Source organism: Dermacentor andersoni, chromosome 10 (genome assembly GCF_023375885.2).
Source record: "Dermacentor andersoni chromosome 10, qqDerAnde1_hic_scaffold, whole genome shotgun sequence".
In the NCBI taxonomy this organism is placed as follows: Eukaryota; Metazoa; Arthropoda; class Arachnida; order Ixodida; family Ixodidae; genus Dermacentor; species Dermacentor andersoni.
Genome location: NC_092823.1, coordinates 22,070,565 through 22,142,653, shown reverse-complemented (window position 1 = coordinate 22,142,653; position 72,089 = coordinate 22,070,565). Strand labels below are relative to the sequence as shown.

At 46.2% G+C, this 72,089-nt stretch overlaps 1 protein-coding gene across 1 annotated transcript; it reads right to left on the bottom strand.

Annotated features, from left to right (window-relative positions):
- Positions 1–34,117: 34,117 nt before the first annotated feature.
- Positions 34,118–67,632, bottom strand: LOC126519282 (acetylcholinesterase-like). The gene is made up of 6 exons (XM_050168908.3): positions 67,628–67,632; positions 57,760–57,830; positions 54,170–54,229; positions 44,030–44,403; positions 35,974–37,169; positions 34,118–34,265 (listed from the first exon to the last, which is right to left on the bottom strand). Exons 1-6 carry the CDS (start codon positions 67,630–67,632, stop codon positions 34,118–34,120), a joined length of 1,854 nt encoding a protein of 617 aa, XP_050024865.3.
- Between the last annotated feature and the right edge of the window lie 4,457 nt (positions 67,633–72,089).

Sequence of the window (72,089 nt, the reverse complement as noted above, 5' to 3'; positions counted from 1 at the left end):
CGAATCGCAATTACCTATGTGTCGTCTTCTTCCTGGGCAAGAACTGCGGAGAATTCGGCGCTAACTGGGTTGTTGTTGGTGGTGATGGGATAGATGCCGCACGGGAGCGCCTCCTCTGCTGCATTGTCCTTTCCGTGCACATGCTGCATGTCCGTAGTGAATTGCGTGAATGCCAGATAGTGTGCTTCCCGCTGTCAAAATTCAGCGAAATTCAACGGGACGGCGACGACCAAAGATTTGTGGCTTGTATTAATGCGGGACTGTCGACAATGTTGACACGCGTACTTATCTTTATTGGACGACCACGTTTCGCCATTTAACAAATGTTATCGCAAAGCGCGGGACGCGCCTGCACGTATCCGAAGTTTCTGGAAAATTATCGATGCTTCTATCCGCTGTCTGTTGTCGTCGAACCTTGTGTTATCTGATGTCATCACGTGACGCGAATGGTCTAGAACGTTGTGGAAGGCACGCGGGTCCCAACGATTTGTGTGGAACATTCTACGACTGTTGTGTAAAAGCCGACGCGCTTGACCCGCTGAACAGATTTTCGACGATCGCCGACCGTGTCCGCCGCTATCGTTGTGCTATAAGCGTAGCCTGTTTTGTGGGCACAGGTTCGCCCAATAATAGTTTTCTCGTTCACAGTACTGCTACTGTGCTCTTCAACGTCACCACCACGTGAAATCTGGTGGAGGTGCTTTACGTTCATGTACTGGACGCCCCGGACAAGCCGTAATCCAAGCCCGGACCGCAAAGACAACACCAACGTCGTCCCGGAACACCGAGCAAGCCGCCGGCTACAACAGCTGCCCCCGGAACACGGTCTTCTACCAGATACGACCAAGAAGACAGTCCAAGCAGATCGTCCAGAAACGACCAAGAAGACATCCCCAAGGGCAACCGCAGCGGCACCAATAATTCTTCAGCAGCCCAGGGAACCACCGACGTTCCGCGGTTCCACATTTGAGGACCCGCAAAGCTGGCTGGAAACGTATCAAAGGGTTGTTACGTTTAACAGCTGGGAAAGCGACGACAAGCTGCGACATGTCTATTTGGCATTAGAGGATGCCGCCAGGACGTGGTTGGAGCATCGAGAAGTCACCTTGACGGCGCGGGACCTATTCCGAAGATGCTTCCTGTAAACATTTACAAACGTCGTGCGAAAAGAGCGAGCCCAAGCTCTACTGGAGACCAGAGCGCAGGTGCCGAATGAGACGATCGCGATCTTCACTGAGGAAATGAGCCGTGTGTTACGCGACGCCAACCCGGAAATGTCCGAGGAGAAGAAAGTCCGCCTACTTATCCGTGCTGTATAGGAGGAACTTTTCGCCGGAATGGTAAGAAGCCCACCGAAGACCGTCGACGAGTTTCTTCGTGCGGAACCGGCAATTCGACGGCCGCACCATCTCGACAAACTATGCCGGAGTTTAGTCACTAGCCACCGACGATCTGCGCGAGACGATCAGGGTAGTCGTACGAGAGGAACTTCAATGAATCGTCCCTTCATCGCAACCTCAAGTGGCCTGAATCGCCGAAATTGTCAAAGAAGAAGTCTAGCGATCGCTCGGAGTTCCCGAGGTGCAACCACAGTCATCGCAGCCCCAGCCAGAAGTGATGACCTACGCTGCCCCTCCACGCCCGTGTCAGGGCCCCGTAACGCTGCGATTCCGTCGAGCAGCGCGGCCGCCGCCAGCACGCCCACCGTTGCCCGGCGTAGCTACCCGAGGAAGACAGACGCTTAGCGCGCTCCTGACCACCGCCCGCTCTGCTACCACTGCGGCGAAGCCGGCCATGTGTACCGCCGATGCCCATACCGCGACCTGGGATTGCGAGGGCTCGCCGATTGCGAGCTTCGGGCGAAAAGCGGTTCAGTACTGATTGCCACCGACATCAGCGTGGGGGGTTATGGGAGCAGCGATTGAAGCGCGACTATGTTTGGAGGGAACAAACATTGGGAAAGAAAAAAGCGTTTTTTAATTCAAACGAGACACAGTTACATTCATTCAACAAAAATAAAATTCCTAGTCAATTTTATATATCCGTGACTAGTTAAGGAAATACAAGTTTAATTTTATTACTAGTAATAAATGAATTTCTTTTCAGCGCCCACCGCTACAGGGGGCGTTGACGCCACTATCACTCGCAATACAATGCACGTCTTGAAATGGGCAGAAAGGCGCTTGTAGAGTTCACCTAATGAAATACGCCCCCCTCACACTTTGTGCTTTCTTTCTTGTCGAAGTTTGTCTGAATTTGGTGACGCGGGTAGCTTCATCGCTTCTTAATCTGTTCAGTCAAAATTAGTGAGTTACGACTGCCAGATAATTGTGTAGTTGTTTTCGTGCGACTGCGCTGGCCGACGGGCTTGGCATCCGACAATAGAATCAGCACTCTACACCTAAAGCTTTCGTCGGCCTCCAAAGAAAGTATGTTCTTTGCAGGGATGCGATTTCGACAACCGTACGGCTGGGCTTTTCCTGCATCGCTTTCCACGCTGAAAGTTCGAAACGCCCATCAAGTCGAATTGCGGGGCATTTGAATATATAGCTCCAAAGGAAGGACAACAAAACAAATTTCGCGCCTTCGAAAACAAGATGACGTCACTTTTGCTGATAACGCACATGGCGTCACATTATTTTTTCTTCCGCCGGAAGTGTTCCCACCATATACAGATGGCGCTAAGCCCCATGACCCGCCGATGGACCGCCATGTTTTGAACGTATGGGTTCCTATGGAAGCTTCGCTACCAGGTATATTTACCTTGGCACCAAGTCGACGAAATGCTGCGCGACGACATCATCCAGCCGTCAAAAAGCCTGTGGGCATCTCCTGTATTCTTGGTGAAGAAAAAGGACGGAACCCTACGTTTCTGCATCGATTATCGTGGTCTGAACAAGATCGCGAAGAAGAACGTATACCCCCTCCCACGGGTAGACGACGCATTGGACCGGTTCTACAAAGCTAAATACTTCGCGTCGATGGACCTCAACTCTGTTTATTGGCAAATAGAAGTCGATGAAAGAGATCGCAAAAAGACCGCCTTCATCACACCAGACGGCCTCTACGACTTCAAGGTTATGTCAATTGGACTGTGCTCGGCGTCTGCAAAGTTCCAGCGAGTGATGGACACGGTTTTAGCCGGATTGAAGTGGCAGACCTGTCTCGTTTACTTGGATGACGTCGTTGTCTTCGCCGGAAATTTCGACGATCACCTTAAGCGGCATGCAACAGTACTAGAGGCCATCAGGTCATTAGAGCTTACTCTGAAGCCGGAAAAGTGCCGCTTCGCTTATGGCTAGTTGCTGTTTCTAAGCCACGTCATTAGCAAATCTGGAGTGTGCCCTGACCAGCAGAAGACAGCTGCCATACAAAGTTCCCGCATCCCATCGACAAGAAGGCAGTGCATAGATTCCTTGGCACGTGTGCCTACTACAGGCTCTTTGTCATGGACTTTTCACGCATCGGGGAGCCGCTAACGCATATAACCAAATGGGATGCCGAGTTCAAGTGGGAAACGCCGCAGGCCGACGCATTTCAAGAACTCAAAGGACGCATGCAGCCGCCGCCGGTACTTGCATACTTCGTCGAGGACGCCGATACCGAAATCCGCACTGACGCCAGTAGCCGGAAATAAGTGCATCGTCGTGGCGACGGACTATCTCACCCGCTTCGCTGAAACTAAAGCTCTACCGAAAGGCAGCGCAGCCGAAATGGCGAAATTTTTCGTCGAGAACATCCTGCAGCGACATGATGCTCCAGAAGTACTCATCACCGACAGAGGAACGGCCTTTACAGCAGAGCTCACCCAAGCCATTCTGCAATACAGCCAGACAAGTCACAGAAGGACAATGGCCTACCAACCGCAAACGAATGGTCGCACGGAGCGCCTGAACAAGACCCTCGCCGACATGCTAGAAATGTACGTCGACGTCGAGCACAAGACGTGGGATGCGGTCCTGCCGTACGTAAGATTCGCTTACAACACGGCGGTGCAAGAAACAACACAGATCACGCCATTTAAGCTGGTTTGCGGCAGGTACCCGATGACGACACTCGACGTCATGCTGCCGCACGTCACTGACGAGGAAAATCTTGACGTCGCTACATATCTCCAGCGCGCCGAAGAAGCTCGACAGCTCGCACGCCTACGGATCAAGAACCAGCAGCCTACCGTCAGCCGACACTACAACCTCCGACGACGCTTCGTCGAGTACCAGCCCGGCGACCTTGTTTGGGAATGGGCACCGCTACGCCGATGAGGACTGAGTGAGTAACTATTGCGACGCTATTTCGGACCCCACAAGGTCACCCGACGTATTGGCGCGCTTGATTATGAGGTCGTGCCTGACGGCATTTCGCATTCACAGCGGCGCCGCACACGATCTGAACTGGTCCACGTGGTGCGCCTTAAACCGTTTTACGGACGCTGACAAACTTCTTTATTTTGTTGTTTTCTTTAGTACGAGTGCTTTTATTTATTACTTTCGTTTGTTTGCAGCATCGGGTCGATGCTTTTTAGAGGGGGGTATTGACTCGTGTACTTATCTTTATTGGGCGACCACGTTTCGCCGCGTAACAAATGTTATCGGACAGCGCGGGACGCGCCTGCATGTATTCGAAGTTTCTGGAAAATTATCGATACTTCTATCCGCTTTATCTTGTCGCCGCACCTGATCCAGTTGTTTCGAATTTGCTGCATTGGGTCATGTCCGTTTTGGGCCGGAGAAAAGCGGCGTAGTTAGGGATGAAGCGGTTGTAGAAATTCACGAAGTCAAGACACTCGCGCAGATTGCGGGTGGAAGATGGCTGAGGAAACTCTTGTATGGCTTGCACTTTTAGGGTCCAGGTACGGATACCGTCCTTGCCGACACGGTGACCGATGAAGTGCAACTCGATCACGCCAAATTGGCACTTCGCTCTGTTGATGATAAGCCGTACTCGGCGAGGCGATGAAAAAGGTTGCCCAGATTTTGGACATGGTTATGTGCGTCGTGACTAAAGAGAAGCAAGTCGTCGATGTACACGAATGAGAACACCAATACTTCTTTTGTCACTACGTCGATCAACCGTTGAAAAGTGTGTACAGAATTGCGAAGGCCGAAAGACATGAAGACTTGAACAGTCCGAATGGCGTGATGATTGCCAACTTATGAATGTTAGCTGGTTCCACAGAAATGTGATGGTAAGTCTTCACCAGGTTGGTCTGGGAGAATATCTTTGCTTCATGAAGTGGCGCAGAGAAATCTGCAATATGCGGAAGTGGGTAAAAGTTTCGAATAGTAGCATTCCTAAGCATACAGTTATATCCGCATGGCGTCAGTCTCATAGCGACGTGCGTTTGACATCATATGCAGTGGAGACGCATAAGGTCTTGAATAATACGCACAATCCTGAGTTCGAGCATACGTTCAAGTTTGCTGCGTGCGAATTGCTTTGTTATGGTTAGTGACGCCATATTTGGCCGGCAAAATGAACCTCACCGCTGAAAGAAGGGGTGAGAATTGCTCAAGTAGATTTATGTCGAGTGTCTTCGGCAATGCGCTGTTGACCGCCGGAGGTGTCCTTCGCGAGACCATGCCAAGCACACAAAGGTGTGTCGTAGCATCAACGGGATGTTTGGGATACATGTCAAATAAAATATTGTATGGCACAGGAAATCCGTACCCAAGATGAGGTAGACGACACCAGTAATTAGAACAATGCATCAGAATGTCCTGCGGAGCCCGATGATGAGGTCTAGTGCTTGTTTCCCACAGGTTGCACTGGGGGTCTTATTGGCAGCATGGAGTCGTGATTGGACTTCACTGCATTTGCAAATCCCAGCTGAGAATGTGATGACACTGACCTCCGCACCAGTATCCACAAAGAAACACAGGTCTGTCGTTATATTATTCACGAAGTGTAGTTGGCCGACTCTGGCACGAGCAACGCTCACCGCCTCTAGCGGTGTGTCGGGGAGTTTCCCTGAAGTCTACAGGGTGCCGCGCACTTTCGCGCTGCGTTATCGAAGGTACGATTGTACCAGCATTCGCCTTGGGGTGTTGAGGACGGCAAGTGGCTGGGCGAGAAAGAGTGGCTGCGTGACGACCAGCGCTAGCGTCGAGTAGATAGAACGGTGATCTGGTTTGACAATTTACAGACCTCCTCGCGGAATTCATCACGCAGGCTTTGTAGGGAAGGTACTGATGGCACTGTGGATGCAGCGAACCGTTTGACTAGTGAAACCGTGCGACTTGATGCGTCCATCAGGAAGTCGGCAAGTTTGGCTAGCTTGGACAACTGCTAATGGTCCCCAGAACCATGCGGACAGAGGTGCGCAAACGTTATAGGAAAAATTCTCGCAGCAAATCTTGATCGAAGCCTTGTCTCCAAGACGCTGTTGAAAACGACACAGGAGCTGCGAAGGTTTGTATTTCCCGAGCCCTTCAGTTTTGATAAATTGCTGCACTCGTGGCTGTTCCGAAATTGTCGTGCGTTTGACGAGTCTGCTAGTAAGGTAGTCCAAAGGGTTTGTCACTTGGGGTGGAAGGATCAGGTCACGAAGCTTGGTAGCAATGTCGGGCGGCAGCGAGAATACGAGATCGTTCAATTTTAGCCTGCTACTTGAATTGCGCTAAGGCGAACTGGCTGTTTACGTGAGAGACCCAGACTTGGGGGTCCGCTTGCCAGTACTGGCGTAACCTCAGCGAAAGAGCGGCCACGTCGCGCAAATGGGGGCCCAAGCAGGAAGGGCGGAATACATAAATATTTACATATGCACGTATAATATATACATACACATTTGAAAAATAAGTACTAAAGCAATGCTACGTATGGAAATATCAGAAAAAAATGAAAGCGACGACTAAGTAAGATTAAGAGAAGGTACACTGAAGGAAGACAACTTGACAAACATTAGGTCAGTATCAGACGCATATATGAGCACTTGCAACCACTATCGCGAGAGGGGGGGGGCGAAGTACCAGAAGTTGAACGAGCTACCACTGCAAAATACAAAAAATAATAGAGTAAGTAATATGTGGAAAGTATCAAACAAAATTCACGTGTAAAAGGAGAAAACGAAAACAGTAAGAAGTCTTGCCGCAATGCCAATACCTCTAATATTAGACACATGCGTTCAATAGAATCGGTGTTTATCAATTGCGATAATGGGAGGCTGTTCCAAGCTGTTACCAGTATCAGTACCAGTGTTATCGCAGTATCAGGGTGTCTCAAGTGAATTGGTGCGCGAGAGCTCGTTGGCCGGCCCGCATGGGTGCCAGGTGTACCTAAATATTCCTGTGCTATTCATGCTCCAATTTGTACTTTTTGTATTATAGCGTACACTTAGCGCTGCAAATTTCGCCCTCATGCATTATATCGCTTTGAAATGGTGTTTGACATTAAATGTATTAAATATTGGCCCTCCCCATCATCCGAGCACACACAAGCAGCATTTTTACTTCTATTATAAAATATTTGTGTTCCTTTTATCCTTATTCAAAATTAACATTAGGGAGTATTATAGCTGTCCCTGTAGGGCACCAGAAATCGGTCGCATCAACGCCAGCAAAGAATTGGGGCAGCATTCTTGAATAGCCACGGTCCTCGTTAATAAATAAAGTTGTCTAAAAGCTCACAGGTAGGTGAGTAAATTATTATTGTTATTATTATATTATTATTATTATTATTATTATTATTATTATTATTATTATTATTATTATGCGGCGCTTTACGAGAATCCAGGAATTCAGGAGTAGCAGCGGGGGCGGAAGCTCAGCGAATTGAAGTTGGCCGCAATACCCTTGTCAGAAGCTGACACCTCGTTTTTTAACAGATTAAAGATGCGCCGTGGGAACGTGTTGGCGCTGCACTGCAACTCGTTTGCCGATTCTTCAAGCTTCCGCCCGCACTGCTACTCCTGAATTCCGGGATTCTCGTAAAGCGTCGCAGGACCGGTCCATCATTTTGCTACACCAGGACTGGGTTGCTAGTTTCTGGATTCAGCGACAATCGCCTACTCACGCGAAAATTCTGCCAGAGGGGCACCTATATAATTTGGCCGCACGCCCACGGCTCCTTGTAGTTGGCGGCGATACTCTCGGCCAACGGTGACACCTCGTTTTTTAACAGTTGGGGTGTTGCGACACTTTTACTTTTTATGCGAAGCATATTAACGTAGGTTTCGAGCCTTCGCGCGACGCCCGGCGGTGGCCACCATTGACCTTCAAGTGACCTTCAAGTAGGTCACGTGTTATGACGTCCCGTGATGACGTCACACCGGCTGCAGATGGGGCCTCATATCGCGCCGTCGGTCGCCTCCCGGCGGTGGCCACCATTGACCCTGAAGTGAGATCACATGATGTGACGTCACGTGATGACGTCACACCGGCTGCAGATGGGGCCTCATATCGCGACGTCGGACGTCGCCCGGCGGAGGCCTCCACGCTTCGGTTCGCGCCGTCGCACGCGACGCGGCGGCGGCGCCTCCATCACTGCATCACGTGATATGTGACGTCACGCCAGGGCTGAAGCGGCGCGCGCCCACCGTCGCGTCAGTCTCTGTGCCCGCAACCGCGCCAGCGTCTTTGCGCCGGGCGTGTATGCGGTCAAGATGCCTCCAAACGCTAAGGATACGCTAAGGTTAAGCCTAGTGGATGCTTCGCATCCACTGGGCTTAACCTTGATAAGCTTCCAATTCTTTTATTTCTTAGTTGTATCGCCGCCGACCGCAATTTTTACTTGTAGACTGCAATTTTGTTGCTACCTCGTGAATTCAGCGTGTCTGGCGATGATGGAAATTGAATTTTGTGTCAGAAACAGCTGCCCACTGACGGAAAGTTATTGAAGTGTTCAAGCTGTAACCTTTTCTATCACTTAGGCCAATCTTTGCTCTAGTATTGCCGAAAATACGTTCACCACAATGTGGTTGTCTCAAAGTGAAGCTTGGGTTTTCAAAACCTGTAGAATTCGAAAGAACCTGGCTGGTTCCACTTAAATGTCTGATGTTTCTCATGTATGGGAAAACGCGATCCCGAATGCGTCAGTGGCGGCTGAGCTCAAGGACATGAAAGAGAGTCCTCTCTGCTTACCATTCCTGACTCAAAAAGCAAGCACACTTCTAGGCCCCAAAGAATATTTTTCGTCATTAAATCAGTCCGTTGACGATCTGGAGGAAGCGGTGATATTTATGTCGAATAAATACGACTCGGTTATCACCCAGGCAAACGAATTCAAGACTCAAAATGCAAAATACGAATCTGAGATTGCCGCTCTATCTTCTACAGAGCAAATGTAGGCAGACCAGCTTCAGCGTCTGCATGATGTTCTAAATGACAGTATGCAATATAACGACAGTGGTTATCTGGAAATTCACCACCTTCCTTAAGAAGATGGTGAATTCACCACCTTCCTTAAGACTTGAAGCAGACGTTGGTGCAGCTGGCTGATAAAGTGGGATTGGCTGATTTCATCCTAATAAATGTGGTTGCCGTTCATCGCTTACAAGGCAAACGCGACGCGATTTCCACAACCCTGGTGCGCTTCACGTCTGTTACGGCTCATTAAAGTTGGTTCCAGGTTCGTGGCAAGTTGCGGAAGCTCTATCTCTCTAATAAGCTGCAAAAACTATTTTTCAATGAAAATCTAACCAAGCAAAGTGGAGAACTGCTTGGCGAGTAAGGACAGTAGCCAAAGAAAAGGGATACAAGTTTACTTGGGTCCAAGCCGGAAAAATGTTCGCAATGAAAGATGAATCCTCCTCGGCTCTGATTCAAATCAACATGCTAGCAGACGTTGAAAAGATTGTCTAACATAATGGCAAGCCCCTTCCAAGAGCTTCCTGATGTTCTGTCCTTCCGTGACAGCTGCAGTCACAATTTGAAAGGTGAGTTCATAATGATTATCTTAACATTAGAAGCTTACGGAAATACTGGGACGAATTTAAAATGATAGTCATTTCAACAATTAGTTTTGTCGACGCCTGGATACGTTTATTCTGCACGGTTATCAATCGCACTTTGTGACGCGATCACATCGGCGAGGAGGAGGGATTGCTATTTTCGTCAAAAACATGTATGACGTGTCACACATTGATGTGTCATTCACTTTTGCTGAATGTCTTGCTATCAAAGCGGCTCAGGGGCATTTCCTGGTATCAGTATTCGCGTTTGATCAAACAGTGTGATAGAATTGGAAGCCTTCCTACAACGATTAAACCTGGTGGATGATATATGCCTAGTTGGAGACTTCAACATAAACACCCTTTGTAACACAAAGGGTGCGGTAGCGGACTGCTTATTCTTTTTTGCTTCCTACGGTATTCAAAATACTATAAATATTTCAACCAGAGAAGACCTGGTAAATGGGCATTTAGTCACTTCATGCATAGATCATATTTTGGAACGTACTTCAAGTTATTCTTTAGCTTCAGGTGTCATAAAATTATGTTTGGCGGAAGACTATTTTGTGGCTGGCCACTTTGTGTCGTCAACCCCAATAGCAACCCGCGCTTGCGCAGAGGGCTCCGCTGGCAACGTCGTCAATATTTTTATAATATACCAGCGTAAGCTGGATGACCTAACTAGGGCATTTGATTGGTGTACATTAATAAACTGAAAGTCTGCACATGTCTACGACCGCTTTTATGAACAAATATAAATAACTGATAACTTGGCAAGAACAACTGTAGCATAGGAACGCTGAAAGAATCATAACCGTATAACCTCTAACGTAATTCGTGCTACAGCGAAAAGAGATGCGTTGTGGGAACATTTTGAAATGTGACACTTCCCGCAGAGTATACAGCAACTAGATAGAGGCTAGTCGCCCTTATTACATTGGGAAAACGGCAGTATTTTTTACATCAATTGCATCTGGCCTTCAAAATCCCGGTAAAGACTCAGTCTATGTTCAATCACGTTGGAGGTAAAGCAGACTTGAGATCTGCCATTCATTCCTTTTCCAACGACCCCGCAACAACGGCTAATACATTTAACCGTCATTTTCGTCGTTCGACTGACGGAGCAGATGAAGGGCATGCGCTGGACTGCACGCTCCAAGAATGTGTATCAGCCTCCGCTTTCCTGCCGAAGTTGCCGGAACTTGATTTACGTAGGATCATTTTCAGCTTCAGACAGAACAAACCACCCGGTTTTCATGGCCTTTCGGCGCGCATGATGTAAAGAAACCTTGAAACGCTGTCAGGCATTCTTCTTTTTATGCTTAACAGGTTTCTGGACGATTCTTCTATACCTGAAAGACTAAAAACTGCTTTAGTCAAGCCACTTCACAAAGGAGGAAAAAGAATTTATTTGAAGACAATAGACCTATAACTGTTTTGTCTGTACTGTCCCAAGTGTTAGAAAATTTTCTGTTGGAAATAATGCTTTCCTTCATTACCAGAGTCTCGATTTTGCCCTCTAATCAGTTTGATTTTGTCACCGGTAAAGGAAATACCTTACTTTTAAAATTCTTTTCTGATGACATTTTTTCCGCGTTCGACCAAAACTCTTTTAGCATTGCATTATTCCTACATATCAGTAAGACCTTTGAGACAGTTAACCACGACATCCTGTTGAACAAATTAAATTTAATGGCCTTCCGGGGACCATTTAATGACATCCTTAAAGGTTATCTGTCAAGCAGATCGCAAACAGTAACATTACGCAACCACTCTAGCTCTGTTTTGCATATTAAAGCTTCAGTCCATCAAGCGTCTGTCATAGCCCGGCTACTATTCAATATTTTCTTGAATGACCTTGCGTTCACTGTTTCAAAATGCACAATTTTCCAGTATGCCGATGACACCGTTCTAGTAGCAAAGCTGTTATGCTACAAATTAGCAATCAATATGCTACAAAAATATATCTATAACGCAATTGATTGATTTTCTAAAAACTTGTAATCAATAATTCAAAAACAAAGCTCATTTGTTTCAAAAATCCCTTGAACATGACGTCGATAGATGAACATATCTATTTGCATAATAAGATTTGTTCGCCATGGTACTCCAGTGGAATATGTGCAGTCAAGAAAGCACATGGGTGTATTTTCTGTCTCAAACCTGTCGTGAAGAACGAATTTAGCGTACATTTATAGTAAACTCCGAAGTGTTGCCTGTGTACTTTACTGCTGTAAAAGTGTAGTTCCTTCCTTTTACGGTAAAAAAACAATTGTGCACGCTCTTGCGTACAGAATAATAAGGTACGGCATCACCATTTTCGCCTTCTACTCTTTGCGTTGGGATAGCCGGGTGGACGCTCTATTAAAAAACATGTTCCGAAGTGTAGCGTATAACTCGCCTCTACTTTCATCACGAAACATGCTTACCGCCGTATGTTTTCCTTCGTTCCGCTGGTTGTGTGTTCAAACAGTGGTGTTACGTCATTTCTGGGACTCCGATTTCAAAGTTGTGCATAAACCTGCACGCATGTTCCGTTCGGGCTTGCGTTTCACTGTGCCTGGTCCCACAACGAGATACGGTGAGGCCCGGCGATGTGTGCACGTTCCTAATCTCTTTAACTATCTACAAGAGGACATTTTCACAGCAACGTCGAAATTATCACTGAAAAAGATGATCCGTGGACTGTAGCTTCAACATGTTCTGTATTCACATTAGCTTTTCTTTCTTACCTCATGTAACATTTATGTGGAGATTGTTTCAAAGATTTGAATTCTCGCATTTTGTGTGTTTGTTTTGTTCGTTTTATGTATGCTTGGACTCTATGTACTGCTGTAATAAATGTGTACATCCAGATGTAATGTAGGGCACTTTACGTAACACGTTATTTTTTTTTTTTATATATCTGATTTTTTGCCTATTTCAATGTATTTCCTTGCGAAATTTGCCGAACCATGTCCTACAAGCCCTTGTGGGCTTAGATAGGCCTGATGATATCTCCGTGTGTTCGCTATGGCAATAAAGACATTATTATTATTATTATTATTATTATTATTATTATTATTATTATTATTATTATATATCTACTCCGTCCTAGATAGAATCCCCGCAGGCAATATTGTAGCTCATTGCAGTATAATTGTATGCGTTATCACATAAACTTTGAATAAATGGCACAGTAATGGCACTTATGTGCATTCCTCGTAAGCTAATAGGGTTCTGTTGTTTTTAAACCCTGCGCCAAAGCAGCTGTGGTAAACTATTGGCGGCGGGTGTCTCTGTTGCCCGCTTTTTCCAAGATGTAGGAATTAGCGATTCACAGTGCACTTTTTAGCGTAACATAATATTCTCGTTCCACATCAGCATCGATATTTAACGGTGGCCCAACAAACACCAACGTTGTCACCTTTATGATGCCGGTTCCGACCTCCGTCGTCCTAAGCGGGCAAGCTGATGAGGTGTACATCAGTCTCCGCAAATCTCGTGGCGTAATCAATCATCCCTTACTGCTGAAAAGCTTGCGCACTGCATCGTCAAATCGATAGTTGCTGCTTCGTTAGTGTCAGTGATAAGTAATCTTTTTTTTCTATACAGTATACAATGGTGTACACAAAGGTTCCATGTTCCGTTTTATTTCTTCTATGTTCATCTATATCACTTCCCCAGCTGTGCAGAAAACTGGGCTTGTTCAGTTAGCTGACGACATTAATTATTTAGGAAGGTACGCAGTAATAATAACGGCTGCGCTTTGAAGTCCGGCCCATCTTCGTAGTCTGAACGTTGTTAATAAACGTGCGCTCTCTAAATTCCTGTAAAACTAGCATTTATCATAGTTATGTAAACCCATAATATAGTTCCAACAGAACTGTCTGTTGGCGTAGTTGGTGTTTGCTGAAGGGAATGTTCTTGCCACAGATTAAGAGACAGAAAAGTAACAGGCATGCTAGCTGTACTGTCGCCTATGTTTCTTCATTTTGTGAGTGTATTAATTTAGGGCAAAATACATGTCCCCTATAACAGTCTCCCTGTGTTCTCTTGATCTAGAATTCTTAACCAACTTTGTGGAAGCGAACGAGCTCAGTCAGCCTTTTGGGAGTACGTCAGTCTATTGTGACCACCCTAAGCACGTAACATCACGAGGCCTGAGTACGCTTGGTTCTGTCTGCTTTCTTACATGATTTTTCAGAACTTCGATCGCTTACACCAAATATGCGCATTCATATGCATCCCAATTTTTAGTGCACCTCAGTGACGTACAACGACACAATTGATGTAAATAGCATACATATAAGGCTTGTATATCAAAATTTCATGAATATATAAAAAAGCATCGTTTTCTGCCGTCGCCTACAAACAGCATTTCATGTTTGAAAAAATTATTTACGCTTCAGTGACTTACCTACAGCCCAATCGTACCGGCGTTATTTTTCTATACAGAATCACTCATTGTATTATTACATGTTCACAGATGCTCGGTTCTGTTGACTTACCGGTTTCACATCACAGAACAAGAGAACATGGACCTGGCGCGACACCGATGGGCCGACGTGGGAACGACGACGAATTTCACCAAGACAGCGCAAGTGCAGCGACCACATGAGGCGAGAAAACGAAGTAGTTGGTTCCAGCATTTAAACTTGGCAGAATCTTTTCACTTTGAAGCAGCGTGTCGGAGAAGTAAAAACGTGCAAGAGCTAAAAGTGGAACAACGCGTTCCAGAAGATTCTACCAGGCACCCAACAAGCACAGAGTGAGCCGAGACCCTGGCCCCCTCTACTATTATGGCGTTCCCACGTCCCACTACGTCCTCGAACCACCCCAGTTTCTTGTGTTCTGGCCTGGAATCCCTGCCATCTGGCTTTTCAAACTGAAGGCGTGTGTCTAGCTCCATAGAATCCCATTGAATCTGCAGAAATACGACGTAATGGCTAACATGCTGCCCCCTGCTCTGTGCTACGATGTCCCATCTGCTAGAACCAAGCATACGACCCACATCGGGCGTTCGTATTATGTCTGCAAGCATGGGCAGGGCTCCCTCACCCTCTTGCTGCCAGCACCGTCGTGTAAGCCCGCTCCTCCTGGATGTGGTACTTCGACATCTATACATTCATATCTGACCAAAATATCACCAGCGCAAAAAGCCTCCTTCGCTACGGACCCATACAAAAACTGTGCACACCAGGTGCCCATATTCCCCCTCACTGAGTTTCAAGAATATTTCCGAACGATCCTGATGCATCAAAATGTTCCGTTCGTCCCCCACCTGGTTTTGACGCACGAGTAGCCCCTGCTACGACATCAAGGAATGGCCGCGTGACCATACAAGAACGCGCCGCCAGCTGCAAACCACTTCCCGTCTCATGCACGCGTGGTTCTGGCCCGTACAGTTTTCGGCCATGTTCTGTAACTCCCTGCTCGTGTTTTCCGGTCGCCCGCAGCCTTCTGCGTTCTGCTACTTCCATAGAACATCTGTGAAATGATTCAGCAATTTTTTTTTTGTTGCACCGCAAACCTGCATACCCTTTTTTTTCCGGCGACGCTGCAGCACCTCGCAGCTCTTGCTTTTCCGCCAACGGCGTAGCGGAGTCTTCACTTTCAGCACATTCCTGGGTGCTTTCAAGAAGGACCACGCAGCTGCTCGTGCTAGAGAAGCATCTAAAGCGTGACCGAAACGGCATTAAGCACACTGTGTCGCTTTCTTGAACACCGCCAGCAAGCTGCACAAATGAACAAGATCACATACGCCCTCCAATTAAATGATTCTTGCGAACTACACATCGAAACGAAAACACGTACAGTGACTGGGCTAGTGACTGCGACTCCATATTTACGGTTGTGGGCTCTGCGGTCGAACAGAAGTGCCGATGTGCCGACAACGATGAAGTGGGCCGAGGCAGAGGTCGTGGTCAGTAGAAGAAGTCAGGACTGCCGCCACTCGTTCCCGTTCCTGCTCGTTCGCTGCGGCTTCTGTCACTTGGCCAGGTTTTGGGTGATATTAGGCGTCACTAATCTTATTTATTGAGCTCTCACTAATTCTAACGCCCCCTTCATCCTAGGCTGATGTCCATAAATTCCCCAGGCAGGGGTTCTTCCCCATGGGCGGCCTCTATTCCAACGGATGAATTACCTCTAGATTTGTTCATCCGCAGGGGTGTGAGCAACATCCCGGTGGCTTCGGTTCCTTCAAATGGAGGCTTTATGCGTCTGATCAACCACCAGGCGATCCAGAAATCTCTGCAAGCTGCTACCTCTTCACACCAGACCATCACGGAAGTGAGGCAGTTCGGCCGCGGAGGTATCGTGTGTCGATCGCCAGACCAGTCCTGTGTCACAGATTTGCTAAAGTGCTCATCATTCGCGTCATTACCGGTGAGTGCCTTCATCCCTGCTCACCTCGCCTGCACTAAGGGAATAGTCAGAGGTGTCGATGCTGATCTTTCTCCCGCTGAAACACTTGAGAGATTGTCTGGGACTGGAGTAATTGCTGTTTACCGATGCAATCGAGTGGTAGACAATAAGCGGGTCCCAACAGAATCAGTGATTGCAACTTTTGCTGGAACTTCCTGCCCGTCAGATCTAAAGGTGTGGCCCCTTCTATTCAGAGTTGAACCCCTGGCGTCGAGTCCGATTCAATGCCGCAATTGCTGGCGATACGGCCATAGTATGGCGGGGTGTAAATCAAGACAACGTTGTTGCGCATTTGGGGGAGAACACGCTCAAAGTGATTGTAATGCCCAAGAAGAGCGATGCTGCCTCTGTGATGGAAATCATCCAGCCAATTATTTAAACTGTTCTTTTAGGGCTCAAGAATTACAGGTGATTGAAATAATTGATCGTCGACGCTGCTCTAGGATGGAGGCCATAAACATTGTGAAAGAAAGGGCATCTGGCTATGCGGGGATAACAGGCAGACAAAATCTTACCACGGACCGATCACTTACTGCAACTATAGAGGCCGCTGTGGAAAAGTCAGTTACAAAAGCTATGGAAAGGTTGGCAATGAGCCTTGGTGAATGTATCTTACAAGCCGTTTCTATTCATTTATCTCATTTGATTCAACCTGCCCAGCTACTGTACCAACGCAAACAGTTGATCCTGAGCACTAAACTAACCATTAAAGATCAGACGCCAATCCCTGCAATAATGATATTGGACTTTACACTCCCTCTTCCGCGGGCCCTACAACTTGTAATCTGATTAATACAGATTTAGAGATGACAAAGGTAGAACAAAATGCTCGAGCATATAAAAGAACCATGTCTTCTATTAGTGAAGACTCCTTCCCCGGTCCTCACTCAAAAGCTAAGAAAAGTCAGTCTAGTGTTGTGCTAAAGGATACCATTCTCCAGAAGGCAGTTTCGACTGCGGCACTTTCCAAAAGATAGGATCACTAAAAGTGCTTCAGTGGAACTGCCGCTCTTTATATTCTGCATCAGTAGGTTTAACTTGGTTAACTTCTCAACTCAGTCCTGATTTAATTATGCTAGAAGAAACGTGGCTAAATCCTGATAAATCGTTTCAACTGAAATTCTACAGGTCATTTCGATTAGACCGTCCTACAAGAGGTGGCGGATTGATTACACTTATCTCATCTAAAATTTGCCATAAGGCTAAAATTTCATTTCAAGTTTCTACTCCAGAGTGTGAAATCCTAGCGATAGAACTGGTTCTCCCGGGATGTTGTCCTTTTACCGTAGTTATTGCATATTTTCCGTCTGGCGTACAGGACACTAGCATACTGCATAGTGTTATTAACTCTTGTGGACGTGACATTGTAATCACAGGTGATTTCAATTCTCACCGTATCTCATCGGGTTTAAGAACAGATTTGTGCGGCACCCGATTGTGGAACTGGTCGTTGGACAATCGACTCAGTGTGTAAACTCCGGATCTATTACGTTTGTTAGAGGCCGATCTTACTTTTCACTAGATCTCACATTCTCTGGCCCGAGTCTCTCCGTAACTTCTTGGTCGACTATTGATTGTTCGACAAGCAGTGATCACCTTCCAATAGTATTTGACGTTGCACGTCCGGTAACATTTATTAATGACCAGGTTATAAGTGGCCATAAATTAGAGCATTTTTAAAAAATGCTTACGAAATGTTCTTTCATCTCTCTCTGATTCACCTACAGAACAAAAATCCACGATTATTTGTTCCGCTTTGGAATGTTCTCAAACAAAGGCTCAATTTGGGATTAGATTGAATAAAAGAAATTCTTACGGACCTTGGTGGAATGAAGAATGCACTCGAGACTACAGAAATAGAAAAACTGCTTGGAAAAAATTATTGCATAACCAGAGTCCCCAAAATTGGAGTGACTATAAATTTTTTCGAGCTGTCTCTAAACATACAGTTTCTAAAGCCAAAGATGAATTCGACTGTAAGCATTTTGATTTCTTGTCTAAAAATAAAAATTGGCGTGCATTCTTCCGTTTTCTAAGCGGTAGAAATGTTCTTCCGCGTCAAATTAATATAGACTCTACAATCTTAAGTAGCGATGAAATGAAACAGTCACTAGAAGAAATCGCGAAGGGAATAGAAATTAGATTTTCTTCTGTCTTGCCAAGTTGTTCTCGCTTACGAAGGGCATCAGATGATTTTACAGAAATCTCCATGTTAGAATTGGCTGAAATCGTGGAGCGACTTCCAGATTCAGCTCCCAGTGTGGATGGGGCAACATCTACTATGATCAGAATTTTATTTAAGGAAGCTCCTGATGACCTTTTATCTATTGTAAATTACTCAATTCGCTTCTCATGGATTCCGTCTGCATGGAAAATTGCTAAAATTATCCCTATTCTTAAAAATCATGGGGAAGGATATACAATAGATAACATTAGGCCAATTGCACTAACTTCAAATTTGGTTAAATTAATTGAAAGAATTCTATATGCCCGTATGACTAAATTTATACGGAACAAAGACTTGCTTAGCCCCTGCTAAATTGGATTCCGACCATCATGTTCAATTTGGCATACTCACGTGGACCCAGAAAGTAGAATAAAATTAGCACGCCGACAGAGGCAAATAGGTGCTCTTGTGACATTAGACATTTCCAAAGCCTACGACAGTTTATTAGATTTTATTATTATTTTATTAGATATATTGCGAAATCTAGAGATTCCAAATTATTTTTCAAACTGGATTGGTGAATTTTTAAATGGAAGAACATTTTACTGCAGTCTGAGAGGCGTTTCCTCGAGTATATATAGTCAATCACGAGGTGTTCCTCAAGGAGCTGTCACTTCACCATTACTATTTAATATTCTGATATGTTCCATTCCTCTTCATCAATATGTACAAACATACGTATACGCGGATGACATTGCTTTCTTCGCATCAGACAGTGATAGTCACTCTCTATATTATCGACTACAAAACTACCTCAACGTCATAGAAACCTGCTTAAACAAAATTCGCCTTTCACCTAACTTTAGAAAATGCTCGATATTGGTATAAGAGAAGCTAGAGCACCTTGCTTCTATGGGGAACATTCCACTTACTGTGACTCCACACCGAACAATTAGCAGCATCCATGGCGTTATTTGCGATGAAAATATGAAGCGGAACGAGCCAGAACGTTCTAGAAGTCGGCAAAAGGAAATGTGATCAATGTGAAATACATTAAATTGAGCACGAAGCGAAAGAAATGCAAACAAAGCACCTTGTTGTATAGTTTCAGCTCAAGTGTTCTCCCCGAGACACTCGATGCAGGATATATCAACATCCTGGTCCTACCGTATGTACCCAGCCCTCTGCGATGCTTCAAGCGCCAGCGATTCAGCCACAGTTCACTGAACTGCCACGACGGCCAAACTTGTGCAAAATGCCGTGCTCGCGGAAACTCTGAAAACTGAAGTGTTAAGTGTGACGGAAGCACACCGCGTATTCGCGGTCCTGCCCATTGTGGAAGAAAGGAAAAGAAACTATGAGAATGAAAGGAAAACAGAATATTTCATTCAAAGACGCATACAGGCAGGTATCCTACATACCAGAGAACAGGGGCGCTATAACGTAAAGCTATTCCAAACTTTTCTATTCGAATTTTGCAATCAGCGCTCCGCGATTGGTCAAAAAAGTTTTTTGGACCTACTTTACTTCATCTGTCTGTCGCACGACGTCACGAAAACCGCGATAGCTCCCTATCTGATATGACGTGTACGCACTGATTGGAGCGAACAAAAGAAAAATAATTATTTCTGATTCGGCCCATTTTCGCCATTAGCCCTTGGCTATTGGTCAAAAGCTTTCGGGCTGCACCCACTTCACTTGCCTGTCACGCGATGTCAGGAAAGCGCGAAAACTTACCGTCAAAGTGACGTGTACGCGTTAAAGGTGCATTATTAACCCGAACAAGACTGAATTTTCTTCTTAATAGGCGCAGCCTGCCCTTTCCATAAGGAATAAAAGATGGCTGCCGCCGATCGCTCAGGCACTGGCTTCTCGCGTCTGCTGGTTAGCTTGGGTTAAAACTGAGAGGAGGGTGCGCGAAAGCACGAGGTGGAAAGCGTAGGTGGGCATCGCGAAAGCATACGGAAGCGTAGTGCGGCGACGGTTGCTACGAGACACCTCCACAGTAGCGCGCGTCGTTTGTCGGCGGCGGCTTTGCGAATCAAGCCCACGCGTCGCCTACGCGCTGGCCCCACGCGCTGGCTCTCGCGATCTCCAATTAGCAAGGCAGTGGCACCACACTTCGCTCCTTTAACAGTGCGCCGCAACGAGGCGGATTGTCGACGCCAGCCAATATATCGCGAAATGAAAACACGTATAGAGCTGTGCTCAAATTTCGTAGTAAGGAGTATCGTAATCATCTGGAAATCTTTAAAGCGAAGCTTTGTTTGCCTGTTCCTTCGACTTTTCCACTGCTGCTGCTGCTGCGCACATCGGTGATTCCACCGTTTCAATACGATGTTACAGGAGTTAGCGAGTGCTACTCCTCCCCACAGCCGACACAGCTGTGTTGCGTCACGTCGTGAAAGGTGTGCAGTGATTTGCCGAAACAATATAGCCTTAGCTACGGATACTTGATGTGTGATTAGAATATCAATTGAGCCCGCTTTTATCATTTCTTTTGTCTTAATGCGAGCTTTGTTTCCGGCTCACTCTCATACGGCGCCTCAAGCGAAATGCGCTGCTACTACAGTTGCACCCTTATGTAAGCGTAAGAGCTTTCTCCCTAATAAATTCCGTACGAATTACGCAGGTGAGTGAATTCCGCCCCAGATGTTCTGTGTCGGGAATTTCTGCCGTTCGACAGAGTGTCTTTAGTCACTACAGGAATTTTTGTTTGGTTGTCTTTTTCACATGTGTGCCACCGCCACCAGCTATGCTTCCCAGTCGCTCCATATTACTCTAAGTTACACACGGATTACATTTAATGGAAATATAGGTCATAGTGCAATGTATGAGAAACGGTTCACGTTATTGTACTGATCAGAGTTGTCAATATTAACTGAACTCTCGCTTTTATTTATTTTTACTACTGCTACTTAATATATCTGGTGTCAACGCTGAACTAAACAAGGCACCTGGTTTGTATTAAGGGGAACTAAGCGGCACGTTAAGGGTAATGTGTATACAAATTTCCAACTGCGGGGATGAAATAGGGCCTTTGGATTATATTGCGTAAGCTAACGATCAGGAGCTTTGTAGGTGTTTTTCAAGAACGAAAGAGAATGTATCCTGCTGCCTTGGGAGAACTGTGAATGCAACCAAAATGAAACTTAACAATAAATATATGAAAAATAGCTAGTTGGGCACTATTGCCGAAGTTCTGGCGAAATAAAATGCGTGTCTCGAAGGCTCGAATGCCTTTTACGCGAGGAAGAATTTATACGGAGCAACGGTTCATGAAGAACGTTTTATAGTTTGCGATTCCGTTGCAGGCAGCCAAAAGTGTTGTTGCAAATGCTGAAAAAAAGCGGCTTCTCATGGAAATTTGGAAGTGATTCCACAAGGTCGCACAAGACTGCGGCAATTTATGTCACTGGTGCGCTGGAAACTGCGAGTCTCTTATTGGCTGCAATTGTTAAAGCGCACTCAGTGTGTGATTCCATTCAGTGCGATTGCGTTATTCAGCCGGCATAAAAGCAGTGATGTTTGAATGGCTACTAAACTGATTGTAGGCTGGTACACAATAGAAAAACTGATGTCAGTATATGCCCAAAGATGTGCGTATAGCATATGTTGCTTTATTTTTATTCTATCAAGACGAATGAGCTTCCTACTCTTGTGCTAAAGCCTTCGTACTTCAGCACGCTGGTTACTTCATTTTGTAAGCATGCCAGTTTTGATATTTCAAAATATACAAATAAAGATAACCACCAGAGTGTTTTTACGGGGTGTAATGGAAGCTATACTCGAGGGCTATGCTTTTGTGCACTGCAAGCGCTGGAAGAAAGTGGAACAGCCGCAACCACGTCATGGGCGCCATATTTTGTACAACCGCTTATTCACGTTCTTTACAGGAAATTTCTTCATCACAACCTGGCGTAAGAACTACGCTTTTGTTAGAAAGTTGTCCCTTAGAGCAAGATGCACATTGCTGTGTCACAACTTTCTTGAACGATGTCACGGATTCTCTCGGTTGTCTACATACGCTGTTATCGAAGCTTGTGTAATCAGATAGCGTGAGCGACGAGAATAGTGTTGCACATTCTAGAACACATGCGGGCACAAGAGATAGCGCAGGGACCTTCAATGAATCATGTATAAATAGCCGACGCCTTTCACCCGCAGATCAGATTTCACCAATCGCCGACTGTAGTCGCCGCTATCGTTGTACTTTGAGTGCCACTTCATTGCAGAATTTCAGCGTATGAAGGGTTAGTTTCGCGACTACTAGAGTTTTCTACTGCGTTATTTAAGCTGAATACCCAGTGGCAACATTGTCACAATCTCGGTCATGAACCACGGCTACCGCACAGACAACCAGGTGGAAGAAAGAAGAGAACGACGTTAGCCAAGCTGCCTCGTGACCGCTCGAAACGCGCCTATCAACCAGATTTATCTGGTTCTGTATTAAACACCTCATGTGTAACATTAGGTGGAGGTGCTGGGTAGGGACTGGGCTCGCCAAGGCACTGCTTGTGAGTGTATTTTGCTCTGTGGTCATGATTGAGTGCGATGGCGAAAGTCTGGCGAGGCGACGACTTCAGCATAGTTCTTGTGCTGATGGCTCCGTTGTAGGTCGTGGGAGCACTACCGAGAGCCACGCACGTTCTTGCCGAAGGCAGAGGAACATGTGCATGAGTGGCTAACCCATTACGAAAGGGTAAGCCAATACAATAACTGGGGCGCTGCCAGTCAGCCACGCGGACATGCTAACTACATGGACACGCTTCGCTGAGGAGATCAAGAAGCGTTTCGGTGACTCGGACGCAAAGAAGAATCGTGCGGAATTCACATTAGCCCAGAGAGCTCAGGTACCCGGCGAGACTTCCATTACCTATATCGAAGAAATTTTGAGGCTGTGCTGAACCGTCAACCCTCAAATGACAGAGATCAAATGACAGGGACCCTCGTCTGCATACTATTTGTTGTTTACTCATTGTTTTTTGAATGATGAATAAACTTAAACTGAACTGAAACTCAAGATAAAGTGGGTCACGTCGTAAAAGGAATAGCGGAAGACGTGTATAACTTCCTCATTGGTAAAGGTAACTTGAACACTGTATCAGAACTGATACGGCACTGCTCTACGTTCGAGGCCCTGAAAAATCGCCCAATTACACCAAAATTTGGGCGGCGGGCCAATGGAACGACAGTAGCAAGTATTGACTCGAGTCCTCCGCACCCAGACCTTTCGTCCGCCATCCGCCAGATAGTCCGCGAGAAGCTCCAGCGGCATGACGATCAGGCACGTTATGCGGCGCCACGTTGCAGCTCCTCTGTTTTCCGAGACACTCTTTGGGAACCCCCTTCGGCTACTTGGAACCACTCGGTGAACGTCGCGGTTCTTAATGGCTCCAGGATGAATCGCATTACGGTACGACCGAACCTCCACGCAATGATTCACCCCCTCAACGTTTATATCTAGGCTCACGCAAATTTCGTCCAGGAATACTTGCCGCTACCTATGACTTTCATGGGAAAGAGTCTCGTTACCCTCAACCGATGTCTTCGGCAGAACACTTCAATCCGCATTCTGAAGTTCGCCCTTTCCCAGTGTGTTACTTCTGCGGCAGGCCTGGCCATATAGCTATGTACTGTAGCCGACGCCGAGCATCGAGCTACGGACCGTCGGCGCCGACTATGCGGTCTAGCGGTCGTACACTGCGCACTCAATGGCCAGGAGACTCCACTTCAGGAAGCCACTTCCGAGATGACCGATGCACCGCCCAGGAGACCTACTTTGGAGAAGAAAGAACCCGGAGCCCCTATCGCTCCCCTGCCTCCGACCGTACTCTGACGCCACCACCAGCCTTCCGAGCCTCCCGATAACCATCCCTTCGGCCGCGATTCACGTCACCATCGCCTCGGTGCCGTTTCGTGTCGCTCCCGCCGGGAAACTAGCCAGCGTGGCCGATGGAGGTGAGGCCGCTGGAAAATTTGCGTTGCCGACTCAACTGCCTCCAACTATTTTCATGCTGAAAAATAAGGTTCATGTACTGTACTGATTGATGGGGCCTCTTCAATGGCTTTAGTTGACACGGGAGCAACTGTCTCGGTCATGAGTCTGGGGTTTAAAGGCCTTCTGGGACGCAAAGTTATGTTTCGTTGGGACCAGTGCACAAGTTTCCATGGAGTCAGTGGTGAATCATTATACCCGGTTGGTGTGTGCAACGTGGATGTGTCTTTGGGTGGGAAAGTTTTTAATGCAGAGTTTACTGTTCTTCCTCGCTCTTCGCATGACTTGATTCTGGGGATTGACTTTTTGCAATTGTGTGGTGCCCATGTTGACTGCCGGACGGGAGAACTCAGTGTCGACACCAGTGTTTCGCCTGTGCTCTTTGAAGGTGCAGCTTGCCCGGAGAGTGTGTTGTACGTTTCTGATGATACAGTTGTGCCGCCTTATCCACGATTCGTGTTGCCGTCGCCTGTTCATCTCCGACTCCTATCTCCTCCGATGCTGCAGTGGAACCTGTACAGCGGAACTGCCTGAAGAAAAACGTGTTGGTTGCGCACTGCGTGGTCTTAGTGACCAATGGATGCGCGGGGCTGTGGACGCTAAACTGTTCCACTGAAGTGGCAGTGCTACCTCAAGGCCTAAAGATTTCTAGGTTTCAAGAAGACTCGCCCGTATCGCTGGCAGTACTTACAGAGCTACATGATAGAGCAGCAACCAGTGTCTCGAGCCCAGGGAGCTCGAAGGTACTTACCATGAATGGTAAATCACTCAGTGATCACGAGCGTCGAGTGTTGATGGCCCTGCTTACGAAACACACCTCGGTATTTGACTTTGCGCAACACGATGGCCCGCCATCGATTCCTGCGTCCAGAGCTTGTCACCGCATCAACACAGGAGCAGTCCAGCTAATCCGACAAAAACCCTATCGTGTGTTCCCGTCAGAACTCAAGATAATCAGCGATCAAGTCTAAGAAATGCTATGCAAAGGCGTCATTCGAGAATCATCTATCTTTGGGCCGCCCCGGTGATATTGGTGAAGAAGAAAGACGGTACGTGGCGGTGCTGCGTCGATTATCGTCGCCTAAACGCCGTTACTAAGAAATATGTATATCCGCTCCCACAAATTGACGACGCCATCGACTGTCTCTTCGCGGCATCTTACTTTTCCTCTATTGATTTACGGTCAGGTTACTGGCAAATTCCTATAGACAAGGACGACAGAGAAAAGACAGCATTTGTAACGACCGCCGAATTATTTGAGTTTAACGTGATGCCATTCGGATTGTGTAACGCGCCTGCCACGTTCGAAAGGTTCATGGACACGGTATTACATGGCTTAAAACGGGAAGTTTGCACGTGCTACTTAGACGACGTTGTGATCTTCGGCCGAACGTTTAGTGAGCACAACAAACGTGTGGACTTGGTCTTGAACTCCTCGGAGAAAACGGGTCTTGTGCTCAATGAAGAAATGCCGTTTCGGGAAACGACAAACTCTTGTGCTAGGACATCTGGTCGCTAAAGAAGGCATCTGAACAGGTCCACAAAATACTGTGGCCGTAGAAGCATTTAAGGTACCCAACTCTGTCAAGCAGTTACGAAATTTCTTGGGCTTGTGCTCCTATTTTCGCCGATTCATTCCCCGGTTCGCTGACATGGTTCATCCCCTTGCACGCCTTCTCAAAAAAGGCGTACCCTTTGAGTGGACCGCAGATTGCGACTCATCGTTTCGCCAGCTCAAGTTCCTGTTGACGTCCCAACCTGTTCATCGCCACTTTGATCCTTCATCACCAAGTGAGGTTCACACCGATTCCAGTGGCGTAGGCATCGGTGCTGTGCTAGTTCAGCGTGTTGGAGGCAGTGAGCACGTAATCTCGCACGCTAGCCGGTCCTTGAGCCGCTCCGAGCGCAACTACACAGTTGCCGAACAAGAGTGTCTGGCGGTCATCTTCGCAGTGCAACGGTTTCGTTCGCATCTCTACGGGCACCTCTTCATTGTGCCAACAGATCATTTGCTATGCTGGCTCGTGAATCTGCGGGATCCCTGAGGCCGACTAACGCGCTGGGCCCCTCGTCTGCAGGAATACGATTTCGTTATTTGCTACGAAAGTGGCCCATGACATGCTGACGCTGATTGTCTCTCTCGGATGCCACTTCAAACAAGTGAATTTGATGCGGACAACTTTGATGAATACATCGCTTTTGTGTCCCCGGAACTTCCGGATATGGGTACCGTCATATCCGAGCAGCACAAGGACGAGAGCTTACAACTGCTCTTCGCGACAGCACAGGAGTCACCTGCAGGCAGTCGCTTTCGCCTACGTGATGGTGGCGCGCTGTATAAGAGCTACTGTACCACCGGTGCACGCTACCTTTTAGTTGACCCCAAGAACCTTCGCGACCAAGCATTATACGCCATCATGGCCCAACTGCCGGTCATCTTGGTTCCACAAGTACGCTCTACCAGGCTCAAGAACGTTTTTACTGGCCTCAGTTGCGGAAGGATATTGAACGGTACGTCACCAACTGTTCTCAATGCAAGCGCTACAAGCATCCGCCAGAAGCGCCACATGGCCTGATTCAACCAGTTCCCACTTCCAGCGTCCCCTTTGAGCAAGGTGGGAAATATCTTCTGGGCTCTTTCCCGCGATGCTCCAAGGATAATCGTTGGGTTATCGTTTGCGTAGATCGTCTTACACGCTATTGTGAGACCGCCGCGTTGCCATCGGCCACAGCTGCAGAAGTTTATATCTTCTTGCTGGCTCATGGTATACTCCGACATGGAGCTCCTCGCACAGTAATCAGCGATCGTGCGCGATAATTTACCATGGACGTAGTTGAAGAAACCCTTCGTCTGTGTTCAAGTAGCGTCCGCCATTCTACGCCCTACCATCCACAAACTAATGGTTTGGTCGAGCGCACAAACAGAACGCTAGCCAACATGCTGTCCATGTACGTTGATTCAGCAAACAAGAATTGGGACACTATCTTGCCTTTCATTACCTATGCCTTCAATACCGCGAGACACGAGACTACTGGTTAATCATCATTTTTCCTCCTTTATGCTCGTCCGCCGCGCTACACACTCGACACCATATTTCCCTACTTCGCTCATGACAACGAATCAATTGAGATCCTCTATCGAGCAGATGAAGTGCGACGCCTCGCTAGGCTACGCACCCTGGCATCGCAGGACCGGTCCAATATACGCTATGACGGGCGTCACCACCACGTTTACTTCGATCCTGGTGACCTTGTGTGGCTCTGCACGCCGTAGCGGAAGCGTGGCTTGTGCCAGAAGTTTTCCGCCCTCTACGCCGGCCCCTACGTTATTCTGGAGCGCCTCAGAGAAGTGAACTATCGCATTGCGCGTCTCACAAGCTGTGAACGACGCTCGGCCAAGGTTGAAGTGGCACACGTCGCGCTTCTGAGGCGTTACAATCCACGAGATGACTGACTCGCACGACGGGCTTCTTCTGCCAGCGGTGAAATGTCACGGGCTCTGTCATGAACCACGGCTGCCGTGTAGACAACCAGGTGGAAGAAAGGAGAGAATGACGTTAGCCAAGCTGCCTCGGGACCACTCAAATCGCGCCTATCAACCACATTCATCTGGTTCTGCATTAAACACCTCGTGTGTAACAATATGTACATCGTCATCATGACTACACCTGGGCCGCAGCGCCTCCCGAGCTCTGCTCGTACGTCCTATCGGGTGCATGAAGCTGGATTTGCACAGCTAGTTGAATCGCCTAATCAGCCTGCAGCCACATAAATGAGCTGCAGCAGATGATGCGGCATCAGCGGCTTCATTTTGCGCGACTCGATCCGGGGCCACTGAGTCGGGTCACACGTGTCGGCGTGCTGAATAAGCAATCCCTCTCATCATGTGAAACCAGGTTATGGGACACAACTCAAGAGCGTGAATTGAATGGCAATTCGTAAAAAAAGAAGGCTTTTAAAGCTAGACTTAAGAGGAACGGTAAATTAGTTTGAACTTGTAAAGTTTACTGCATGGATGGATGGATGCAAAACTTTAGTAAGGTCCTGAGGTACGCGACTCAGCCCGCTGCGGGCCGCTCCCACGTTGGGACAGTCTGGCCTTGCCCGACCGCCGCATCGTGGGCCCTCTGGACAGCCCATAGTTGCGCCCCGGCATCGGGGCTCTTGATAGCGGAGAGCCACTTGTCTTCATTGATTTGTTCTGTACCTTGTAACGAGGGGCAACGCCAGAGCATATGGTCTAGGCTAGCGATGTCATTGCAGTGCCTGCAAGAACTAGTGGCATAGGTGTCGGGATAAATTTTGTGGAATAAAGCCGGGTTGGGATATGAGCCTGTTTGCAATAATCTGAGGGTCAATGCCTGCGCTCTGTTTAACTTCTTGTGTGGAAGGGGAAAGTCTCTCCTGCCGAGATAAAAGTGCTGCGCAATTTCGTTGTATTTGGTCGGTTGATCTCTGTTCTCCACCACTGCGGGCAGGCGTTGGAGTTCTCCATGGTCGCGGAAAGCGAGACCTCGCGCCTTGGAGTGGGCCAGCTCGTTGAGGTTTGTGGGGCCTCCCTTGATGGATCCCATGTGAGCGGGGAACCACGTGAGAGTGCGGGTGGCGATGCTTTTGCCGTCGAGGATGCGACAGGCTTTTTTACACACGGCGCCAACGCTGAAGGCGCGGATGGCTGCCCTGGATTCGCTAAAGATATTGGGATGTCCGTCGTCCAGGAGGGCCAAGGCAATGGCCACTTGCTCGGCCGCATGCGATGACGTGCTTCGTACCGAAGCGGCGTTAACGGTCGAACCCCTGTGGTTGATTGACACTACCGCGAAATTGTTGCTGTTGCCATACTGGGCCGCGTCAACGAAGCAGCTGCCGCCAGGGAGTTCTGTTGCGCGGCGTAGGAGCGCCACCGCTCTGGCCTTCCTTCTTTCTACGTTGCGCTGGGGATGCATATTGCGCGGGGTGGGTGATACGATGTTATCTTTCTGCTCTTTTGGAAGGCCCTGGTAGGCGCCTTCGACAGTGGCCGGGGGGACGCCCATCTCAGTTAGGAGTCGTCTGCCCGCCCTGGTGCCGGAGAGCCTGAGAATCTGTGCCCTTTCTTGTGCTTCTGTAATCTCTTCCAGGGTATTATGAATACCCAACTGCAGGAGTCGGTCGGTGCGTGTGTAGTTTGGTAGTCCGAGCGCGCTCTTGATCCCCCTCCTTATCATGGCATTTAGCTTGTCTCGCTCGGCCCTCTTCCAGACGTGCATGGCCGCTACGTACGTAAAATGGCACAACAAGAAAGCGTGGACTAGCCTTAACAGATTCTCTTCGCTCAGGCCTCTCCTTCTGTTAGCTACCCGCCTGATTTGACCGATGACGCTATCCGTCTTTTTTGCTAGTTTGTGAATGGCGATGCTATTCGTGTCCGCCCCTTCGAGTGTCATTCCCAAGATTCGAATGGACGCGACTTTGGGAATGGGATCACCGCAATTGGTGTAGAGATTAATGTCAATTTCAGTGGGGGGTTTCCAGTTCTGTGGCTTGCGGCCCTTTCTACTTGAGCTGTAGAGAAGAAGCTCCGATTTCTTTGGGGAGCACCGGAGTCCCGTGTCGGTTAGAAAGCGCTCTGTAGTGTCGACAGCTTCCTGGAGAGCGGCTTCGACTTGTCCGTCACTGCCACCCGCGCACCAGACAGTGATGTCGTCCGTGTAGATCGTGTGACCGATGCCCTGAACCTGGCCTAGATACCTTGAGACATGGACCATTGCGATGTTGAAGAGGAGTGGTGAGATGACTGACCCCTGAGGGGTGGCTCTTCTGCTCAGCTCCATTTTCTCCGATTCCAAATCTCCAGCCTTGAGGATGGCGCATCGTTTGCTCAAGAAAGACCTGACGAAGGCATGGAAGGACGAGCCCACGTCGAGCTTGGAGATGGCGTCGAGGACGAACTCGTGACGGATGTTATCAAAGGCCTTCTCCAGGTCCAAACCAAGGATGGCTCTCGTGTCCCGAGTGCAGCGTTCCAGGATTTGGATCTTGATAAGCTTCATGGCATCCTGGGTGGAGAGGCCTGGCCTGAAACCTATCATGTGGTGAGGGAAAAGGTCGTTGGTCTCGATATACTCGGCAATTCTGTTATGAATGGAGTGCTCGGCCACCTTCCCTACACATGACGTCAGTGAGATTGGGCGGAGGTTGTCCAGGCTCGGCGGATTACCGGGCTTTGGGATTAGTATGACCTTCGCCAACTTCCATTCTTCAGGTACAATTCCCTGCTCCCAAATCCGATTTATCTCATCTGTAAGAAACTCGATCGATGCGTCCTCTAGGTTTCTGAGAGCCTTGTTGTTAATGTGATCCGGGCCGGGTGCTGACCTACCATTGAGGTCGTGTAGGACGCGGCGGATTTCACTGATTTTGAAAGGCTCGTCCAGCGCGGAGTTCGGCTTCCCTTTGTATACTGGGTATGCCGCCTGATCGGCCACAGTTTTGAGCGGCAGGTACTTCTTAGCCAACATCTCCAGCATGTCCTTTTCCGAAGACGACTTCTTGGCTTCGTGGAGCGCTTTAGCGAGGACAGTTCTCTGGTTTGACTTGGTGCCGGAGTCGTCGAGCAAGTGTTTGAGAAGATTCCACTTCCCTTCCGTGCGCATCTGCCCGTCGATTGAATTGCAAATTTCGTCCCATTGCTGCCTAGACAGGGCTTGGCAGTGCTCGTCGATCTGCTTGTTGATCTCGGCTATCTTTTTTCTGAGCTTGCGATTCAAGCGTTGGCTTTTCCACCTCTCGAGAAGTGATTGCTTAGCCTCGAGAAGGTGTGCTAGCCTGCTATCCATTTTGTCTGTCTGTAGATCCGTCTCTATGGTTTTTGGTAGTGGAGCAGACATCTTGCGTACTGCAAAAATTCTTTTGTTAATGTCACAATGATAGATTGAAAATTACAATGGAAAATGAACGTCAAAGCTCAATGCGTTGAATTTCACCTCGTAACTCAAGCACGCGTACATTTATCAATGAATGAATTCTGGGGTATTAAGTGTCAAACCACATTTTGATTATGAGGCGTGGCGTAGTGGGAGACTGGGGATTAATTTTGACTCCCAGGGGATCCTAAATGCAATGGACATGGGCGTTTTAGCATTTCGCCCCCGTAGAGATGCAGCCGCCGCGGCTGGTATTTGATCCCACGAGCTCGTGATTATCATTGTTAGGGCGTTTACACCCTTAAGAGTGTTTTCTAGTCGAATTCGCAACACCCTTAACATTAGGCCCATCAAAATAATAGAGGCCAACAAGGAAGCTCTAACTAGATGTGCGATGACTAAGGTCGTAGTTGAAAACTACGTAATCATTTTAACAGGCTTAGGCAGAAAGAAATATACGACAAGATAATTTCAGAAAGAGAGAGACATGAAAGCCTTCTGTCAAAATGATTACATAGTTTTCAACTACGTCCTTTGTCATCGAACATTTAGTTGGAGCTCCGTTCTCGTCCTTTATAAATTTTTGTAAGGCCCTCATGGTAAGGGTGTTACCAGTATGACAAGAAAACACCCTTAAGGGTGTAATCATTTTACAGTGTAGCAACGCAACACGCGCCAACGCGATGGGTTGTACGTCGTATGGCATATCACTGATTTCAAAGAGTACTTTTCCATAATGACCGGGTTGGCCCAGCGACTGCTCCCGACTCTTGTACTCTTCAGTCCTTGGCTCCTTTAAAAAGGCAATGCATGCGTCGCTTATGCGCCGAATTGTACATTCACAAACGCTTTGCGTGACAATAAACCAGCTGCACTTCGCGCTTTGGGATGTTTACTCGGCTGGTCCCTCTCAATTTCTTATTCGCTATGATTAAATAGACATTGAGTCTTATAATGTAAAGCTATTCCAAACTTTTCTATGACAATTGTGCGATCAGCCCTCCACATTGGGCCAAAAAATTTTCGGGCCAGCCCCACTTCGCCTGTCTGTCAAAAGACGTCACGATAACCGCGATAGCACCCCATTTGACATGACGTGTACACACTGATTACGCATGATCGGACCGAACAAAAGAAAAAAAGTTATTTCTGATTCGACCCCTTTTTCCAATAACCCTCTGCTATTGGTCAAAAGCTTTCGGGTTGAAGCTACTTCACCTGCCTTTAACGCAATGTCACAAAACTGCAATAATTCATGGCGTCAAAGTGACGCGCACGCGTTAAAAGATGTATTAATATGCCGAACAAAACTGCATCTTTTTTCTGAATAGCGGCCGGCTGCCCCGTTCTGAAAGGAATAAAAGATGGCTACTGCCGATCGCTCCGGCACTGGCTACTCGCATCTGCCAGGAGCATGGGTTGATTTGAGTATAATAAAACATTCTGCGTGGCCGTGTAATGTTTTCGAGCACTTTCAGCACACTTACGACGTCGCTCTTACAACTCTTCTTTGCTGAGGATCCACTTTATTTTTCTACATCATACTGCAGGCCGTGTGGCCCAAGCAGGAGGACAAGGTTACACATGAAAAATCGCGTACAAAAGGCAGGATTGCGGCCGGCTTGAGATTCCATTTCACGATGCCGCGATTTTCGACCAGCCACCGCAAGCTAAGTAACAGAAAGCAGACAATCGCTGACGCCGGCACCACCCTCGTCATCCGATCAAATATCTTCAGCGCGCTCGCTCGGCCCCATAAAAATCCTGTCCACCTTAGCGTGCTGCTCGCCTTATGTCAACCAATTAGGTAAGAAAAGCTGCTCAATGGAGGCAATTCTATTCGCTCTGAAAGCAAAAAAAAAAAGTGACCTAGTATAAAAGAGGACGGCGTTTGATTGCGATTTTCAAAGAACGCTGCGGGTTACCTCCCGATGCTTGCGTCGCTGTTTACGTAAATATGACATCAGTAGATTGGAATAAAAACAGATTGGAATAGCTATACGTTACAGAGCCCATGCATAACAAATTAGCCCACAACTTTCTCTGGAGATAATAGCTGACGAAAAATAAATGTTTGATGCATTTGTGCCAATGGTATGTCTCGGTTCCCCTATGTGTCGTGCAATTTTATGTCTCCTACGACATATTTCTTTGCATGCTTCAAGCTCTCCAAAAGAAATATTATTACCAACACCGGTACTTTAGGGTTTTCATAACAACATACCGCAAATACGCATAGTAGAGGCCTGCTGTAGCCTCTTAAATTATCATCCTGCGCCCATATTGGACATAATATATAAGTCGATGGGGCCAGAATTTTTTAAGCGGATAATTAAACTTTCCCCAATTTCCGATTTGAATACCCCAGTCACATTAATCTTTTATGGAGAGTCAGTGACAACCTTGTTGCTTCAAAGGCTAAAAATATGCAACTTTATTGAACTTCTCATAGTAGAGAAACTTGGGCAAGTTAGAGAAAGTTCATATTTAACAAGCAGTAGTGCTAACAGAAGACTGGAGGCTCACAGCAAACAAAATGTCCGACCAAAAGCGCTGATCTTTTTTGCTTCATTATCCCAGACGAGGATGAAGCGAAAAGGAGCGGCCCCTTTGTTGGGATCCTGTGACTGTAATGAGCCTCCCACCATCGGTGACTGCTTGTCAAATATGTACTTTTTAAAAAAATATGTAAAAAGGCAATATTTTGGAACAACAGGTATACTATTTCAAAGGTATTGTAAATTACGAACTCTCTTTTACATTTTCCAGAACGACTTCCAGATGTCGCACTTGTTCATGCGAATGCCGTAGACATCGCTTATGTTGTCACCAGCGATGTAAACTGAGACGGGGTTATCAGAAGTGTACTTCGGCCACTGGTGCCCTGCTAGAAGCTGAGGGACCCTAAGGACAAGAGAAAAGGTACTGTTGACAGCGTTGCATGATGTTTGCACCTCACTTGTAAAACAAGGGCAAAAATATTCTAAAAGAAGAGGACAACCGATGCTTTCGCATCACGCGATGAGCATTTTTGTTTGCCTTGACAGAACTGATTGCGTAGGGCTGGCTATAGTAAGCTAGCTGTACGCACGGAAGGCAATGCTACTGGAGCGACAGAAGAAACTACTTTTTAATCGTAGGTCGTCAGACCCTGCGACATAATATTCAGTGTACGCAAAAATATTCTGATACATTACAGCGCAAGATATCTCAGAAAAGGACAAAACAGCAACTAGAAAAACAAGAAAAGAGAAATATAGATAGCAAGCACTGCATCCAATTTTTTATGTCGATGAAGGATTTAATGATGAACCAAGTTCACGCACTATGAGAAGATAGTTTCTCACTCAAAAGGCAAACATATTTCTTACATTAGTTTGTAGATATGATGTGTATACTCCGTTCTTTTGATTTTGATTGTTTTGCTCCTGAGGCGTTACCTTTCATTGAGACACTACTCTACTACCTACGATGCAGGGTTAGTTATGAAAGCTAGTACAAAAAAAAACAAATGAAAACTTCAAACCCCTGAAAGCACACTTTAAAGTCCTCCATTCGTTCATCTGAGTTCACTTTTTATAAAATTTAGAGACATGTAGCTCTAAAGAAATCATGCAACTCTTTGCAGTGAATACTACAAGAAATAGCAGAAAAGTAACACTTTTTTTGTGATACCTACACAGAACTTTGGAAATATTGTTATATAACACTCAGTAACAAAGTGCCAACCAGAATTATATTGTCCAAATAAAATGATCGGTGTTCACAGAGTGCAACTAATATGACGGAGGGAAGCATAAATGAAGAAATTAGTCTTTTAGACTCACCAGCAGGACATAGGAAACCAGGGCATTAGCGAACTTTTAGAATGTATAATAAAACAGCTCTGCAATGCGAAGCGGCATCAATACGGAGCATTGATGGAACAACCGCGAGTAGATGTGCGAGTTGATTGCAGGCGTCATGACAAGGCTAAGAAGAAAATTTACTCGCAGCACTGGTCTTTTAACTTTTGCTGGAGAGTGTATATTGTGCAATTTCGTGTTGTTAAACGCTTGCAAAATGCACCGCCCTTCCTGTCTTGGACAGCATCATCTCGTGTCTCCCTTCTTTCGTTGTTGACATGAGTGTGCTCCTTCAATAAGTGAACTTTTCATAAGGAAATGTGACTACGCTGATGAGAAGATGCTGTCTCTCTGAATCTGATTTTTTTTCTTATTGGAGATACTAAAGATTGCGAAATAGCTTTTTGACTTCTGTGTGCGCTAACTACTAATGAAACATAGTGCAGATATACCGTCCAAAAAAAAAGTACACCACGGCTTTCCTTTGGTCTTTGCATGAACGTATGCAAATTAACTTTCAAAACCAATATAACATTCTTAATTTGAGATGACTTACCCCTATCTAGTGCACTTCCTCAACACTCAAGAACTTTTGAATGCCCATTGAATATTCGATGTACATCTAATATCTTACATATGGTTATAGCTATTGCATATTTTCAACATTCATCATACACATAAGAACGAATGTGAATAGCTCCAGAAAGGTTTCTTTAGCGAGGCGGTGTTCACAGCACAGAAATTTTAGCCACTGCCCATTAACTTACCCGGTGGTAGCGAAGGTTGACAAAGCTGTCATGTCCACTCGAGACACTTCGGCATCTTCGGCGGTATAACTCTGTTGGTCAACAAGGGGCGCACCAAACATGTAGCTAATATCATAAGTATGGGGTGTCCCCATCCACGAAGGAAGCGCCTTCTTGCGAGACAGCTGACCAAACACGTAAGTGTACACAGACTGGCTTCTGTTCGAGTAATCCTCAGCTGTGAAGTGCATGGGGCACACGAATACGGAGTCGGATAAGTAGTCTGCGTAAGCTCGCCTCAGCGCCACATTGTCAGGTGCCTCAGCTTTGTACACATCCAACGGTTTGGAGAAGTTCGTCTTGAGCCAGGGGAAGACAGCAGCTCGAAGCAAGTGCTCCAATTGCTTTCGGTCGAGGTTGTCAATGTCATTCGGAAGCGATCGCAGGGCTGTTGCGCCCTCATCAGCGGTGACTCCGACCAAGAGGTCAGCTGCATTGAACAATCCCTGCTTCGCTGCGGTGCTCGGATCCACTGGAAGGAAGTCATTGGGGAACGTAGGTATGAAAGGATAAAGCTTGCGCTTGAATATATAATTTGTGGCTTGTATAAGTTCACAGGCATTTTTCGAGCGGAGACACTCAACAACAGATTCGGGGTCCGTAGTCAAGTTCTTGTGGTGGTCCGCACAGCCCACTGCTGCAGCGACAGCGTTTCCCTTGCTTATGCTGTCATTCGCCGTCTGAGCGAAGTCGCGGCTATGAAGAGTTCCACTCATTAGACATGCCCTAATAAAGAGACCTTTGCTAATCGGCGAGATTACGTGCCCGTGGACACTCATACCGCCAGCACTGTCGCCGAAGATGGTGACTTTCGAAGCGTCACCACCGTATTGGTCAATATTGTCCCTGATCCACCTGAGTGCAATGTTTTGATCCAGGAGACCGACGTTGCCCGGTGCCTCAGTCGTCTGCGTGTCTAAAAAGCCCAAGAAGCCGAGTCTATAGTTGAAGCTGACGATCACAAGACCTGTGCTTGCTGCTAGAACAGCACCATTGCTTTCATCTTTACCGGATGAACCATGCGTGAAGCCGCCATCGTGGATCCAAGCGAGTACCGGAACGACGCTTTGGGAACGCTCTGGGGGGCTCCATATATTGAGGTGGAGACAGTCTTCCATGATCGTGATGTTAGCAAAGACTTTGGGGTCAGACACGGCCTGCATATGATTCAACGACAAAATTAGAACAAGTTGTCAAAGATATTCTAACGAGCTTCTATTGATAAAAGTCACATTTGACGCCTGAAGATGAAGCTTTAGCTGCGGCTCTCCTTATCGGCATACATAGGAAGGGAAAAATGTTTTTTTTTTGACAACCACTGCACTGGATTTGATCAGGTTTGTATGACTAAAAAAAAGTACATTCTAGTGACTACAGGATGCCGGCCTGTATTCATAAAACGCCCTTGCAATAGAAGGGTTCGCAAGAGAAAATTGTTGCCGATCCTCATATTCAATATGTCAGTAGCGGTGGCAGCGGCAAGCAGCAAAACATACCTACGATATACCAGCTATGTGAATTAGCCGCCACATCCTTATCTATACGGCCAAATTTTTTGAACATAACGAAATATTGAAAATTTTAACTAGACGTTCAAGGTTACAACCCTGTCCGTCAGCCTTGAAAAAATAACGATAACAGCAATCTGTAAACTACACGTATTATTACATGACACGCGTACAAATTGATGTAATGATGCTGAGAAATATACAAGTAATGTCTGAGTGTGCCTCTGTAAAACCGGGGCGAACATTTTATCCAATTCAAGCTGTGTAATCATATATAAACATTCTCCCTTTCATATACTATAACGGATACTGTCTACACAACAGCGTTATTTGTTCTTGGTGCAGTTCTACCGATTTCTACAGTTGCTGCTTCTAGTCTTTTTTCCTAACATACCATACCGGTATTCGGCAATTCCAGTAAGAAAACAACAGATAGGCTGTATCAAAGACGCAGCCGCAGTGAGATAGGTGAAACTTCTTGTGCGTGCTGCAGACGTTGTATGGCAACTATCGGCGCATAGCCGAGCAAACGGGAAATTTGATTTACATTTCGCATATCTGTAGCCATTACAACTGCTGAAGAACATCATTCTCAGTTAGATCAATTGTACCTACAACAGCACGGTGAGCTCTCTGAAATACAACCGCTCTTGCATGGAGGGATAAAAGTATTGCCAAGCTACGCCTCTTTGAATGTTGCGCGTGAGGCTCAATATAGCCCTGATTGCGTCATGCGTGGCACAACACCACCACCAACTGCACATGCGGCTTTTTCCTGGCCAAGCAATGGCTTTTATTGCGATAGCAATTATATGGATAATCCAGGCACATTTCTGCTGTTGCCTTCGGCGCCGCAATGAGGTTTCCTATAAAGTCCAACGGCGATAAAATCGTGGATGCGCGCGGTATGCTGTATGTGCGAGAGAAAGTGTGCGAGGGTGTGCCAGCGATCCCGGCTCAATGAGCCCCCGAGAACGAACTACAGGGGCGCTGCGAGCGCCGCTCGCGTGACGTCAGAGCACGGACTCGCGCCTGTCGTCTTCTACAGTTCGGGTACAGTGACTATAGTTTGGGCGGGGTCCGGGTGCTTTCTACGGTGTTTTCGTTTGTTCGCCGTCGTTCTGTCTGCTTGTATACTTATGGCGGTCGTCTGAAATATATTCTTAAGACGTCTTCATTCGCGAAAGTTTATATAAAGAGCTCATTTTTCAGACGACAATGCAGCTATCAAAGATAACACTACAGTGCCAGCCGAAGGAGCTCAGAACAGCCCATTGCGGGTTTTTCATGTGCTAATCCACAACCGCAAAAACGTAGCACATAAGAATCCAGTTATGATAACATACCTGCTGCGGTGCATCAAGTATGTCACAAACGTTGGCTATATATGACTTCTACAACAGTTACTTTGATTTTAATCCGCTCAAACAGGTTTGCTCACGACGAGTGGTTCATGGTATAATATCGAATTTTCGCATTTCTTCAGAGAAGCGCTCGGCAGTAACACGAGGACTTGACTAACGCTGCAGTTTAGATTCTACAAGCACCACTTGCTTTTTTATCTGCTTCTGAGTATTAGGCTGTTCTTCACGTGTTTATATTAAGTGGCGGTAATTTGAAGAAAAGCTAATGAAGGCTTACAGCTGTTTGCAGAATACGAAAAGGAATGTACAGTGCTCACGGAATGAAATGGGACACGGAACATTTAGTAGAACCATACATGTGTGCAAAGTACGCGAGAGCACCATGTCATGTCGCTAGGAATTTGGTCACCAAAGTTGACGAGGACTCTGATGTAAGTGTACGCGCCGGAATTACGTTGATGTGACACGAACTGTAGCCGGTTGAAACGAAAGTACGCGCATTACTTAGCCCTAAATTGACGCGTTTCATTCCGTGAGCACTGTACAAATATATATTCCCTTTATCATGCTACAGGTTCAACTCAATCACTTGAGAAAGTTACTGGTGCTTGTTGCTTGAGGAATATACATAGCGAATCTGTTTGGCAAACTGACGCAGGCTGCGGGGCCCAAATTTTTAAGTGAAATATGCCTTTTGGGCCGCATGGTTGCAGCCAGAAAGACGTGGAAGCGTCAATCATGCGTGGTATGGGACATATCTAAAATATCATAATTCCCCGGTGGAGGGTCCAAAATCAAGTGGAATATGCAAGGCTTGTGGTGTTTTCTTTATGAAGGCTTGCGAGGTTTTCTTTTATGTACCTACGAAGCGAATAGTTCTCCGTTTGTATAATTAAACAACGCTGGACCGAGACGTGGTGAGGCAGAATGTGCTCGAATTTTCCTTTTCTAGGCAATCTAAACGGTGGTGTAGTACCTCGAGAATACTTTAGGCATTCCGATTGGCACAGTGAAAAAATGCTTTGTTGTTTCAATTGGCAGTTGTAGTGAACTGGTGGGTTTCGCGAACAATGGGTGCCTCGCCACACCGACAGTCGGGTACTACCGTTGCGTGAGGGGTGTGCCATACTGTCGATAAAGGCTACTGAGAGCCACCATGAAACATTTCATCGCTTGCAATTGATTGGCTTTCCATCTTAACAACGAAACTTTCCCTCAAGTGATTGCTACTATAGTATTTATGAATTAACTACGTAAATACGCTACATGACGCGCCGTCGGGTTAGCAGCAATGAGCAATTCGTTTTTTGGAGGCCTGTTTCAGAGAGGGTTTGTGAAAGTAGCAGCAAACTTTTTCATAAGAAATGGTCAAGTATGGCCACTTAATAATAAAAAAAAAGATAGGCGCGCATTAATGCGCGCCTAACACTTTTTTTACGCATTAATAATTAGCCATACTTGACTAGAACGACTCACCAGAGTAATTAGAATCATGACGGCAGCTTCGCCGGGCATTGTCTTTCTAACACGGACGACATGCTGGTGCCATTTACCAAGATTTTTCTTCCATGTAAAGTGCAGTGTGTCTCATAGCTAAATACTAAGGGAGTGTTAAGTGTTTAGCGAAGCATCATACACAACTTCGCGTGTTAATTTGCACACATTCCTTTTACGCAAAATTTATGGACAGACACGGCCCATATATGCACTGTAAAACTAGTTGACCCCTTCAACGCTACATAGCTTGCGATATCCAAGCCGTAAATTTTCTCGAATCGCGCTTTTGAAGAAGAAACTCTGGTTTAGGCATGGCCGCAGAAAGACACCGACATGCCCTTCACCCATACCCCAGGCATAACCATACCATACCATACCATACCGTACCATACCATAACGTACCATACCATACCATACCATACCCATACCCCAGGCATACACGAAGGGAACGAGCGCGCGCGGCAGCCGAGCGTGTCGCAGCGAGCGGCGTCGTGGCCGTGACGTCACTCGCGAGAGGGCGCCACTCCAAATTCTCGCCGCTAATAGCGCGCACGCAAGGGAGGGAAGCAGGGAGGAAGTGCGCCGTCTTTCGTCGCGTGCGAGGCTCCGCAGGGAGGGCGCGCGGTGTGTAGGGAGGACGAGGGCGCATTCTACTCCCGGCGGCGCGGTGGCCACGCGCGCTCGCCCGGCCGGCCGTACCTTGATTGCCAACAGCGACGCGGATACGGTCCGCCGCCCGTCGTTTTTCTGTGGCTTAGTTCGCGTTGATGCGACACACAGCACGAAAGTCGCTTCACTCGCTGCTGCTGCTGCGCTTCCTCACTGCAGTGTTTTGACATCTGATTTCCGCAGTCATCGAGTGAGACGTGTTCGCGTTTGTGTAGGCGCGCGTGACACCGTGTTTCTTAATTTAGTTAGTATGCCTATGTTTAAACCTGTAAACTACTGATGAAACTAGTATGCTTGCTTCTTATAGTTGGCCGCTAACATTCTATCGCAATCGATGCTTCGCCTTTCGGGTGAAACTGCGACTTCTTTTTTCTCCACACAACGATGTCAAAGTATGGTTAATTGCCAAGATATAAGCGATAATTTTATAGCGTGTTTTACGTTCCAGGGGCTTCAGCAAGCGAGCCCATATAACTTTATCTAAAGACGTCTCGTGTGAAACATTTCATTTCTAAATTAAAATCTGCTTCTTATATTCCCTAAGATTTATCTTTTTTATCTCAAATAAAACAAATTTCATTCAGATCATACCATGGGCTAACGCATAGAAAGATGCTTTCGTTTTACTTGAATTTGAATACACGCCATCGTAGTTGGCCCCGAGCTAAAGCTTCCTCTTCAAAGGCTACAATAGAAAAATGTAAACAAGATTACAACGATGCAGACGCATCATGGCGAGAAAATAAGTTCCATGGCGTTCCACATACGCCTAACATTAACATTAAGAACATTAAACATTAACATTAAAAAGTGTAAGGTTTAAAGATTAGGCGCGAATGCAGACGTTGCTCACATTGTGTGGTGGAATTCCCAATCGTGAGTCCTACAAGTGTTTCCGGCTAGACTGCCATTTTCACAAATAGATTCCCTATTGTAATTGACCCCATCTATTCCTATGTAACTAGTCTTGCAGGCGAGCTTCAGTGTAAGATCTTGTCTATACTATTCATGTTGTGAGTTCAAAACAATGTGCTTCTTCTCAATTTCACCACGACATCAGATAACCAATGTGCCCTTTACACCGACAGCCGAAATACTAGCAGTAATAAAATGACGTTAAAAATACAGTTGAAAGTACGTGTGCGACAAATTAGACGTGGCGAATCGTGCTGCTGTGATGTCACAAAATTTCGCAAGAGTTCACTAAAGCCTATAATCAGTCTAATTTATTAGAGGAGGGCTTTCTTTGAAAGTTTATTGACACCATACGCCCTACGCCCTACGCCATTGCGAAAAATGCCCCCTAACAAATCGTGATATGGTTTCTACTTCTAACACGGAGTGGCGTTTCCAGTACTTATGGAGAATGACTTTAGAGGAACACACCAAACACGGCAGAATAGGAAGAACTGCCTCGTTAGATGCTTGCTGTCTCAGAAAACTAAACAGATGTCATTGCTTTCCTTGGAGTTTTCTCCCGTTGCGTAGAACGCAAAGAAGTTTCAGTAGGCGGGTATTACACTTGGCTACTAAAAACCGGTAGTATATATGCTGGGTACAAACGATTCGGTTAGCAGGATGTGCAATGTACAGTCATGTTTCACAAGTTATAGGCCACAGCGTGCGCTACGGCCTTGGCTTTGTGCGCTGTAGGTGTAACTGTCTGCATCTTCCTAGATCTGAAGAGGCGACCGGACAATCTATTTCACCATCTGCAGAATCCGAGTGCCAGAGTTGCTTGAAGAACTCCGAGATCCGTCCGAAGGCTAACGTGATCGCGTGCGCTATGACCTGGGAACTTTTTATGAATACTTTAACTGTGGAGGAAATCAAGCACTACAGCTTGGTGATTCAGGCACCAGGGCTGCAAAAGTATATAAAACTTACTTTAAAAATATCGTGTGACTGAGTGTGAACGTGCTCATGACCGAAAGAAAATATGTAAGAACGTAAGATTTAATTGGGGCGTAATGTATCAATGAGAGTTATCGCATTAAAAAAAAAAGAAAAACACAATTCGATAGAAAATTATGCATGACCCACTTCGCAATAAGGCAAGCATCCTTTTTTCAATCCCAAAAAGATTATGATGAAATCTGCAACCTCAGAGTCATTGGTATCAACTGCGAAAATAACACTTCATAAATATGGCTACCTGTTAGCTTTCAAAAACTATAATTTTTATGTATGTATACACTGTTTATGTTGACTGTGGTTGCGAAGCTTGGACTGAAGAGGTCTTACAGCAGCTGTACTGCTCATATCGTTCACCACCTGGCTCTGCTTTCTTAAGGTAGGTGATATACATAGAGCCGCTCAATTCTTACTTGAAAAATTTGAGCGCACTAGATTTAGCTTGACATCTACGTAATCGGAAGCATTGACGCTTTGGTATACAATGGTTTCAATGAATGGATGTTCTGAACTCTATCGGCAAGGATTTTCCGACGTGCTGCAAACTGATGTGGAGCGAAGCGTGCGTTGTCCTTTGTTGTTGTGATACCTGGAGACCTAACTTTGCGTCACAGAGCTTCACTGAAAAGCTGGCAGAGTGCTAGTTACACATACCCAGTGGGCCCATGGGCAAAAACGCAGCGCCACATACCAAGTGGCTCCCGATTTACATGTACAGCGGCACATGGCCCACATACCCACTGGCTCCTAGGGCACATACCCAAGTTGACGTAAAAGAGGTTGATTAAAAAGCTGCACATGCCAAGTTTCACATACCAATGGGAGTGGCTCACATTTTAGACGCGACAACTTTCGTGATCGGCCCACACTTTTACGCCGAATGATTGTCCGTATCTGCCAAAAAAAAAAAAAACTACGAAATAGTCACCAGATTGACGTTACTGAAAACTGGGTTCTACTCGCCGCGAATGCTTCGCATTTCAATTGAATTCGAATTCAACTTTATTTGACAGTACATTAAAATGTAGCTTTCATGAATAATCTATTATTATCTCAGGTTTCCCTCATCCTGGTGAAATTCGGCACTGCCGCTATTGCTGTGTTTAGAGCTTCAGCGAAGAAGCCGTGCAAAATATTTTGTTGGCAAATCCGTACCTGAGGACATGCGGTCCTTTTGCTCCTGGCATCGAGTGTGCCCTTCCAAGGTCCACCTGGTTGTGGCGGCTTGAAACGCAACGCACCTATGGGTGGCTGTGCATACGGTATCCCTCGGAACTCGTCCACGGCATGACCGAGCACTTCAAGCCTGCTGCCTTTGATTCGGCCGAGCCGTGTGTCTTTTACGATATCAGCGGCGAAGCAACACGACACAGTGGTCAAGATCAGGAGCATAGGCGCCGCTGTTCTGACCCTCCTTCCGGCAGCCTTGGTGAATAAATCTGCAATAAACAGTGGAAGTGCGGAGGTATTGTCAAGTGCACTATGATACAAGGCGTTGTGTAATATAGTACAACCAATTAGAGTCATAGTGTTGCGTAGGCAGGAAGCGGCGGATACTGGCACAAGACGCATCAATATAAGCACAAGGCGCCAAACGCTTTTATTCAAGATGCAAACTGAATATACATTCATAGGAGCCAATAAAAAGGCAGCTAAGAATTTTAGTGGCGCTGAAAAAAAGAAGAGAGCAATCCCCCAGATTTAGCTCAAGTGCAAGAGCGTAGATATCCTGGCAACAGTGAATAATACAAATTTATGGAATAGACACTTCCCTTGTGAAGTATATTATCACATCTTATTGGAGCTGCGTAATGGGCATCCCTGAAACTAAGTGATTTATTTTTTTCACTGTAGTCTATGGAAATATGAGGCAGTGCTTAGTAGTTCAAAGAAATCATATGCCCACTATATTACTTACGCTGACTGAAGTGTGCTGTATCTCATAAATTTTTCTCCATGATATTGTTCGTTTGCACAGTATAGTTTCAACAGTAGACATCAAGCACGACGCGACAATTTGCGCACGTAAGATCACCAGTGGCTTTGCTAATATAACGTGTTACTTGTGAGGCGTGATGACGTGCATGGGAGTTGCTGCTTGACTAAGTGCACGTCGCGAGAGAGAGCGTACTAATAATTATTGGTGTCAGCAGGGCTTTAGCGTCGAACAGTGATCTCGGCTAGAGCATGCACGTACGAAAACAAATAACAGCCCTTCGATTGCATTAGGATCATCTCAGAGCATTTGCCAGTCCAGGCACGCATTTATTTATATACATTTACACTGGATATTCCCAGAGGCAGAGAGAGTTAAAGAGCGGTCACCAAAAGAAAACAAAAGGCCCAGGAACGACGCGGTGAGGAGGAGCAGGGCAGCACCGATATTGGCGCAGAGAAAGTCTAGAGCTAAGGTGAGACAAGACTGGACGGGAAAGCTTGAAATGTACGGTTAAAATCTTTCTAACAAAAGTCGATATAAATGTTATTACGTATTTTTCCTTATTTACATTGCATTCTGCTATTTCATGACATTGTGGATTTTAACAAGAGTTGCACATTAGAGGTTCTATTAAATATATGGAGGGAGCACTGAAAATATTAATGCATGCTCCTGTGTTTTATCATCTTTTTGCGGGGTGTGGACCTTCCTGGCCGGCGTGGAAATAATTAAATTGAAACGCTTAGAGTAGGTGCCGTAAGTCGCCAAAATGCAATGCCTAAGGTAGGTTTTGCCACGCTGGAGGCCTTCTTTAGTACTGTGAATATAGTGTAACGCCCTACAAGAGGAAAGTGCGCCAATTGGCGAAAGCCCCTTCAGGCAAGGGAAAGACATGTGTTAGGCCGATAATTTGAGGGCAGGGATTCAGGAAGGAGAGGCTGGTACTTTGGCCCACGTTCCTTTTTGCAGGCGCTGATGGTTCAAGGTGAAGCGAACTGCTCAGTTGGATGGCATAGCGTAATGTTAAAAATAGCTGCAGTGCGCAACATTCATTTGCGAAACGTTGCTGTGGAACTTCATGTTTTCTTCCTGCTTTCTCCTTGTCACACGTCTTTGACTGGTAAGTGAATGTTTATTAATTGTTATAATAGTGATAGAACTACCAACCTAACGACTCGTAATATCTAGTACTCGGCTAGATATCTGAATGCGTCTTGCAGCGGGCAAAAGTGTGAATTCATTTTGCCACAACGTGAGTGTTCCTCTCTGAATTGCTGCGAATTAGACATATATTTACACGTGAAAACCTTCAATGGGTGAACATTTTTCTTTCGGCGTTTTTTCTACAGTTACAGCGTGATGAATTAGGTCACTCTGCTCAAACACTTTTACTATTTGCTCGCTGTTGCGTAGTATGCCAATTCGCATGGCAAGTACGAATTTAAGGGGACAGTTTGTGTTCTTATCAAGAATATATAGCTTAAAATGACGTCACTCCAAAAAAACATGTGCACAGAAAATTCTTGCGCCTAGAGACATGTGTTAGATACGCGTAAAAATAGCTCGTATAGTTTATGAAGAATGTGGTAGATGATAGTAAAGGTTAAAGTTTGAAGTTTTTGAACCAAAGATTTCATTATATTCTCATATACCACGCTAAATGTGGTACAGATGTGTACCCGTGTCCTCCAAAGCGCTAAAGCATTGTTACATATTACCAGCAAAATAAGTAATTTTCTTTAATGGGTCTGATAAGATCGACAGGAAAAGGTTCCAGCGATCATAAGACCGCCCAGCATGCCACACATGCATCAGAGGAACTTCAACGCTCGTCAAATGCCACTAAGAAATCAGTGTTCAATTTGTTTGGCTGTTTTTCTGCCGCGATCACAAACTATACCACCCAAGCGTTATTCAGAGGATTTGAACCATAAAAAGCAGCCGTTCTAGTCACCAGTCAACACATATATTTCGTTCATTTCCTTGTGACCAAAAAGTGTGAAGGGTATGTTTTCAGTTCCAACCAATTCTAATGTAAGAAGTCTGCAAATGTATCTGGCAGAGAGGCATCTCTGCCCTTCCTTACACGCTAAATGCACCAGAAACGTTTGTACGCTACTCTTCCCTTGACCACGTGTGTTTGTTTCAGCAATATGCGACTGCCAACATGTTGTGGAACTGAGGCGACACTGAGTCAAACCCTCGCCTAGGACCAGCCCAGGCTGATGGAAATGATGTGCTTGTTGCTATTGTTGCATTGTCTCAAAAACTGGATGTCCCTCACAGTGAGTTGGTGGATACTTTAAACCAGCTTAAGGCATATTCCAATGGCGGACAGGCCGCCATTGGAATATGAACCTGGCAACGTTTAACGCTAGAACGTTATCTAGTGAAGCGAGCCTAGCAGTGCTATTGGAGGAATTAGAGGGCAGTAAATGTGATATAATAGGGCTCAGTGAATTTAGGAGGCCAAAACAAGCATATACAGTGCTAAAAAGCGGGCGCGTCCTGTGCTACCGGGGCTTAGCGGAGTGACGAAAACTTGGAGTCGGATTCCTGATTAATAAGGATATAGCTGGTAACATACAGGAATTTTATAGCATTACCGAGAGGGTGGCAGGTCTTGTTGTGAAATTTAATAAGAGGTACAAAATGAAGGTTGTACAGGTCTACGCCCCTACATCCTGTCAGGATGACCAGGAAGTCGAAAGCTTCTATGAAGACGTGGAATCGGCGATCGATAGAGTGCAAACAAAATACACTATAGTGATGGGCGACTTCAATGCCAGGGTAGGCAAGAAGCAGGCCGGAGACAAGTCAGTGGGGGAATATGGCATAGGCTCTAGGAATAGCAGAGGAGAGTTATTAGTAGAGTTTGCAGAACAGAATAATATGCGGATAATGAATACCTTTTTCCGCAAGGGGGTTAGCCGAAAGCGGACGTGGAGTAGCCCGAACGGTGAGACTAGAAATGTAATAGACTTCATACTCTATGCTAACCCTGGCATCATACAAGATGTGGACGTGCTCAGCAAGGTGCGCTGAGGTGACCATAGGATGGTAAGAACTCGAATTAGCCTAGACCTGAGGAGGGAACGGAAGAAACTGGTACATAAGAAGCCGATCAATGAGTTAGCGGTAAGAGGGGAAATAGAGGAATTCCAGATCAAGCTACCGAACAGGTACTCGGCTTTAACTCAGGAAGAGGACCTTAGTATTGAAGCAATGAACGACAATCTTGTGGGCATCATTAAGGAGTGTGCAATATAAGTCGGTGGTAACTCCGTTAGACAGGATACCAGTAAGCTATCGCAGGAGACGAAAGATCTGATCAGGAAACGCCAATGTAAGAAAGCCTCTAACCCTACAGCTAGAATAGAACTGGATGAACTTTCGAAGTTATTCAACAAGCGCAAGACAGCTGACATAAGGAATTATAATATGGATAGAATGGAACATGTTCTGAGTAACGGAGGAAGCCTAAAAGCAGTGAAGAAGAAACTAGGAATTGGCAAGAATCAGATGTATGGGTTAAGAGACAAAGCCAGCAATATCATTACTAATATGGATGAGATAGTTGAAGTGGCTGAGGAGTTCTATAGAGATTTATACAGTACCAGTGGCACCCACGACGATACTGAAAGAGAGAATATTCTAGAGAAATTCCAAATCCCACAGGTAACGCCGGAAGAAGTAAAGAAAGCCTTGGGAGCTATGTAAAGGGGGAAGGCAGCTGGGCAGGATCAGGTAACAGCAGACTGGTTAAAAGATGGTGGGCAGATTGTTCTAGAGAAACTGGCCACCCCGTACACGCAATGCCTCATGACATCGAGCGGAGCGGAATCTTGGAAGAATGCTAAAATAATCCTAATCCTTATGAAAGCGGACGCCAGAGACTTGAAAAATTATAGACCGATCAGCTTACTGTCAATTGCCTACAAACTATTTACTATGCTAATCGCAAATAGAATCAGGAACACCTTAGACTTCTGTCAAGCAAAGGACCAGGCAGGATTCCGTAAAGGCTACTCAACAATAGACCATATTCACAGTGTCAATCAGATGATAGAGAAATGTACGGAATATAACCAACCCTTATTTATAGCTTTCATTGATTACGAAAAAGCGTTTGATTCTGTCGAAACCTCATCAGTCATGGAGGAATTGCGGAATCAGGGTGTAGAAACACTGAAAGATATCTATAGCGGCTCCACAGCCACCGTAGTCCTCCATAAAGAAAGCAACAAAATTCCAATAAAGAAAGACGTCAGGCAGGGAGATACGATCTCTCCTATGGTATTCGCAGCGTGCTTACAGGAGGTATTCAGAGACCTGGATCGGGATGAATTGGGGATAAAAGTTAATGGAGAATACCTTAGCAACTTTCGATTCGCTGATGATATTGCCTTGCTTAGTAACTCAGGGGACCAATTGCAATGCATGCTCACTTACCTGGAGAGGCAAAGCAGAAGAGTAGGTCTAAAAATTAATCTGCAGAAAACTAAAGTAATGTTTAACAGTCTCGGAAGAGAACAGCAAATTACAATAGGTAGCGAGGCACTGGAAGTGGTAAGGGGATACATCCACTCAGGGAAGGTAGTGACGGCGGATCAGCATCATGAGACGGAAATGATCAGAAAAATAAGAAAGGGCTGGGGTGCGTCTGGCAGGCATTCTCAGATCATGAACAGCAGGTTGCCATTATCCCTCAAGAGAAAAGTGTATAATAGCTGTGTCTTACCAGTACTCACCTACGGGGCAGAAACCTGGAGGCTTAGGAAAAAGGTTCCACTTAAATTGAGGACGACGCAACGAGCTATGGAAAGAAGAATGATGGGTGTAACGTTAAGGGATAAGAAAAGAGTAGATTGGGTGAGGGAACAAACGCGAGTTAATGACATCTTATTTGAAATCAAGAAAAAGAAGTGGGTATGGGCAGGACATGTAATGAGGAGGGAAGATAACCGATGGTCATTAAGGGTTACGGACTGGATTCCAAGGAAGGGAAGCGTAGCAGGGGGCGGCAGAAAGTTAGGTGGGCGGATGAGATTAAGAAGTTTGCAGGGACGACATGGCCACAATTAGTACATGACCGGGGCTGTTGGAGAAGTATGGGAGAGGCCTTCTCCCTGCAGTGGGCGTAACCAGGCTGATGATGATGATGAAGGCAGATCAACATGATCTAGAGAAGAAAGTCTGCGAGCTTACTACCAAGCTTGCCGCTTTCGAATCTCTAGTACATTCGTTGGACAGTGAACATCTGGGACTCAATGATGCCATATGCGAAGCTGTTCGTGCTGAGTCAGTTGCAATAAGTTTCCGGCTAGACGACCTTGAGGAGCGCTATCTTCCATATAACCTAATTTTTTATAGTATCACGGATACTGTGTCTAAAAATTGGAGAGAGTCTGAAAAACATGTTCACAAAGTTCTTTCTGACAAACGGAATTTATCTTTTCCTGACGAAGGTATTGATGGTGCTCCCAGAGTGGTCTCATACGTATTAGAAATATGTCGACTCATTATAGTAAATTCAGCTGCTCCAAATTAAGAGGCAACATTATATCTCAGCTCACAAATCTCAAAAATTGTAAATTGTCATTTGGTGACATTTAGTGAAGACCTTTCTCGCGCCAAGCGCCAGTCCCGTAAAAAGTTGGCTTATTTTCGTGAGGCTTCAGGGGAGGCGTATCTCTTGCGATCAAACCGAATGTACATTGAAAAAAAGTGGTACGTCTATTGGTCTACCACCGATTGTGTTTGTGAAGTAGATTTTGCCGACAGTCGTCCCAGGGAGATTAGAGGCACATCTGCTGCTTCGGCTTCTACGAACAATGTCACGAACGCTTCACTCACCGCTAGCATTTCTTCGGTTTAGGTACCTGCTCGCCCGATCACTGATGCCTTTTTTTGAATGATGAAAGGTGATGATCTGTCTTTAGTTATAGACGCGTGTTAAGCTGACATTGTTATCTCGACTGAATCTTGGGTCTCGAGTGATATTGGAGGTTACGAAATGCTTAATGTGAACGTGTTTTCAACTATTTTTTTGCTGTGACCGCATCTTTCGTACTGGGGGCAGGGTGCTGACCACCTTACGTGATGGCTTGAGTAGTATTTTAGATATTGCGACACATTTGGAAATTGTGTGTACATGTGTCACTTTCGGATATCGTTATGTTATAGTTTCTGTGTGCTATCGGCCGCCTACTTCGCCCATGTAACTTAGATCCTATTTACACGATGTACTAAATCAGTTAATTGTCCGGCTGCCTTCAGGTCCGCTCTTTCTTCTGGGCAATTTGAATTTTCTAGCAATAAACTCGCATGACTCTCCTCCCTTATACGACGGCTCCGCTGAGCGCTCTCTCTTCATTAACATTTGCATCAATTTTAATTTTTAGCAACTTGTCCTTCAGACTACACTATCTACAAAGTATTCTACCAAAATTATTAACCTCGTTCTCACTACTACGCCTCACCATGTATTCTGTATAAGATATTGGCCTGGTTTAAGTGATCATTGTTTTATTTATTTTCAACTGCACACTTCTGTTCTCGCTACCAAAACGCCAAAAGAGATCGGAGACTATAAAAACGCCGACTTCGAGTCTGCGAACCCCACACTAATGAATTTTACCGCGGACTTCATTCCATGTTTCCATACTCGCAATGTTGATCATAATTCGGCCTTACTCAAACACATAGCACCGGTTCAATACTTAACTATCGGCCCATTTCACTAATCAGTGTTCCCTGTAAATTTCTTCAGCATGTATTTTATTCTCATCTTGTTAGCTTCCTCGAATTCAACAACTCTTTAGTTCACGTCAACATGGCTTGAGAAAAATTTTCCCCTTGACACACAACAAAGCGCCGGTAATACTTTAGTTCAAGTCTATTCCATAGAATTTATTATATCAACACAAGTCGAAACGATAAGTTACTCCTTTCTCCATCTCATACATGTTCACGAACTGACCCCAAATTCAAGGCATGCATACCGCACCGCCGAACTAGCGTTGGAATGAACACATTTATTCCTCGAACTGGAAATGACTGGAGGCATCTCCCTGCATTCGTCGCTGCCATCACCGATGTCAACACATTTAAGAAAAGCGCCGTCACTTTTGTGTGCCCCTCCTCTCTGTAATGCCTATGGCCCTGAGAGTATCAAAAATAAATAAATAAATAAATAAATAAATAAATAAATAAATCCACATGAAATTTACTTACATCCACCGCGATTTCGCGAAACTTGCTAAAGTTTAATATCTTACGTCCAAACACAACCCGTATCGGGTATTAGGCTATACGACACTTTGACAGATACGATACTTTGACCCGCGTCGGCCATGTCTATTTTCGCACTGCCGTCTCTTTGTCGGCGTTCCAAGCGCTTGGGTATATCCTTTCCTTCCGTTCCACCTTGGTGGCGGTCCCGTCGAAACGTCATAAGTATCTACTTTCCTTCGGGTCTTCGGGGTGGCAGGCAAGTCATCCACGGGAATGTATATAAAAAATCAGGGTTAATGAGTTCGTACCTGTGTTCAAAATCCTTCAAAAAGTCAATTATGGCGTTTTACGTGCCAGAACTACTTTCTGATTATGAGGCACGCCGCAGTGTAGGACTCCGGAAATTTCGATCATCTGGGGTTGTTTAACGTGCAGCTAAATCTAAGCACACGGGTGTTTTCGCATTTCTTCCCCATCGAAATGCGGCCGCCATGGCCGGGACACTTAAAATAATTAGTCCCCTTTGTATCGTATGGTAAGCAGCTACGCTGGTCGTGCACTTGTCACTTTCACAGAGTGGAATGCTCAATGATTTTAAACGCATTATCCCCTCATCAATCTTAAACTACGTACGCTAAAGACTATAAACCTACTTTGTGCAGAAGCCTTCTGGAGATGTGCGTACACATCGCTGTGAAAAAATAGTTCCTATTTATCGGCGACTATTCAAGTAATGCTTTGCTTAGGCGCAGATACTCCAGGACCCTTTTTATTTATTCATTCATTTATTTATTCATATACCCTAAGCGCCCCCACGGGCATTACATAGGGGGGGGGGGGGGAGCCAGTTACAATTTGAAACGTACTCTCTAAAAACAAAGAGAGTTCCGGGCACTCTCTTTGAGGGAGTACCTCCTTGTCCCATATTTCATTCTCTTTTCGAGAGTAGATCGACGCTCTTTGAGAGACAGTAAGTCAACTCCTTCTGACAAAGTTTTGTTACTCCACCACAAGGGAGTGCTAGTACTCTTCCGCAGAGTGCTAATACTCTCCCTCCACAGGGAGTGCTAGTACACTTCCGCAGAGTATAAATACTCTCCCCACAGGGGCAATAGTACTCCTCTAGACCGAGCGCTTCTACTCCTCCAACTCGAGCATTTCTACTCCTCCAAGCCCAGTGTTTCTACTCACCCAAACAGAGTGCTAGTACTCTTACCAATAGTGTGAAAGCACGATGTAGATCTATGATCACGTTTGAATGGATTAGCAATACTTACATGTGGGGAATATTTGATTCCTTCATAAGCAGCTTCTGCAATTATGCTTGGTGAATGGGATGTAATCTGTAGTCGCCGAGTTACTCAAATAAAACATTTTCTCTCTCAAAAGGTCAAAATCTTTATTGATGTGTCACAAGACAAACTGAATAATAATTTCAGAAACGTACTGACAAACATATAAAATCAGATTACAACGATGCCCATGAACTTTAGACCGCATCTTGTAATAAAACATAAGTATATTCTCTAAACTTTCATCAGTATTGCAGTGTGGAAATATGCTTTAATTTCAACTGGCTATATGGCAACATATGGTAGAGGTTACCAGATGAGCTGCTAAGCATGGTGCTGGTAATGTAGATAAATTGTGCAAGAAACTTTTTTGTGTGCCATATTCTAAGACAGCACCTCATTTGATAACGTCCTGTGATCACCAGATTTAAAAATTATAACGTCCTCCGGGCTTCAGTCACGCATTCTGTATCAACTGACTGTTGAAAAATAGCAGCCGAGATACGTGATATAGCTAGTTTTGTCAGCTTTAGCAATTTTACGCAGATGTAACCTGGTCGGGGTGCCGAATTAACCGGTAGACAATCTGTAGCGGCTGCTACGTCTTGGCGAGTGACTATGAATGGTACACTTCGCGCCTTTCTTGCCTATTATTTTGACGCGATTTGTGCTGAACTAATACATAGCCAGCTTTCTCAAGACATCGTAGTAGGCGCATTTGGAGGTCCAATTACTCACCACCAGCGAAATCCTCAGCCTTGTTGAGCAGCAAACTTCCGGAGATGATGTCCATGAAGACTGCGTGCATGGCACAAAGAAGATTTGAGAAATCTTCAATAACCCATGGATTCTCCACTTCAAAGCCTCATGAAATGGAAAGATGTGTACATAAATAACTTGACAATTTTCACAGAGACTCAAATGTTTTCTTAGTGCTGGTTCTAGTCATTCGCGAAAAAAAGTATGTGCACTTAACCATACGCATGCTTAATTCCATGCCCTGGCCAAAAGAGTGAATACAGAAAAAAGGACACACAGGCTGAGCACGAATAAGTGGGAGAGATGAAAGAACGCGTCCACAACCTTTTCCAGGAATCTGGAGGGGTCGCTGCAAGCCGGGTAAACATCCTTCGTTCCTAGAACTAAGAAAACATCATCTACTGCCAACAAAGTTTGGCATATATATGTGTATCACTAGTTTGGAGCTGAAGGAAATACGGAATCATAGTAATAGAGAATACAGAACTTCTTGCATTAATTAGGGTAGACTGAGGTGATGGGCATCTATACTCCTAGTTTCATGAAGATTCATGGATGCTACTATTTGTTGAACGTTTGTGAAGCGTATACAGTATTTCAGCTGTTTCGTTCTTGCTGATAAATGTGTCGTCAGTACTGGATAACCAAGTACCTGCAGAATGCTTCACAAGATATCGGTTACTACAGTACTTGGCATGTGCAGAATTTTGCAGAGTTTGTATGCGCAACAAAATACAGCACACAAAGGAACAGGACAAAGCGGTTAATCGCAACTTAACAGCCTGCATTCTAGCTTTCGTGAGTCTGCGCCTTCCTTCCTTACTGCGTGTGTATCAGAAGCTTAGATCATTTCGTTTGAAAACACACACACTCCCATCCAAACTCCCAACACAGCTTTTAGTTGCTCGATACGTGCTACATAAGGGTGTTTTTCCGAGCGTTAAAAATGCACGCAAAGTACCTCGAGCGGCCAGTGATGAAGCAAATTTGCGGGCTTCTTTCACGTTCGGAAAAACACTTTTATGTAGCACGGAATGAGCAAAAGAAAGCTGTGGTGGGCGTTCTTTATGTCTATCTACAATTTTCTCATTGACGCTTTTAATCTTATTATAATAATTAAGAAGCTGAATAATTAATAAGACTAATTATCTAATAAAGCGCAATTTAATCAAACTCTATCTCAATGCATCGGCTGACAACATTACCTTTTGTATATACACGAAAGAGAAGAAAGGGGGTTGACTGAGGGGCCCGACTTTTCAAACATGTAAGAAGCCAACAAAGAAGACACCAGGGGAAACACTGGCGAAATTACTTGTTGGTAATAATTGAATTATGGAAATGATATTTGATGAAAAATAATGGGAATTATGAAAAAACCATTGCCGCACCGAGGAAACGGTCCCACATCTTCGCTTTACGCATGCGATACACTACCAGATGAGCTACCGCGGCGCTGTTTTCCCACCCACTTTAAGGGGTGTTTTTGTTACTACCCGAACTAAACCTGGGAGTGTTTAGGCACCGCCACCACTCAGAAACATTGGCGGCGGACGTGGAACATCCTAAAGGATGTTCCAGGTCCTTCACCAAGAAAACTGTTTACATCATACCATCCTCAAACCAATGGCCTGACAGAGCGGTTAAATCGTACTCTTACCGATATGTTCTCCAAGTACGTTTACAAGGACCACCAAGACTGGGACATTGCCCTTCCTTACGTAACTTTTGCGTATAATCCTTCCCGGCACGACAGCGTCGGATTTGCTCCATTTCATCTACTGTGCGGTCGCGAACCGACCTTGCCCCTTGACACGACACTTCCTCCTGCTGCGATCTCAACAAGCGAGCATGCGCGCGACGCCATCGCCCTCGCCGACCGTACACGTCAGCTTGCTTGCTCGACTGACGGCCTCTCGAACCACTCAGCAGCGTCAGTACAATGCACGCCACTATGACGTACAGTTTTCGCCTGGTGCGCTCGTGCTCCTGTGGTCGCCCTCTGGTCACGTCGGACATTCAGAGAAGCTACTTTCGTGATACACAGGGTCCTACCACGTGCTGCGCCAAGTGACGGCTGTGACGTACGAAATTGCTCCTGTGAGCTCAACCTCCTCCTCTACTCTGGCATCTAGTGATGTCGTGCACGTCAGTAGGCTCAAGGCCTACTACACTGCTTCCGAGTCCGGCCTTTAGTCGCTCCACGACGGCGCTTTTGCCGCCGGGGGTAGTGCTACGGAACAGTATTTCCAAGGAAGAAGAGGCAAGCAGTGAGAAGACGACGACGACGATTGGAGGCTAGCGCGGCTGTTGCCTCTTGGTCAAGTGCGGCGTATTCCCTTGTAAATATACTTGTATATAGCTTTTCGTCTGCGTCTTCCTACGTACCTGTGACGCGGCAGGCGTCACGGGTACGGGATCTTTCTTGGTAAAGGCAACTGGCCAATAAACACATACATGCTGCCTGAAGGAATCAATCTTGCCGGATTCAAGACCCTCCTTATGTAATGGACGAGAAGAAAGCGGGTTAACTGAGGGGTCTGATTTGTCAATCATATCATAAAAAGTCGACAAAGACACCAAGGGCCAACACTTGGAACATTACTTGTACCTAATAGTTCAATTAAAGAAATGATAAATTACTGGAAATCGAAAGTGGATAGAAAAACAACTGCCGATAGGTGGGGAACAATCCCACGTCTTCGATTTACGCGTGCGATGCTGTATCAATAGAGCTAGTATGGCGCCGTTTTCCCATCTCCTTTTGGCGTATTTGTGTGACCAACAGAACTGACCCTGAGAGAGAGAGAAAAAAAGAAATAGCAAGAGAAAGAAATTATACGAAGGAATGTTGGTTATAAAGTTAGAACCCGCAGCGCAGAAGCCCAAAGCTTTAATCTTTAGGACTAGGACACACGTCTAAAAATATGGAATAAAAGACGTTTCCGAATTTCCCTCGAGCACACCAGCGCTTTAAGATGCCTAGCGCGAAAGGCGTGTCAGGTAGCAACAATTTAGTCATAAATGTGGAGGGTGCGCCTTGTTCCACGTGACAATAAAGATAGAAGTTATGGAACGCGTTCGTCACCGAAATTCGCTGCCCGTCCCACATCGTATTGTATCGCTGAGGCGAGTGTCTGAAATGCGAACAATTCCATTTCTTTCCATTGATCACGTCTCATTGTTGAAGAGAAATCCGCGTCATGACGTATGCCCTTCATTGTGGCTGAGTGACTGGTGGGTCAGTTAAATGTTTAAGCCGTTTTGGTCATGTCCTAAGAGCTATTTTGCCACTTTCGGGCATGAAAACTTCGCATACGTACACTGAATCCCAAACTACGTGGGATTTGCATCACATGCATAGAGTGGATAATTTCGTGATACACTCCCGAATGTGCCTACAAAAAGCGCAGCGAAGGATAAAACCAAGTGAAGCATAAAAAAAAGGACATTCCAATCGTATCGTTATAAGTTCAATAATAACTGCACATGACTTTCCAAGCCTTGTGTTTAGAAGCACTTTAGACTTGTCGGGCGAGGTTCCGAGTTTGCTTTCTGGAACTTCGTACCGGCCAGCACAAGAACCAAGGTGACAACCAAAGAGTAGTAGTTCATCTTGGAAGCCTCGTAAGTCTCGAAACTACGTAGAGAAGAGAGGTGTCAGCAACAGGTTTCGCAAAAGGCATGAATAGTAAGGAACAGAAATTATGAGAATTAACCCGTTATTTCAAAAGGATGCCCAACTTACCACGCACAATGGCCCTTCCTGTCGGCAACGAAGACGCGCTGTCGAGGATGTTCTTCAAAGAATTTATAGTACTAGCTAACGTCGCTCATTGCGCTTGACGAACACATATTCCTACTGCCAGGAATAAATCATGCTTTTATTAAGCACCATCTCATGCCAGATAAATTTCCAACGTTGTTTATCAGTATAACCCGACTCCGCACTAATTGAAAACTTACGTTCCAGAGTGAAATCCATGCCATATATTCATTTGTGCGGACAAAGGAAATTGAAGAAATAATAAAGCTAAAAAATATTTCAGTTTCCGTCATATCGTGCACATGGCATGACCGAATCTGTCAGACTGTCCAACAGCCAGCATACATGTCACGCAACCACGTAGGCCTACGTGACACAGACTACCGCGAGATAAAGGAGACATAGCTGGTGTAGCGGGTCAAACGTTTACAGGTCTCATTTGCCATTTAGCATGAATTTTTATGTTCTCCCAGCACGTGGCTGTAGAGGCCATATTTTACCATAAATATACACAATTGTCAAGTGAGCTTCATGCATGTGAAATAGTTGCAGTCTAGACCGCTAGATATTCCATGTCCTGTGGAATTAGCATTGTCAGCTAGTTATAATATTGTTACGTCGGAAGACGCAGACGAAAAGCTATATACAAGTATATTTACAATGGAATACGCCGCACTTGGCAAAAAGGCAATAGCCCATGCTAGGCTACAATCATCGTAGTCGTCTTCTCACTACTCGCCTCTTCGTCCACGGAAATGCTGTTCCGTAGCACTACCCCCAACGGCAAAAGCGCCGTACCGGAGCGACTAAAGGCCGGACTTGGAAGCAGTGTAGTAGGCCTTGAGCCTGCTGACGTGCACGACATCATTAGATGACAGAGTAGAAGACGAGGTTGAACTCAAAGGAGCAATTTCGTACGTCACAAGCGTCACCTGGCGCAGCATGTGGTAGGGCTCTGTGTATCGCGAAAGGAGCTTCTCTGAAAGTCCGACGTGACGGGAGAGCGACCACAGGAGCACGAGCGCACCAGGCGAAAACTGTACGTCACGATGGCGGGCGTTGTACTGACACTGCTGAGTGGTTTGTGAGGCCGTAAGTTGAGTACGGGCGAGCTGGTGTGCATGGACGGCGAGGGCGATGGCGTCGCGCGCGTACTCGCTTGTTGATATCGCAGCAGCAGGAGGAAGTGCCGTCTTTAGGGGCAAGGTCGGTTCGCGACCGTACAGTAGATAAAATGGAGAAATTCCGGCGGTGTCGGGCCGCGAATAATTGTTCGCAAATTTGACGTAAGGAAGGGCAATGTCCAAGTCGTGGTGGTTCTTCGAAACGTACTTGGACAGCACATCGGTAAGAGTACGGTTTAACAGCTCCATCAGGCCATTGGTTTGAGGATGGTATGAGGTAGTCAGCTTGTGTTGAGTGGAGAAGGAACACACAATGTCGGCGATAACTTTCGAGAGGAAGTTACGACCACGGTCAGTAAGCAGCTGTCGCGGGGCCCCATGAAGTAAGATAATGTCACGCAGGAGAAAGTCCGCGACGTCAGTGGCGCAACTGGTAGGAGAGCCCGCGTGATAGCGTATCGGGTGGCGTAACAAGTTGCGACGGCTACCCATTTGTTCCCAGAGGATGACGTTGAAAAGGGACCGAGGAGGTCTAATCCAACGCGAAAAAACTGTTCCACAGGGACGGTGATCGGCTGGAGATGACCGGCAGGTAACACCTGAGGTGTTTTCCGACGCTTGCAGGGATCACAGGCAGCAACATAGCGTCGGACGGAGCGAGCGAGACCAGGCCAATAGAAGCGGTGGCGGACGCGGTCGTACGTGCGGGTTACCCAAGATGTCCCGCAGTGGGTGCGTCATGCATCTCAAAGAGCCCAGTCTGTCGTAGATGTTTTGGCACGACAAGACGAAGATCAGATCCGTCAAGGAGGAAGTTCCTTCGGTACAGAATGCCACCCTGGAGGACATATTGGCGAACGGATGCGTCGGTAGCTGTAGAGCGCAGACGCTCTATGAGTGCTCGCAGGGATAGGTCTCGGTACTGCTCATCGGCGATGTTAGCGAAGGCAGACACAGAGAAAATGCCGTTGGCGGTACTACTGTCGGCGTTGTCAGGCTCGTCTACCGGGTAGCGAGACAGGCAGTCAACGTCCTTGTGTAGTGGACCAGATTTTAGGTGACAGTATATGAATATTCTTGGAGGCATAAGACCCAGCGCCCAAGTCTTCCTGTAAGATCTTTTAGTGAGCATAACCAGGAAAGTGCGTGATTGTCTGTGACAACGGAAAAGGGTCGGCCATATAAGTATGGGCGGAACTTCGCAACCGCCCAAACTAGGGCCAGACACTCACGCTCAGTGATGGAATAGTTGCGCTCCGAGGGTGAGAGGAGGCTGCTGGCGTAAGCGATAACACGGTCGTTGCCGCGCTGGCGTTGTGCCATTACTGCGCCGTTTCCGTGACCGCTGGCTTCAGTACGGACTTCGGTAGGCGCAGAAGGATCGAAATGGGCCAGAACGGGAGACGTTGTGAGAAGGCAGATTAGATGCGAGAATGCAGAGGCCTCGTTATCGTCCCACTGGCAAGGGGCGTCTTTTTTCAAAATCTCGGTTAGTGGTCGTGCTATGGCCGCGAAATTTTTCACGAAACGGCAGAAGTACGAACAGAGGCCGATGAAGCTGCGCACATCCTTGACACACTTCGGAACAGGGAAGTGCGTAACAGCATGAATCTTACCTGGGTCTGGTTGCGCTCCGTTCGCTTCAACGAGATGCCCAAGGACGGTAATCTGGCAACGGCCGAATTGGCACTTCGATGCGTTGAGTTGCAGACCGGCTTGATGAAAAATGTCCAGGACTGCCGAGAGGCGCTCGAGGTGTATAGCCAAAGTCGGGGAGAATACTATAACGTCGTCCAAGTAGCACAGGCATGTGGACCATTTGAAACCGGGAAGGAGGGAGTCCATCATGCGTTCAAAATTGGCTGGAGCATTACATAAACCGAACGGCATCACTTTGAATTAAGACCGTCGGGTGTCACAAAAGCAGTCTTCTCGCGGTCGAGATCGTCCACGACAATCTGCTAGTAGCCTAAGCGAAGTTCAATAGAGGAGGAGTAGCGAGCACCGTGGAGGCAATCAAGGGCGTCATCAATCCGAGGTAGGGGAGACGCTTCCTTTGTGTTAACCCTGTTAAGGTGCCGATAATCCACGCAAAAGCGCCATGAGCCATTCTTATTTTTTACCAGTACAACAGGTGACGCCTGTGGACTACATGACGGTTAAATCTTGTTCTTGGCAAGCATTTTGCGAAATTCAGGGTGAATAACTTGACGCTCAGCCGGTGACACTCGATACGGGCGGCGATGAATTGGAGGGGAATCGCCGTTATTAATGCGATGTTTAACAGCTGTAGTTTGGGCCAAAGGGCGATCGTTAAAGTCAAAAATATCGTGGTAGGAAAACAGAACGTGGTAGAGCTCACGAGCGTGCTCGGACGGCACGTCGGGCGCAATCCTTTTCTGTAAGTCGGCGATGGTACAAGTGCCCGACTGCGATGGTGCTTCTCCGATTTTGCTCCTCGAATGAGCAAAGCTCTGTCGAGGAGCAAAACGGCGCGGAATCGAAGAAGCCGGTTGGGTATCAGGGCGATGGGCGGAGCAGATGGTATGAAGACCCATGGTTTGGAACTCCTGGGGGAAACTGCCTAGATCAGGGAAACCGTGACTGCAGGTGCGTTGGTGGGGCTTGAGTCGAAAGCAGCCGGATAGGCGGCCTCGATCCTGGTAACATCGCTAGTGTTGTTGGGACAAGGGGCGTTGGCACAGGGAGATGTCGCTGGGGTGTTCGGCAGACGGGCAAACTGCTGGTCAATACGTCGGCTTCTAGCGAGTTCCAGGCGGCGGCACTTTTTTATAACTGCATCCACCGTCACCTCGTTGTTGAAAACGAGCAAGATCAAGGCGTCATCGGCTATACCTTTGAGGATGGGGGAAACCTTGTCTGACTAAGTCATGCGTGCGTCAACTTTGCGGCACAGAGCCAAGACGTCCTGAATGTACGTGACATAGGGCTGTGTTGACGTCTGCACACGGCGGGAAAGCGCCTTCTGCGCGGCAAGTTGGTGACCGTAGGGGTTGCCGAACAAGTCTCGAAGCTGTGTCTTAAGCGAATCCCAACTGGTGAGCTCATCTTCGTGCGTGCGATGCCAAACTCGAGGTGTGCCACCGAGGCAAAAGACTACGTTGGCGAGCATGATAGTAGGGTCCCACCGGTTATTGCGGCTGACGTGTTCGTACAAGCTGATCCAGTCCTCGACGTCTTCCCGATCTTTGCCAGAGAATACGCCAGGATCACGAGGAGCGGGGAGGGTGATGTAGGTCGTCGAAGTGGCAGCAGGTGTCGGAGGCGGCTGAGTCGAGTTGACAAGCTCGAAGTACCGTCCACTGCGAAGCTCCGTGACGAGGTACAGCGAACGTCCACCTCCACCAAAACGTCCACCCCCACGCAGACGAAAAGTATATACAAGTATATTTACAAGGGAATACGCCGCACTTGGCCAAGAGGCAACAGCCCGCACTAGCCTCCAATCGTCGTCGTCATCTTCTCACTGCTCGCCTCTTCGTCATTGGAAATACTGTTTCGTAGCAATATCCACCTGCACTCCAGGATTGCGCCAGGTCAGTGCGATTTGATAAGATATATTTATACATTTTCAACGTAACGCTAAGGAACGCAGGCACGTACACATAGATACACATCCCTGAGGACGTAAGGGCAAAATTTCTGTGAAGTGGTGCAAACTAACAATGAATTTTCGTGCACGAAACGACCCGTGTATGATCTACTGAAAGGGCCCTTCGCCAGGTCTGGCCATTTTAAGCTGACACGCGCAGAGAATGCATTGCGCGATATTAATCCTGTCTGAAAAGTATTACATTGCTGCCCGCCGCCGAAAGATCTGAAATTTCAATCCGAACGCCGCTTCCCTCTTCACTCGCGGCCGCCGCGCTCCAAGCCGAATGGTGACGTATCATGCCCCTGCGCCCACGTAATCGTGTCCGCAGTGTGACGTCGCTCGTAGTAAAATGTGTCTTCGAGAATTATTCAAGACAACATCTGTTATGTGTGCGATCTGTTTCTTGAATTGACGAATCGAAGTTTAGAGAAATAATAAAACACACAAACGGAATTACTGCGTGCTTTTTTGGTTTACTTCGCACCGAAGCAAGAGAGATGTACTTCCGCTTTGTCTGCTTGTTCCCACGATCGTGCGGCCACGTGCGCAGGTACCAAAACTATGCCATTTTCTAACATGTTCACTACCGTAATATCCATGTTTATTAGCTGTGTTCACGCTCTGCGTTCCGCTTGTTCTTCCTCAGTATTGGTGTAGCACTGAATTATACCCCTAGTCATATTGCCTTGTGGACAGCGCGGAAAATCGTGCGCTGCGCGAAAGAGACAACAGCTCGTGCGCGGCGCGGTCAACGGCAATGCGTAACGCAGGAAAAAAAAAAGCGAGGAGACAAAAAAATGAAGGCGGGGCCTGGGACGTATGTGTCCGGTGATCCTCGAGGTCTGGTATGGCAGACCGCAAGGAAGGTATTTCGTTTGCGAGGGTTAGACGGGGTGAGTCGAGAGAGCACCTTGCTTGGCAGTGGAGCCCTCCTGCTAAAATCATGGGTTGATGGCTCTGAAATATTTCTATCTCGGCTATTAATGTGGCGACTTGCACAATTTTTGCGGCAGAACGCCCCCTAGAGGACACGTAACAGCTTTCAGCCTATAACCGACATTTGCGATGGGGCCTGATGAGGGGCCCTTTAGGGAAAGTTTTTTTTTTTTTGACAAAACCACCAAATGTGATCTATATATGTAGATACGGTTGTTCGCCAAATTATGCGGCAATATTCCAGAATACATTGTAAACACAGATGAGCCCATATGGGCGTTTTAACAGTTGACATGCAATATTCCCCCTAGCTTAAAATGAGTACTCCCACAAGAAGAAGTAAAAAAGCTAGAATTACTATTTTACCCCCGACCCCATTTGAAGGGGTATTGCGGTTGTAAAACGGGGGTTTTCAAATAATAACGGTGGCGTACGGGAGATTGGGAGTATTAAAATCCACCTATATCTGACACGAGCCAAATAGGGAAAAGAAATACTCCGGCGCGACCAACAAGGCTGTCAGTCGCAGCGACAATTTCAGTAGTATTATTTCTGCAGTCAGATTCGAAATATCCAGCGCAATGTGTATCCGCGCTGTTTTTCTTTTCGGAGTAGCCGCGTCTTGGCGCTGCAGAGGACGCCGTAAGTCGGAAGAGCACAAGCCTTCGGAGCACGCACGCGCACGTTGAAAGCCGTGAAGGAGCAGCGATTACCAGCAACGGCGGATTCTTCTACCGTGGTTGACGTTTCTCACAGCTTTGAACCCCCAACACTCCACGGAAAGTGACTTTGAACGACTATTGCACGGTCTATGAGTGTGGATGTGTTCGAAGTGAGGAGAGAAGATGATATGACTCATTGAAGGTCTCTGTACAACATGGCGAGACAGTTGGCAACCCACAACCATTTTGCACGATCACTGTGTTTCTTCGAGCTTCGTCGTAATCGAGGTGACTTGAGTGCCTAGGGCTCAACCACACGCAGCACGGGATACGCGTCTCGCTACGCGCACACGTAAGCGTACGCGTCTGCGTGCGCGTACCCGGGTGATGAACGTAAGGGCATCCAGCCACACGATACGCGCCCACGTGCGCGCTTCGGTGCGCGTAGCACGGGGCTGACAGACCAGCGGCCCAGCGATGGCGAACACGTTCGTCTTTGGCTTTGAGAAAAGTTTATCCTTAATTTCATTATGGCTAAGCATTTTTATTTATTTATCAATGTTAGAGCTAGTACATTGTTTTTAAGTTGAGAAAAAGCAAGCCGTTTGTATCTACACATTCTTATGGCAAGAAAAGCTACATGAATGATCAACATCACGCGCGATAGCGTCTGCTTCCTCACGACTGCAGCTGACATCTGCGCGCGAGCACGCAAGACGTTGTTGTCGAGCTTTTGCTTAGCCGCTTGCTTCGCCGGCATCAGCGTTCTCTTCCCGCTGTGTACCACATGAGAAAAAAGCATTTACTGCTGCTGCTCTTGAAAAGGCGGCGGGAGCGCAGAAAGCGTCTGCGGCGACGTTGGTGGGTCCGGCCAGTCTTTCAATGGCGTAAAGACGAAGGACTTTACGGCTGTGAGTAGCTTCTTTCCTTTCGATCATGTACAGTGGTAGAACTAGGAGCCAGTGTTTGGACATGGGGACTTACCTTCGTCGGGACAGCAATTACTTATCAGCGTTTTTAAGTGCGCGCATAAGTGAAAGGGTTAAAGTAGTAATGCGGGGATCGTACTCGCAGCGCGCGAACGCCCAATTCGCAGAACAGCATCGCGTCGTCGGTACGAGGTTCGTTCAGGTTGACAGCACCGATCGAAACGATAACGTGACGTACGCGAACAGAGGGAACGACAAGAGCAGTGTGTAGCTCGGAAAGTGCGAAAGCATAGACGAAGATGGGGCTGATTAGCCGCCGGATTCGTGGTGACGACACCTCGCAGCGTTTCAACAGCCGTCTGGGTAACCCGTGTAGGCAGTACAACATAACGCCACTAATTCTTCAGCTTCAAAGGCGAAGAAGCACTTGATTCTGTTTAACAGGCGATCTGTAATACTAATTTGGAGCTTCCTTCATATTAACAGTAGGCGATACTGTTTATACAGAGGTTGTGTAGCACCCTCTTGCACAAAATTTGTAAGGATTAAGTTTTGTAATACGTTTTCTGCTATTCAAAATTTGGTTTGATATCCAGCCTATTTTTTCATCTGATTCGATATTTGATTCTAAATCTATTTTTCGGTATTAGCACACCCATGCAAAAAGTTAAGGACTGCTAGTTATATTTGTGCACATTAGTATAGCTGATAAATTCAAGAACACCTTTTTACACGTGTTGGTTGTAATACATGAAGCTTGTGGATGAGATACGATTTCCTAAATTTTCTGTCTCTCAGAAGTGTGCCTGTAGAATATGAAGTGTAATGTAATGAAATTGTAACCTGGCAGGTTAAAATGCTGTGCAACTAATTTCGGAAGTTTTTTGGCAGTGGCCGCACGATTTTTCTTTAATATACCGTTGACTGGCTCTCCTGTTTTGCCGACACACTGTTTGTATTCAAGCATATAAACAAAGCAGGGGGTAAAGTTAATCATGGCCAGTGGCAATGCGTCTGTGTGAGTGAAAAGTGTACAGCTCCTGATAACTGCGTGTGTACGTGGGCAGGGCATTGTCTTGCTGCCAGGTAATAATGCACCATTTTTTACAGATGGAACGGATACGTCAGGATGACCACGAATTTTTCTACAAGTTCCACCGCAAGACGCCGCAGCTCTTTGACAAGCTATTGAGCTTTGTCGCAGAGGACCTCACACGGCAGCACCACTTTCAAGAAACCCCTGGAGCCTCGAGAACGACTTGCTGTAGCATTGAGGTTTGTAAAGGATAGTTGCCCCTAGAGTAATAATGTGCGACTGAAGGAATACAGAAGAACACCGTTTCTTTGTCATTTAATGTATCATTTATTTTTTTTTAAATAATACTGCCCGCCGTCTTTTGGCATCCAAATCAGGGAGGGGCTACAAGACATTGAAGAAAAACAAAAGAAAGAATAAAACAACTGACAATGAGCGTGCATAAAATATACTAAAACATACTCTACTTCATTATACACAACTAAATATTTATTAACTCATAAAAACATAAAGGATGGGACACAAAACACTGATCAAAAACATAAGTAATAGTAATGAAGGTACGGACAATGCGCCTGAAAAAATATATCCGAAAAAATTATCACATAATCATAGAGATTAAAGTTTGCACTTAGCGCATCACCATTGTAGCTCTTTTGGCTAAATTAATAGAAACACTTTGCCATCGAGTGGCAGTGCACAAAAGCTACCTCAGCGCTTTTGACCTTGCGCAACTTGTAAAACATGCACTCAGGAATGCTTGCACATGTAGCATTAAATAAAGGTGGTAGCTAATCTACACAAAAGAATTTTGATCGTAGGTCACCCAAGAAGTGCCCCCACAGCCATGGATATCATTGTGAAGAAAAGTCATGTCATCATAATTAATGTGCAAACAACATTTGAGACATGTGTACTAATCTTCTTCCAACTTGCATTCCAGCTACTTGGCATGCGGGCAAGACATAAAAGATGTTGCCTTTACTTACCGTGTGGGGATTGAGACGGCTAGACTCTGCAATGCTATGTAAGTTGTATTGTGACAATTGTGCCTGCAAAGTATTAAACTGCTTCACAGCATGACAGCAGCATAAATTCCTTACATTTCTTTAAGCTTAAGGATTTTTTAAAGCTTACATTCTCTTCGCGGCTTCTGTCAGGTAGCCCTGCTTCCTCCCAGAGAAGCAGGGTCATATGTACAAATGCCTCATTTACGCATTGCCTTTAATGTCACTGATTACGTACAAAGACTTTGGCCAAACATCCAACGCAAGACATGCTAAACCAACTCTGGAAGTGAACCATGCGACAGCAAAAAAAGAAGAAGAAATGTAGCTTGTGGTTGTCTGTGTTGGCAGTGAACCTCACCTCATGGCTAGGTGGTGATAAGACTTTTCACTTTCTGCTATCTCTTCTAATAATAAAACAATTTGAAAAATGCTTGCAGTTCTAGAACGCCACGAGATAATGCTTTACAACTTGCAGCATATAACCGAAATTTCTGATGGGGATTGGTTGAAGGTTCATTACATATTTTTTTTCTTTACAGGTATGTACAGACACCAGTAGATGCATGTACAAACTCTACATGCACAGGTGGTGAACTCAAAAAGGTTCATTGCTGCAAGACAGGTTCAAAGAGTAAGGACAGATGAAGGCAATGAACACCTGTCCTGTAACAACAAACCTTTAGTTACAAGTCAGTGCTTGTTTCTCTCTCATAGGTGTGTGGCTAAAACATGTTCACGCATCTCTACAGCAGCAATGGCCAACCAACAAAGCCCACAGATATCAGCTTTCTGAAATTCCTAAATAATCACGCACGAAAATACCAATAAAACGCAATGTCAACTGAACAAAAAAGAAGAACTGACGGGCTTTGATATGACACCAACAAACAAGGAAACGAGTAAAGCATAGATGAAAATAACTGTAGTTTCATTTCTAATGTCGAGTCACAAGGAGAATGGAAATGAAACTGGACAAAATAAACTTGCTACTGGTAGGAGCTAAAGCCAAAACAAATTTAACTACAGTGGAGGCCATTCCACCATCAATTTCCTAGAAAATTTACGTGTACAAGATTAGGCTCTGGGAGGTTGCTGCACGAGTAGCACTGACTAACACTACCAGAATGAGATTTATTACATGCACATATATGCTCAAGAGAGTTTTCAGAGTGGTAGCCATTGCTGCAGCTCTATTGGTAAAGCAACGTAAGCATAATTCAAAGGTTGTGGATTCGTCTCTCATTAATGGGATGTTATCTTTTCATACAATATCATTTTCCTCCTTATTTATTCAGTTCAATATAAATTAATTAAATTCATCAATGATTTTTTTTTATTTTAGAAAAGGTATACATTAAAAACATTTTTCTTTGAATTACTTCACTACATGCATCAATTTTATTTTCATATCAAGACGCTTATCCTGACTGACCTCTCTCATGTGTTGGAGCAGAGGGACCGCAAAAGTTTGAGGTCGTCCTGTGGTTTGCATATTTTGATTGCACTTGAAACATTGCCTAATTCCTCTAATATTAACTGACTCTCATCTTTATTTTTCCTTTTCCTTCCTCTAGACGTTGTCGCTTCAGAAACAATGTTTCCCAACGTATCCAGCCTGCGACTGCCTGCTGAAGCCAGCAATGCTTGTGACTGCGGCCTGCTGTGGTGTGCCTCAGGAACCAGAACTTCTTGAAGCATCGGTGATTCAAGAGATTCCAAAATGTCCTGAGACTCCAAAGACTCGTGCGACGCCGAAGACAAAGTCAATGCTGGCGCTTGTGACTCTTCACCTGTCGGTGATGGCACTTCAATTGTTGCCAGATAGGAAAACTGGCACATTTTTGGTTAAGACGTCTGCAGCGTTTCCCTCCTCTCTCGATGGTGGCGCTGGTGGAAGGTTGGGGGATGCCTTTGAGCAATACAGGCATCAAGCCGAGCCAGCTGCATCGAACAACTCGATCTCCTGATGCACCGTCTGGCGGCGGTGTGCCTGGCGATCCCTCGGAAAAAAGCAGGCTTCACCGGCAGACATGCAGCTCTCTCGGGTGCTATTCGCGCTTCGTCTCTTACTAAAGGTGACTAAATCAGTGTCATCTGAGTCTTACGGACAAGCAAATAATGTTACGTATCATGGGCTTTTCGATCGCTAAGAGCTAACAAGCCAGGACTAGACCTACTGCGAACGGTGACGCCTAAAAACTGACAGCGAACTTCAAGACGGTTACGCCACCCTCCGACTATCGCGAACGACCGTCTCAAGATTCTAACAGATTGACCGTCATGAAGATTGACAGTCACTGATTGATGAAAGCGTCGTTGTCAAGGACTCCCAAGGAACGGCGTCTACTACAAATTCACAGTTTGCCACTTGGTTGTCTCGTATTGCACAACGTTGTAGAAAGGAGAGCCGGCAAAAGCGCGGGACAGCGGGGCACGAATATATTGTGATCGGTATGGCGTTTGTGAGTGGCTAGGGAATAACCTGTATGAGTGAAAGAGCGAAATATGAGGCATAAAAAGCGGATCTGGACTGCTGTGAAAGAGAGGCTCAGACATGCAAAGACTTTAGCACGTAGTGTGCTCCGACAGTTGGAGTCATGCTTGTAAATTCAATCATGTTTATTTGAATATATACCTTTTCAAGCAAAGCTTGTACTGGCTAAAACTTTGCGTTGTCGTGGTCACCCAAAACAAACCAGTTGCTCCCAGAGCCGACCAGCTGCGGAAAAGAGCTGTTGGATGCGTTCACAGCAGCGCTGTCGCCGGAGCTTGAGCCACTAGCAAGGATACCAGCTGCATAGGCGCGCACTCACACCGCACGCGCAACGAATCACAGCCGTTTGGCTTCCGCCGCGGCAGTACACGACAGGAAAGGGTTTCGCGCGCGCTACGCCGGCATCGTTTCCGTTGAGTTCAGTCTCAGAAAACGGATAGGACGACCACGTTTTGTGCGTCCCCCCAAGGAATGGGCAGGTTTCGACAAGCAGGGCGGAGAACTCGTCGCCCGTGAAATGGTTTGCCGTCGGCGCGCCGATCTAGCCGTTAGAGCCGCCCGAGTTCAGGTAATCCAACAGCAACGCGAAGATCCCGAGCTGAGGGAGCAGGAGGCCGAAGCGATTCGGCACCGTTACCTGTGACCTACTTCACCGTGACGAAGGTCAGGTGCGCGCTGGACAAGCTCCCCTTACCCCTATTTTCCAGTAGGGGAAGAGCTCGGGGCCTCTCTTTCTCCCGGCACCTGACATGGCATCTTCTGTGGAGCCTTCGTGGTCACACGGACCCCCGACTTCACAACAGCACCAACAGGCGCACGTGCAACCTTAATAATGCTGGAATGCCGCGCTCAAGTGCACGTTTTTTTTTTTTTCCATGAAGGGTGCAGAGGTTTCAACTAAATATGTGTGTTAGTGTGCCAACGAGAGCAAAACTGTGTTGTCACGATCACGCTCCTACGTGAAGGGCCACTTTTTTATGTTTTGGGTTGATAGGCAATGGTTACGAATACGCGATTTTCATAAACGTTTATGAATCCTGAAAAACTAAACCCCAAATATATCAATCAATGAAGCAATCAATAACACTACTAATGAAGTTTATCACTTAACAAAATATTTTATAGGTCGACAATACAGAAAGAGGTCCTATACTGATTGACCGAATGGCGACCTCCTTCGCAGACTGCGTGGCAGCGCACATACTAACAGTCCTGTATTGTGTGCGCACATGTGTGTGTGCTTTCTTATTCTTTTCTTACCGTATTCTTTTTCCCTTTTGTACTGCAATCCTTTTCCACTCTCCCTTTGCAGGGTAGCCAAATGAAGATAATGTTCGGTTATCATCCCTGACTTTATTTCGCCTTTTTCTTTCTCGCTCTCTTTCTTCGACCTCATGTGCCTAGTAAAGCTGGAATATTACTCTGACATTACAGTGAGAAGTGAAAGAAGGCAGTTTAAAGAAATTGAATGATATTTAAAATCAACTAAGGAAATGGTGGCAAGATGCATACAGTTCAGTATATTAGATGGTAACTGTATTAATATAGAAAACAACGTTTACAAACGGCAAAAAAAAGTTTATCAATCTCGTATAGTACTCGAGAAAAGTAGGTACACTGTGACACATCAATCGTGCAACTCCAATTTTATTGCGATAGCAATTATGCGATGACTCCAAGCGCATTTCCGCCGTCGCCGTACGCGTGAGGTTCGCTATAATTTCCTAGGGCGACAATTGCGCCCCCTGATGCGTTACGTTTTCTGTGCAAGTGCAGCCGTGCGAGCGGAGCCGGTTATCGCAGCTCATTCTCGCCGTCGTGAAAGAGACGAAAGAAGGCAGGAACAGCGTAGTCTCCCGTCGTGCGCTGGGCGCGCAACGCTGTGAGGCACCAGTGGGAGGGGATAAAGGGAGCGTGAACAATGTTGAGGTGTTGCTCATTGCAGATAATTAAGAGCCTTTTAGAGTGTATAGAGATTCTCAAAAGGAAAGCAGATAATTTCAAGATTAGGAGTGACACGTCCCAACGTACACGGACATGAAGTGAAGAGACGAGTATCAAAGTCCAGCTCATTTATGTAGAAAACCTATGCCGAATGAAACATCACGTGTGGAATTCCCTAGGCTGTACTGTTCGTAGGCTATTTTTTGGCCAACAAGGTTTTACGCTGAGATAAGGCTACAGTCGAAGTGGCAAATCACTTGCAGCATGAGGGCGCAGAAGAACCAAAGCTCAGATTAAACGACCAGAAATGCAAGAAGTGTGGTGAACTGATAGCATGATCACGCATCATGCATATATATTTGAAGCTATGTTCTCATAGCAA

Bases quoted from the DNA above. Each gene is read 5' to 3' on its own strand.
- LOC126519282 (XM_050168908.3), bottom strand. The intron at 54,230-57,759 runs GTACGAAGTTCC...CCATGCACGCAG, and splicing joins CTTGGTTCTTGTGCTGGCCG to TCTTCATGGACATCATCTCC. The intron at 44,404-54,169 runs GTGAGTAATTGG...TGTTTATTGCAG, and splicing joins GGCTGAGGATTTCGCTGGTG to ATTTATTCACCAAGGCTGCC.